We start from the raw sequence: 55,694 nt of genomic DNA on the forward strand, positions 1-55,694 counted from the left end.
TTGAACACCAGATAGACAATGATGCATTGACTCTTATAACTGTGTAAAAGTTCAAATCTATTATGATGAATGCAAATGAACACAGGTAAGAGCACATATTAGTGCTTATGGGGTGATATCAGCGATGATACCTTTTTTCCTCTGCCCCCCTTGCATCTATGGAGAGTTGTCCAGCTGATTTCCAGGTGTGTTTTTTTTTGGGTCCTGCTGTATCTGATCACTCAGGGAAGACATGAGAACAACTCAGTCTCTCACTGTGGCCAGTTTGCTCGTCAATTTGCTGATAAAATCACTTTCATCTGCTATGGCCTAAACATCACATTAACATTTCCAGTCACTGTTCCGTCTGTATCTGTCAGTGGCAGACTTCCCATTCACACGATGGGGCAAATGTCCTGGGCGTGGAGCCTCATATGCCTTTAGGACCCCACGGAAGCCACTCTGAGGCTCTCGATGGGGTTGGAAACTGCTTCCAGTTTGCCAGAAGCGCTGTTTAAGTGTCAAGGAAACTTCAGGAGGCTTTCCCCAATTCGTCTTGGAGTTGTGTGATGTACCATGTGCTCCAGGTAAGTGGGAGAGTGGATTTGCATGCAGGGACGGTGACATCCTGCACGGGGGGGGGGGTCCGTCATGGATTTTTGCCCCAGCGTGAGGGACTGAGGAGGTCGCCACTGGTATCTGTTGCTCCTATCGTTATGGATTCTTTTCAGCTTGTGCAAGCATGAGGATGTAGATGGGGTTCTGTGGAGTGTAAAGTTCTCCGTGGTTCACTTGAACGCTACCCAGCATGGCATTAGATGGGCCTGAGGGGGAACTGGCCAAGTGGACTAAAGCATCTCTGAAGAAGGGTGTTGCCAATGGCTTTGAAGATAGCAGTGGTTTCCACTGTATTGGAAACTTTCTGACCAGTTTCTAACCTCCTGTGCAAGGTAGCTGGTTGGGTAGTGATGTGTCAGCTCCATAATTCATAATCAAACTCATAATCTGGACTCCTTTTCAATGCAGCTTTAGGCCTGGCTTTGGGATGGATACATCCTTTGGTTTTCCTGATAGATCTGATGGTCTTGCTGGACCTTTCAGCAGCTTTCAGTGTTATCAGCCATGGTTGATAACATCTGTGGTCTTGGGTCATAACCAGTCTGGGACTTGGAGATAATGTTTTGTGGTGGCTCTGTTGCTTTCTGCCACTGGATTCCAGAAAATATTACTGGGGAATGCCTGATAAACTCCCTGGTCTTTGGCTTATGGAGTGTTGATCTATCTTAACAACTACATGAAACCACTGGGAGAGATAATTTGGGGGTTTGTAGTTAGGTGCCCCCAAAAATGCAGATGACATCCAACTCTGCCACCAAACACCCAGGAGGCTGTGGAAATGCTAGAGCAGTGCCTGGAAGTAGTAGGGGACTTGATGGTGTCCTTATATTTAGCAGGGGAAGAACAACTGTCCCTCTTCACCACAGCATGATGTCTTTTCCAATATCTGTTGCTGGTGCCTGTTCTGCGCCTCTTTCTGTGAGGTGTGAGTCATGTGGAGACAGAACCATTTGTTGATTTAGGGCCCAATGCTATCCAATTTTCCAGTGCTGGTGCAGTTGTGCCAGTGGGGTTTGCGCTGCATTCTGTGGTGGATGGGCAGTCGCTGGGCCTTAAGTTATGGGACCATTTGTTCCTATACCAAGGAACTGCATTGTGGCTACACTGGAGCTGGAACTTTAGATAGGATTGGGCCCTTAGTCTGCTATGTAAACCACTTTGTGAACTACTTTTTGTTGAAAAATGATATACAAGTATTCTTAATAATGAGGGCTAATAAGTTTAAACATAAATTAAATCCAGTCTAAACTGAGGTCCCCTTGGTTCAATGATTCAGGTGTTTGACTATCAACCTATTCTGTATGAAGTTGCATGCCCTCTGCAGGATCAGGTTCACAGTTTGGTGGCCTTCTTGGATAATCAGGTAGTAGCATTGGCCAGGGGGCCTTTGCTCAAACTTAGACTGATGTGCCAACTGCAGCTCTACCTGAATCAGTCAGACCTGACCGCAGTGGTCATGCGTTGATGACATCAAGACTTGATTACTGTAACATGCTTTATATAGGGTGAGCCTTGAAGACTGCTTAGAAACTACAATTGATGCAAAAAGTAGCAGTCCATATGGAGCCCAACAGTTTGATTTTTTTTTTTTCAGACTGTTGATCCTGCAGCTTGCCACTTTTTGGAAGGGGGAGTGAGCAATTCAAGCTGCTAGTATTGGCATTTTAAAGCCCTTTGTATCTTGGGATCAGGGTATCCGAGGAACTGCCTTCTCTTGTACGAGGCAGCCCATCCCCCTAAGTTAACATGAAGGGGTCTACCTACATCTGCTGCCATTGGCTGAAGCTACACTGGCAGCAACAAGGGGTAGGGTCTTCTCCATGGCAGTGCTACAACTCTGGAACACCCTCCCACTTGAATTATAAACTGCACCCCACCTTTGGCCTTCCATTGGACTGAATTTTTTTGGGGGGGGGGGGCTTTGCTTTTCTGTTCCTCTGCTGATTTATTGACCTTCCTCTTGATGCTGGTTTTCATTGTATTCTTTCTGGATTGTATATTGTATTGGCAACCTTCAGTCTCGAAAGACTATGGTATCGCGCTCTGAATGGTGGTTCTGGCACAGCGTCTAGTGTGGCTGAAAAGGCCAATCCGGGAGTGACAATCCCTTCCACACCGGGAGCAAGTGCAGTCTGTCCCTGGTCTGTCTCCCTGGCTATGGGCCTTCCTTCTTTGCCTCTTAGCCTCAGACTGTTGGCAAAGTGTCTCTTCAAACTGGGAAAGGCCATGCTGCACAGCCTGCCTCCAAGCGGGCCGCTCAGAGGCCAGGGTTTCCCACTTGTTGAGGTCCATCCCTAAGGCCTTCAGATCCCTCTTGCAGATGTCCTTGTATCGCAGCTGTGGTCTGCCTGTAGGGCGCTTTCCTTGCACGAGTTCTCCATAGAGGAGATCCTTTGGGATCCGGCCATCATCCATTCTCACGACATGACCAAGCCAACGCAGGCGTCTCTGTTTCAGCAGTGAATACATGCTAGGGATTCCAGCACGTTCCAGGACTGTGTTGTTTGGAACTTTGTCCTGCCAGGTGATGCCGAGGATGCGTCGGAGGCAGCGCATGTGGAAAGCGCTCAGTTTCCTCTCCTGTTGTGAGTGAAGTGTCCATGACTCGCTGCAGTACAGAAGTGTACTCAGGACGCAAGCTCTGTAGACCTGGATCTTGGTATGTTCCGTCAGCTTCTTGTTGGACCAGACTCTCTTTGTGAGTCTGGAAAACGTGGTAGCTGCTTTACCGATGCGCTTGTTTAGCTCGGTATCGAGAGAATGAGTGTCGGAGATCGTTGAGCCAAGGTACACAAAGTCATGGACAACCTCCAGTTCATGCTCAGAGATTGTAATGCAGGGAGGTGAGTCCACATCCTGAACCATGACCTGTGTTTTCTGGATTGTAGTTGCTACTTTTATTACATGAGCTGCCTTGAATGCCTGGGCTATGAGGGGAAAGGCAGTGTATTAATATTTTAAGTAAAAAATACCACTGCCACCAGTGCTGAGGGTTCAGGAGTTGACTAGCCAGGGCCATCTGACAGGGTGGACCTTACCAGTGCCTGACCTTACCAACCTGTGATGCCACTCTTGATGGAACTCAGGACAGTATGAACAGGGTTCTTAGATCTGCTTAGCTTCTACAAGGTCGCTGTCTTACATTTTTTTCAAACCATGCCCATGATAACCTGGTTTTGTTCCAGTGTTTATGATTATAGAGTGAATCTTTTATGCATCTCAAAAATCTGTTCCAACCAACAGTAACTTGTATGAAATTCACTTGACTATTTGGGCTGCCAGGTTTTCAGCAGGCCACAACAGTTACAATATGTGACCAGTAGATATTAGATGTGTTTGTCTCTATGTGGTGAAAAGAGACAAACCTATGTGGGCGTTCTTTTTAAACCTGCTGGTTTCTGCAAATGGAAAGGAATTACTTTTACAGGCACTGAAACAGACAATGCTGACTTTTATTTTTTCCTCCCTGATCCGTTGGTAGTCTAATGGCTATAGAACAGTGACTACCATTTGGAACAACCCTAGTTTGTTGAACAACCTGCGGAACCTGCAGGTCCTCCGAGCTGCTCGCAGCAAAGTCCAGGAGATGTGCTAACGACTACTGGCTCCAGCTCTGCTCCCAGATACAGATAGCAGCTGACGCGGGCAACATCAAGGGGATGTATGATGGTATCAAGCAGGCCCTAGGTCCAACACAGAAGAAAATTGCCCCTCTGAAGTTTGCCACAGGCGAGGTCATCCAGGATCGGGCGCAGCAGATGGAACGCTGGGTGCAGCACTACTCTGAGCTATATTCCAGAGAAAATGTAGTCACCAAAGAAGCGCTGAACAACATTGAGTGCCTGCCTGTGCTGGAGGAGCTTGACAGTGAACCAACCCTAGAAGTTCACGTGGCCCTGGACTCCCTTGCCTTTGGCAAGGCATCTGGAAAAGATAGCATCCCTGCTGAAGTCCTAAAGTGCTGCAAAGAGATCATCGTCACTGAGCTGCATGAAATCCTCTGTCTCTGCTGGAGAGAAGGTGGAGTACCTCAAGACATGAGGGATGCAAACATCATCACGCTGTACAAGAACAAAGGCGACAGGGGTGACTGCAACAACTACCGCGGCATTTCTCTCCTTAGCGTTGTAGGAAAGCTGTTTGCCCGAGTTGCACTAAAGAGGCTCCAGGTACTTGCAGAGAGCGTCTATCCAGAATCGCAGTGCGGATTCCGAGCCAACAGGTCCACCAGTAATATGGTATTCTCCCTTAGACAACTGCAGGAGAAATGCAGGGAACAGCCTCTTCAAGATTCTCCCCAAGATTGGATGTCCACCCAGGCTCCTCAGCATCATCAGATCTTTCCACAAGGACATGAAGGGCACTGTTGTCTTCGATGGCTCCACATCAGACCCCTTTGACATCCAAAGCAGAGTGAAGCAGGGCTGTGTTCTTGCACCAACCTTGTTTGGGATTTTCTTCGCTGTCCTGCTGAAGCATGCCTTTGGAACTGCAACAAAGGCATCTATCTCCGGACCAGATCAGACGGAAAGCTCTTCAACCTCTCCAGACTGAGAGCAAAGTCCAAAGTCCAGCTGAAATGTCTGCGTGACTTCCTCTTTGCCGACGATGCAGCTGTCACTACCCACTCTGCCAAAGATCTCCAGCAGCTCATGGATCGTTTTAGCAAGGCCTGCCAAGATTTTGGACTGATGATCAGCCTTAAGAAAACACAGGTCATGGTTCAGGATGTGGACTCACTTCCCTGCATCACAATCTCTGCGCAAGAACTGGAGGTTGTCCATGACTTTGTGTACATTGGCTCAACGATCTCCGACACTCTTTCTCTCAATACCGAGCTAAACAAGCGCATCGGTAAAGCAGCTACCACGTTTTCCAGACTCACAGAGAGAGCCTGGTCCAACAAGAACAGTGCAGCTGTTTTAGTGCAGCTGTACTACATAGCAACAGAGTAGCATAAGTTTGGGTCCTAACATTTTCTTGAGATTCCTTTTATTTGGAAATTTAAACTGGTGCAGAGATCCCCATCTGCTGACAGGAGCCCAGAGGTACCACAATAGTCTTACTCAAATTCTGTACCATCTGCTCTGGTTACCAGTTTGTTTCCAGGCCCAATTCATAGTGCTAGTTTTAACCTTTAAAGCCCTACGTGATCTGGGTCCAGGTTACTTCAAAGACCATCTTTGCCCACATGAGCCTGCCTGAATTTCACAAAAGGCCTCACTATTAACATGCATTTGCTCGGCAGGGACTGCGCAGTTTCTGTGGTGGTACCACAACTCTAATCAGCCTGAAGAAAACACAGGTCATGGTTCAGGACGTGGACTCACCTCCCTGCATTACAATCTCTGAGCATGAACTGGAGGTTGTCCATGACTTTGTGTACCTTGGCTCAACGATCTCCGACACTCTTTCTCTCAATACCGAGCTAAACAAGCGCATCGGTAAAGCAGCTACCACGTTTGCCAGACTCACAAAGAGAGTCTGGTCCAACAAGAAGCTGACAGAACATACCAAGATCCAGGTCAACAGAGCTTGTGTCCTGAGTACACTTCTGTACTGCAGCTAGTCATGGACTCTTCGCTCACAACAGGAGAGGAAACTGAACGTTTTCCACATGCGCTGCCCCCGATGCATCCTCGGCATCACCTGGCAGGACAAAGTTCCGAACAACACAGTCCTGGAACGTGCTGGAATCCCTAGCATGTATGCACTGCTGAAACAGAGATGCCTGCGTTGGCTTGGTCATGTCGTGAGAATGGATGATGGCCGGATCCCAAAGGATCTCCTCTATGGAGAACTCGTGCAAGGTAAGTGCCCTACAGGTAGACCACAGCTGCGATGCAAGGACATCTGCAAGAGGGATCTGAAGGCCTTAGGAGTGGACCTCAACAGGTGGGAAACCCTGGCCTCTGAGCAGCCCGCTTGGAGGCAGGCTGTGCAGCATGGCCTCTCCCAGTTTGAAGAGACACTTGGCCAACAGACTAAGGCAAAGAGGCAAAGAAGGAAGGCCCATAGCCAGGGAGACAGACCAGGGGCAGACTGCACTTGCTCCCAGTGTGGAAGGGATTGTCACTCCCGAATCGGCCTTTTCAGCCACACTAGACGCTGTTCCAGAACCACCTTTCAGAGCGCGATACCATAGTCTTTCAAGATTGAAGGTTGCCAACTAACTAATAAAGTTTAGTCAGTGCCACCTGAGCTCCTGAAATTAAAAAAAACTTGTTTGCTAAAATGTTTGAGATTCAGGGAAGATATTTTAATGACATTTCTGGCAGAAATGGAGATCCAACTGGAGCCTCTTTGTTTTTAAATTTTATTTCTGTCATAATCACAACTCATGAATTGAAGATGGTTGACGTGTTTCACAGTGATTTTGATAGTTAAAGCGCCAATAAAGACAATTGATCTGACCAGGCAAGAGCAATCTGTACTGAAAACAGATGCAAAAGAGGCAAGGTTCCAGTCATCTTATTTCTTCTTTCATAATACCAGCAGAGCATCCTTATTGTTAGTATGAACCCATTTGACTGAATTGGAGGCAGACAAGTGGTGACCTTCCAATACAATCTATATGTGTGCTTGTTTTTCTGTGGCTCTCCACCTGGGTTTGGGAATAAATGTCTGTGGGTGTTCTTTTTAAAGGTGTTTCTCAACTATAAGGGGCTACTGTCAGTTGGTGGTATTTCTTCCACTTTTGTTGGTGCTTTTATAATTTTTTGTTGTCACTAGGTGCTGCTATAGCGCTGTTGGCTTCACAACTAGCTTTGTCATATACGAATTGCAACATGTGTGTGTTGGGCCAATAGGCCCTTGGGAAGTTCAAAAAAGATAAACACTGCATTCCGATGCATGTCAATTTAGAAGCAAGCCCCAGTGAGTTCAGAAAGACTTACTACCAGGTAAGTGTGTAAAGGATTTCAACCAAAATAAGTAAAAGCCTGTGGAAAATGTCCTAGTTTCTTGAATTTTGTCTGCCAAATTGGATATTTGTATTTTTAGAGAAAACAGAAAATAATCTCAGATTATGTGCAACATTTTGAGATTTCAATTCTATCTTTTGTTTAGATAAAATAAATAAAAATCTAGAATTTCAACTTGATGTTTATTTAGCTTCTTTGAAACTATAATTTTGAAACCATTTTGAATCTGTAATTCCTTGGATTATTACGCAGTTATTTCACATCCACCAAAAAAGATGGCTTCTACACCATGGCTTCCTCATGAGGAAGCTGCTTGAACCATTCGCTAAAGAGGCTATACTATATCTCCAAAACTAGACATGATAGGGCAAAACGGATGCCATTTTTGGAATCAGCACCCCAAATAGACCCAGAAATTGGTGTAACGATTAAGGAAGCAAAGTGTGTGTTGACCTGTGTAATCAATCATACAAAGTAGGAATGGCCAATGGGAAGCACAGAGGTCAAATAAAAGCTCAAGAGCATCTTTATTTGGCTCCTGGTAGCCTTCCAAACTTTAACCAAGCTGTGGTAACATCTTACACATGAAACTGAGCATGGAAAAGAAGCAATGAGTTTTTCATTAAGATGCTTTATGTTAGAACATTTTGAGAAGGCCCAAGAGCCACAGCATTGGTGCCTATCTACTTCCTGAAGGGATCTTTCAGGAAGCAACAGCCACCGGGTAGATGGGACTCATCAGCCTGGGAAGGCAGCTCATCTGAAAGAAGGAAAACTCTGATCCCAAACCTCCACTGCCTTGTGGCTACATCCAGTTGTGGAAAAGGCTTCAGGAGTCAACCTCGAGGCAAATTCCGGAGCCAGAGTCCCTGAAGCAGTTCATGGCTGAACACAGTCATGTTCTGGCAACTCCTGCAATGCCGCTGGAACCAACCGTATTGGCCTCTGCCTTTCCATTGGACCATTTCAGCGACGGGGAGAGGGGGGATTTGCTGCATGGGTAACAGCCTATCCTCCTTACCTACTTTACCCGGCTTCACACACTGGAGAGGACACTCTGTTCCAGAACCACCATTCAGAGCATGACACCATAGTCTTCCGAGACTGAAGGATGCCAACAACCCAATCTCCAACCTTATGGTATCCCCTGAGTGCATGTGCTCCAACTTTATGTGATACTAGCTTAGGTGATATGATCAACCTTGATGGAAGTCAGCTTATTCTCAAACTTGGTCTAGCATCTGGGGAACAGCAGCACTCCTAAGAATTTGCCATCTCTGTTATAAAATATCTCCAAGATCTCATATAAGCAACTCTTTATTTGAAGACAAGGTCTTCAATGTAACAAATATTACTTTTAGTTCCCAATCTATCTAACTTTCCAGTGCTGATGCAGCCAGCACTGATTTAAGGTGAAACTAAACCTGACTTTGAGCATGAAAGTTTACCTACTGATTTTGCTGTCTTTTTTAGTAAATAGTGTGAAGGAGAGGAAACAAAATGGGATGAAATCTTGGCAAGGAGGTAGGTGGCCTTCAGTACATTGTTCCCTACAAATCCTGATTTGCCACTATTTTTTAAGAAGGCTTTTTTTAACGAGCGGGGAAAAAAAATCAATTGAAAACCAATTGCTGCTTTTTAAAAAAAATTAAAAATAGCAGGAACAAGTTCGAAAAACTAAAACCTGCCATGATTTCGGCTTATGATTTCTGCTTCACTCACCCTCTATAGCTATTTATTAACAACAAAAACCCAAACTAGACAGGAAATCCTGTCCAGTTTGACTAGGAAATCCTGTCTGGTTTGATTCTTATAGATTCAGGGCAGCTTACCCTGTCCTGACAATTTTCGCTTGGTGTGGTGCAGACCATCAGACGCTAAATGCAGTCCATGCCTTGTGTCTGTTTTAGCAACGTGTTCAGTTACAACTTTTTGCTGGTGCTATAAATAGAAGTGAGCTGGCATCAATAGATAGCACCCTTGGCTAGCTGCTAAAGACCCAGCACCTTTGGGGAGGCATTGAGGTTTGTGCTGCCCCCCCCCCAAAAAAAAACCCCATCAAGTTGTCTCAAAACTGTGCAGATTTTGGGAGCCATACTGATAGGGAAAATGGTATGGGGGAAGGTCAAACCCTCCGTCCCCCTATGTTGGAGTCAACCACCTAACTGCATTTGACTGAAAACAAAATATGAAGCATCCCAAGCATTTGTTTTGGTTTTTTGTTTTCCTCAGATATGTGAAATGTTACTTCTAGTTGACCCTCCCAAGGGCCAAACTATTAAATCTTCAAGTTCCAGTCTGAAATGAGGATAAAAAAACAAAGGGGGCACTAGGAATAGTTTATTTGGGCAGTTTCATTGCTTGCCATGGAAGTAAAGTTCAGATCTGCTGAGCCCAGTCTCTTCATTTGTGTAATCACAAGGAAAACACGAGCAAACCTGCTTAAGGTCTACACCCACCTGCTAAGCATGCTTGTATTATAACAACTTCCCTCCCTCCCCCATCCCACCTGGTGTTTGTGATCAGCCACCTGCTCCCCTAATGCAATTGTAAAGTAACAAAGTATGCACAGGAGACTGCATAAGTGGGGAAGTAATGCAATTCTCTCACAAATGAAACAAACCTGTATATACTCTTCTAGGGTTAACCCATTTCTGCCCAGCCCACAGGTACACACATTTGATCCCTGTTGTGTATATGCAATGTTGGGCAGAAATGGCTTAAAGAAAGTTGATTCAATACAATGGCATAGCTAGTGGGGGGTGGGGAGGTGGGCTGCCCCAAGTGCCACCCTTGGGGGGTGACACCACTAGTGACCAAAATCACAAAAATGGCAATTCTTAGGAGTAATACCATCATGTATTATACATTTGATGTCTAATTTATAGCAGAATGCAATGAAACAAACTGCACTGAAATATCTGGGTTCTATCAAAAGCTAGAGCCAAATAATCAAAAAAGGAAAATGCAATTGCCTTATGTCACAAAAGTGGATTTTCTTAACTCAGAACTGACCAATGAGCCTGAGTGTTCTGAGAGCTAATGAGGCGTTATTATGACACACCATGGAACCAATAAGATGTCATTATGAGCCAGCTCTCTTTTCCATGTATCAGAACTAATATTCAAACTCCTATTCAGTTGTGTGAGTGACATCAAATTGGCCACTGTTTTTTTTTTTTCTTGATTACTGATTGGTTGGGTAACCTGTACCTTTCTATAGTTAAGAAAGTAAATAAATAAATGGTGGTGACACCATGAGTTACCAGACTGCTACCAACCCTAACGATGCCCCTAGAAAATTGGGTGTTGTTGGTTACCAGCTTAGATGACTTTTAAAGTGGATTCTAAACATTCATCATGGTGGACTATTGTCTACAGTGGTTATTAACCATGATGGCTATATTGAACCTCCAGATGCAGGGTCAGTATGTCATTGAATCAGGGATCCAGTGTTTGTATAGGGGGGCATGGGTATTATCTCCAGAGCCCAGGTCAACCAGGCAGGTAGACCTGGATTCCCAGTTGAACTTTGGTCTCTGTTGCTGAGATTTGCTGAACAGGTAGACCTGAGCTCCTACCCAGACTTGGAGCCCAGATTAATTAATTTTGTTGTATGGCGGGTGTCAAAAATGCTTGGGGCCCGAGTGTCAAATGACCTAGCTACGCCACTGATGCTACATCAAATATAATCACATTTTATGATTAGAATAGATTGTGCACATTAAGTATCTTTGCTACATAAGCAAAGATGTCACTAAGGTCCAATGACATAAACAACTTTCCATCTTTTACCCTTAATTTGCTATTGATCATGTAATGCAAGATATTGGTTAGAAAGGACAATTAGGTTAAGTCTCTGGACTGTTCAGATAGTAGCTGGAAGAGTCTTTCACCTTAAGACATAAATCTGTGGCAAAGGCAGAATTTTCAGTTGCACATATGTGTTGAACATGGGGAATATTTATTCTCTTTCATAATTAAAACAAGAAATTTTAATAGGCTATTGTTCTGTATTGTTTCTTTCAAGGGCAAGCCCAGAAGGCATCATGATGAGAGAAAGCTATGAGAGAGAAGAGGCAGGCCAGTTTGAGGTTTGCAGCCGAAGCCTGTGTGAGTATTGGGCCTGCATGATCCCAAAGTGCCCTCCTCTTCTGTCTACTATGATATTTCTGAGCCCAGACACCCAAGTCAGCAGCTATTCCTTCTCATTCGCCTTCCTTTCCTCCTACTTGCTGCCTTCCCTCTTGAAACAGGACAAGCTACAGCTCACTGTCAGCTTAGTTGCTATGCAAGAAACTTTCCCTTGGGAAAGTACCTTCAGCTCTCTTGCTTTGCTTCCCTCTCCTGAAACCAATCAGGCTATTACCTTCGATCTGTGGGATTCACCTAATGAATGCTCTATCGCTGTTTTGCTACCTTGGAACCCTTTTCCTTGAATGGAAGTTTGCTACATCTCAATTAGCTGCATCAATTCCTATCTCAGCAAAAGCAGATATAGCCAATGGCCAAGTTTTTCTGCTATACTGTGTCTTGGCTGCATCCAAACTGGTGACTTGCTTAATCTGTCTCTTATCCTTATTGAATGCCCACCTATAGAGATGTGTTACAAGCCAATTGCACACAGCTCTCTGCACACATATTTGATTCCCTCGTGGATACATTATGTGTGTTCTACAGAACGCTTGGTGACACATTAATACGTACAAGATGTTTTTGAATGAAGAAATCCTTTTTAGAATATGTTGCATTGGAATTGACCTTTGGGCTAATCCAGCAATAAACATGCATCTAGTAGCACATGAAAAAGCCATAATCACTGCCAAATTGAGAGAAGGGTGGAGTCGCCCTATTCTGTGCTTGATAATCCAGGATTATAATGGATGGGTTATGTATGCATTTGTGTATAGCCTTGATGATGTGCATGGATGGACTGGTCATTTTTCTGTTCCCACTGGCATAGAGTATTGACTGTTGCGTTATATCTAATTGACCATTTCTCCCTCTTTTTTATTGCCAATAATTCTCCAGACAGGGATCTTTCCTAGACGTATTTGAAAATGCCAGGGATTGAACAGGGACCTTGGCATGCAAAGCTCAGAACCTACATGTTCTGAGAAGGCAAAAACTCACCTATTAGATTTACATGAATTTTCCCAAATGAATACTGGGAAATGGTTTATGGCTTGTTCCATCACACCAGCACAAAAGCCCTATTCTGAGACTGAATCTGGCCACGTTCACTTTGGTAGATCTCCTGATGCCTCACCCCAAGCTGACAGTTCTACCATTGCTGATGCTAAGGCTCTTAGGTAGAAGCCAAGAGAGAGTGGCTATGGGTACTACCTCCTGGGTCCAGGAACCTTTTTTGCTGGATGCCTTTGGAAGATTAATATAGCCCTGAGTTGTAGCAATATGCAAAATTTCTGGTGCCAGTCATATCAGCATGAAGACTTCCTCTTGGGGGAAAATGATATTATGTGTGCTCACTCATCTGCAAGCAGAAATTTGCCACTTCTGACTTCCTTTGACAGGCACATTGTATGTCTGTGCTACAGTGAATTCAGATAGTTTTTTACACCAGTAATAAGTAGTTCTTTATTGTTCCGCCAGCAGATCTTGAAGTGTGCTTATCAGTCAATGTTCAAGCAAACAACAAAAGTCACATAAAAATCATTGCAGCAAGACCCCCTAGGAGAATTCATTTCCTTCTGCTGCTTTCTCCTTAACAATCTTATATTTAACAAGAACAGCAGAAAATAGCTGTTTATTTAAATTTTAAAAGCTCTAGTCAGATAATTCTGATACCAGATTGTTATGTATGCAAGTTATGCAGGATCGAAATCCCGCATAACTGATTGGCCCAGACTTATGGCTGGCCAATCAGGTGATGGATTGAAATCCTAAAATCCCATTGGCCCTCTAGTTAATGTTTCAATCGCACCAATCATGGGGAGTCTGGGCAGAGCTAAAGTGTATAAAAGCCAGAGGTGTTTACCTTGTGCCAGATTCATTCAGATTCATTGCCAGGTCCTGTTCTGAAGATAGAGATAACAGCTTAATACATTTATTCCACGCCTTCCTTTATATATATAACAAGATTATTCCCTTCGATAAACTTTAGGATACATTAATTATAACAGACTAAGAATGACTAGGCAAATTAAAATAGAAAATATAGACATAGTGAAAAACAAAACCAGAATTATATACGTATTTAAAAGCCTTCGGTTAATTTTTTTTCTATCTCCACCATGGAGAAAGTTCTTCCAGATGAGGCTGATTTGGGGTTTATGTCTCGAAGCTGCTGGGGATTGTTCTTCGGGCTGACAAAGCTGAGGAGGTCAACAGCTGTGACCACACCAAAGACCATCTGTTTCATGAAGGAACTGCCATCTGCATTGTCTGGAAGCACACAAAAAGGGTGGAGGATTACATATTGCTGACAATCTCAAAATTAGTGTTAAAAGGAAGTCCACAACATTGGGTTTGTTTATTTAAGACCCACACAAATCCAAACAGCATTGTATCAGCTAAGCTTGACCAACGCAGGGGTCCTGGGGGGTATGGGGAGGAGGCAGGAGGGAGGCGATTCAAGGGAGGGTAGGCGGCGGGCATTCCTGGGGCTGGTGGGCAGAGAGTTGGAGACAGGGCCAGGATCCGGCAGTTATGCTGGATTCTAACTCCATTCCCGGGCTGTCAAGGGCTGTTCGGATTTGTGCTTCCTCTTCAGGTGGTGCAGATCCGAGTAGCCCCATTGAGGTTGCTGTGGCTTACCAGGGTTAGGGGAAGCGATTCTCCTTGCCCTGGGCTGTGCTACTTTTAGCCCCAATCCTACCTTGGATGCAACACAGGCCCGCTGGCTGCCTGTGACACCAACCCCAGTGATGCCACTGCTGCTAAGCTTCCCTGTTCCCCACCTTGATCTCATTGATCCTCTGAGAGCACTCCCCTTGGTTGCTTCCCTGCTTAAGAACTTCCTTTACTGGAGTGTATTTAAACTTGAGCTTTGCGCTTCTCCCAAAGGCAACATGTGGAAGAGTTCTTAAGCATGTAGGTGAGCATACACTTGCTAGGAAGATACACTCTAGCAGTTATTAACTCAACATGACACTTACACTGCTCCACCTCATGCACAACAATGGCAAAGTGATCATTTTCCAGGATGTGTGAAAGCTTTCCAAGGGTGTCATCCAGATTAATCTGCAGAGAAACCCCAACATCAAACCATTCAAACAGTTAACTACCAGTGTAGGACTGCTCAGTTCATACATTCAAAATTCTGCCCCTTTGCCCTTTTGTCACAACAACCACATGGAAAAAAGAAACAAATAAGGAGGTAGATGTTTTACGTCAAAGTCCTGATTCTCCCCTCCCCATGGTTTTCTTGCAGGAGTGAAATTGTTTGCATAGGGAGGTATCCAAAGAAAGTTATTATTAAGGCTGCAATCCTAAACACTTACTAGGGAGCAAGTACTATTGAACACAGTGTAACTTACCTCTAAGTAAGCATGTATAGGATTGCTCTGTGCATTGAAATTAATGGGTCTTAAGTTATCCCCCACTAATTTGTCTCATTGATTTAAATGGGACTAAGAGCCCAATTCCATGCATGTCTACTCAGAAGTAAATATTGTAGCCAATGGAGATTACTCCTAAGTAAGTGTGGATAGGATTCAGTCATGATTTACAGCACAATCCTATACATGCTTACTTGGAAGTAAGTCCCATTGTGTTCAATGGATCTTACTCCCAGGAAAGTGCACACAGGATTGCAGCCTAAATCATTTGGAGACAACTCAGGATCCTTGGGAGGGAGGGCCTTGCTCATAGGTCACTTCTCCTAGGCAACTTAGATGAGATATTTTATGCTGTTCTTTATATATGAGATATTTTATGCAACTGTTAGATGTCCTGTGTTTCCCCTTCCCAACAGGTTCACTCTGCAGCAAGGAACTTTGCATCACAAAAAGCAGGGCAGTCTTGCTTTGAAAAGGTAGCCTACTCTGATGACCCCACATGCTCATACAGTGCTTCATGTGCTGTTCTGCATTCTCAAAATCCGCATACCCCAGATGTACTTGGTCTCTGTGCACAGGCACAGCTCACGTGTTCTACTATGCAAGTTTTCATCAGGTGTCTGATGCAAGGAAACCCTTTAGATATGCACAAGTTGTGTAAGATCTTCCAAGCTTAGAGCAGAAATACAACAGTTGTCTTCTAGCAAACATGTGCAAGGATCATGCCTGGAATAGACAGCGCCTGACAGATCTAAGCACATGCTTTGATTTTTTTTCCTCCTTTCTTCTTTCACTTTCTCTGACTCAGTTCAAATAAGGGCCTTTTTCTCCCTCCACTATTAATTCTATTCTCTGTATCCTCATCCTTTTCCTTGGCACTAGACTCAAAGGAGTTACTACCAACAAGCACTACCAAGCAGTGGCCAAGCATATGTTCAGATGCTGCGTGAATCTGTCAAAAAACCTAGGAGTAAATACCTTGGAAAACTGCTGATAAACGACCTTCATGACGGGGTCTGAGAACTGGGCATGTCCTGCCAGAACGGAGGAAAGGATGTTGCTGAGAGTTACCATTCCCAAGACGAGGCTTCAAGAAAAGCACAAACACTGTTAAGCCCTTTGCTCATGCCCCACCATGCCTATCTGTGGAGCCTCTGTGCAGCCAGAGAATGTGCCTCTACCCTTTTCCAACAACAGGCACCTAGCAGTGAAATAATGCTAAGAAAAGTTAATCTCCCATTGCTGTGTGACCTTAGGAGTTGCCCTTCTCTCCTTTCAGGGCACATAAAAGTGTCCATTCAAAATGTTAAATATAGAAGGTGAGATCTAGCCCACCCCAGGCAAAGGGCCTGCATTATCCAAAGGTGTGGGCTATATAGGAAGATGTGCATTGACCTCCCTTGCACTATAATAGCCTTTTGCACTGCTTATGTGTGCGCTAGAGCATTTGCACAGGTGGATGGAAACAGGACCCTGTTGAACTTATATAAATCTTGAATGATTGTGGAAGAATGAATGGAGCCCATATTAACTAAAGTATTTCACATGTTGTCATATAAATTATGGACTATTCCTTAGTGTTTGAGATTGCTATTGTGGAATTCTCTTGAAGACAACCGATTGTTAAAATGAGCATTCAGCATACAAGACAGTTACCCAGATTCTGCAACAACTGGTGCCTGGTCATAGGCCTTCTCGCGGAGGATTTCTATTGCCTTTTGACAGTTCACATCTGGAAGAAACGTCAGAGGAGCCAAGAGATTCAGCTTCTGCACCTTGAGATTCCACCACCTATAACAAAAGAACAGCAGGTGTTGTTAACCCCCATAGGCCAAAGTCTCTTCTGTTTATTATTTGTTGCTCTACCAAGACACAAACAGAATGAAAGAAGAGAAGGATGAAGGGCAAGGGTGCCTTTGGTGTAACGCTGAAAGGAGCTGATGCATTTCTTCACAACCCTGATTTCTAAATTACATGTTTGACTATCTACAAGGACTTTATGTATCAGACTTTATGTATTATGTATGAAAACATTTACTGGTACACTTATAGCCAGAAGGAAGCACATACACACATACTTATAAATGCAGTACGGCAACCATACAAAAAACAACTGTAATGCAAGCAGTGGCAGCTCACAGAACTAGGCGCAGTTTGTGATACCTCATCCCACAGGCAAAAACAGCAAATTGCACAAAGAAATGGTAAGTATGGATGGAACCTCTTCTACCTGGGCTGCTTCTACTTCTAATTCTTTGTAGTAGAGCTTCTCTTATATATAGGAGTTGGGAGCAACTGTCCCTATTCAACCCACACAATGACTTTTCCAGTAGCTGTTTGCTGGTGTCCCCCTTTTTTGCATTTTTATTTTTACATCATGAACCCTCTGGAACACAAAGCCATTTCAAAACTTATTTTGCTATGTAAATGACTTTGTAAACTTTTTTTGGTGAAAAGTGATATATAAATATTCTTAGTAATAAAAAGTACATGCAACTGGATTTAATCAATAAAAAATGATACCAATTTTCCAAAGCAAGGGATTAAAGTGTCAATTTCCCACCACTGTTCCCAGGACCACCAGCAGCTGCAGCCAGGAAGAACTATCTGGATTAGAACCACAGCACTGGCAAAGAATCAAAACCCTCTCACCCCATGGCTCCAGTCTAGATCCCACCATAGCTCTTAATTAGAAGAGAGAGAGAGAGAAACCAAGCACATCGATGACATTCTTTAAAGTATTGTGCAGTCTGGCTCTCCATCTGCGTATATAACAGTAGCCTCACCACTCATGTTACTTTGTGTCGACATTGTGATTACAAGGACATAAGTGAAGTAACCCTGAGCCATACCAAGGATAATGTTCTTGAACATCTTCTTTTAGAAATCCATTCTTGATCATCCATTTGTCATTCAAAAATTTAGACCTGGAGATAATGAATAAACACTTGAGATATTGTGTTGGACTGTGGTGTTTCAGCCTAGCTTCCATTTCAGTACCAGTCTAGCCCAGTTACCATTGCTTAATCTTTAGACATATAGAATTTTTGCATCAGGTTGAATACTTATAGATAACAGAAACATGGGTTAAAAACAGAATGTTCAAGGCAGGACAGAGAGAAGTGATAATGTTTTTTTTTCTTAATACAAGGATAACTGTACTAACAAAAAGTAAGTGTAAAGCAAGAGTGTCCTAGCATTGTCACCCATTGTATGGGTGAGAATGCTAGCTAACCTGAAAGAAAGATCTGCTCAAATGCACAATTACAATGCAATCAATGGCACACTCCTATTGCTTTGGACCAGCTCTAGATTGCATCCTGAACTGGCAACAAATGCTATGGGGGTTTCTGTGATTAATAAGAAGCTATCAAATAAGAAGATGTGGGATGGCATCAGTTGATTATTGAAGAATGGAGTAGAATGTATGAGTAGAAATAATGAGCCAGATGCCATTAAAAGAGACCCAGTGGAATGCAATGTGTGCAAAACCAGAAAGTATAGTTGTAGAGAAAAAATACAACCAATACAGCCAGCAAAAAAATTTTAAAACTTAATTTAAAGTGAACCATGTCCTTAAAACAGAAGCTGCAAATGCTTTTCCCCCCCTTGCTTGTTTCTCTCATTCTCTAGTACCATTATGGTAATGAGACACTAAATAGTTTTATTTTAAGGAACTGCATTTGAGCATTTTAGAATAAAGAAAAAACATTTGGATAGCTCATGATTCTGGATGCACAAACTAAGGCTGCAATATGACATTGCCTGGGAGTAAGCCCCATTGAATTCAATGGAACTTACTTCTGAGTAAACACACATAGGATTGCACTGTATACTTCTTTCAAGGGGTTTAATCATCTAAGGACTGCCTGTTTTGGCATGTCTACTCCCTTAAGTTGCCTGGAGTTGAGCCCCCAAGATAGTGAGTCATTAAAAGACCTTCGCCTTTGAGTCTATTTGGGGACAATACACTGCAACTGGCAATAGTTGAGATAAAACCCCCAGGCTTCTGTTTCTTCCTTAAAGCATTTACAACACTTTCCAGACAATAATCCAATAGCTGCATCAGTAGACTTTTCCTTTATGATATCATTTATCTAACTAACTAATTTTATGCTAGACTAATTCCTTAGTGGAATAAGTATCTGATATCAATGGAATCAGACCATCATAAACATTTATGAGAATGCTGAAGGGACCAAAGAACTTCCTGCTTCCTTATAGACAAACCCGAAAACAATTTCCTCACTGTTTTTAATATGATGCAAGAGCAAGAGCCTAAGTCCTGTAACCCACAGAGATATTCTCTTCCACTAATGGCTGAATGGCTTTGGAATCCATATATGGAAGGCAAAAATGAAAAGACACTATCTTACATGTAGTTCCTCACAGAGTCTGGTAAGATGACAACACAACGCTGACCCTCTTTCAGCTGCTGGGCAGCTTTCACAGCCACAGACATTGCACTGCCAGCACTGCCCCCTGTCAAGTAAAGAAGACACCCAACACAATATTCAAAATAAGCAATAACACTGGGAATGAGAAGGAAATCAGGAAGGGGTGAAGATATTGGTGCTTTGGCACTCAGACGCTGGGTGCAGATCCCATTTAGAATCTTGAACCAAACCATCACTTGATAGAATGGGCACATCATTGATCTTTTCTGCTACTCCCTCCACCTAAACACTTCCCTGAGGAAAGTATTGGTACTTCCCTGTACTCCTTTGAGAGAAGTACTTCAATGGGGAAGAATAAGAACCGTGGAAGCACAGGCCTTCGTGAAACAGTGGGGCATTGCTGTGAGAGGAGGAGTCAGGCTTGCTGGTACAGTGTGCAGTTAAAGTGAGTAACTGTTTGTTGATGGGCGTAATAGTCTTCCACAATGCTTACCACAGAGCAAGCCTTCTTCTCTAATCAGCCTACGAGCCATAAGAAAGGAGTCCGTGTCATTGCACTTGCCCCACTGATCTATCACCTAAAAGAGTCAAAAGACAAAAAAGATAGAATTTAGGGTTTCTCAGTTCTGGTGCTCCTATTATATATAACAGGATGGAGCTGCGGGGAGGGGGGGGGCTCAGCAACACTGATGCACTCCAAGATCCTATCCCTCTTTTCCTGGCCCACCCCCTGACTTTAAATAGCTGCTGTAGGTCCAAGGTTGAAGTGGGAGAAAGTGATTTTATTTCTTCTTTATTTTGGAGTTTTCCAAAAGTTAGAAGTGCAGAAAGTAGCAGTATATGTTTGTATTGAAAATTTATATTACAATTATAAAATTATATATTTATAAATTTTAATAGTTTTAAAAGTATACTAGGTAAGTGGTATAGGTAGTATAGTGTTAGCAGATGCAACCGCAGTCATAACTCATGCACCCCCCAATTAAATAATTAAATAAAATGGTTTCATTCATTTTGCAGACAACAGATTTTGTTTTTTGTTTTTTAAAAATGAGGTGCAGAAAGTGGTATTATGTGTTTATGGGCAGGAGGTCTGGTCTAGAGGGTAGAGCCTCCATTTGCCTGAAGATAACATCCACAGGTCGCCAGTTCGAGGCCACCGGCACCATGCGACCTTGAAGCAGCTGACAAGCTGAGCCGAGTTATTCCATCTGCTCTAAGCGTGGGAGGATGGAGGCCAGAATGTGAAACCAGATCAGAAAGAAACATCTGAATGTTGTGGTTCTTGTAAGATAGAACCTTCTTTCAATTGTAAAAATCCCTACGGGGATTTAAATAGCCTGCCTATGTAAACCGCCTTGAATAAAGTCTGAGGAGAAATCTGATGACCAAGAAAGGTGGTATATAAATACCTGTATTATTATTATTATTATTATTATTATTATTATTATTATTATTATGGGCACAATCCTAAGCAGGTCTACTTAGAAGTAAGTCCTATTGTGTTCAATGGGACTTACTCCAAGGAAAGTGAGGTTAGGATTGCAGCCTTTACCACATTTTCTCCCACCTCTAGTCCAAGGAGACACATTGGAGGCCAAGTGACCTTAGTGAGGCAAGTAAAAAAGATGTTTACTTACCTCTACCAGGCCATCTTGTCATTCCCACCCTCCTACCATCACATGAAGCTTGCACACCATCAGAGGCAGTGTGTGCTGCGGGCTGGTAGGGGATTTGATTGAACCTGTTAGCATATTATTCCACAACAGACTCTCAAGTCTCTCCCCACTGGAATTTTTACTTCTACTAGTCACCATTATGACTTCTTCCAGTCATACTAATACAGTTGTGGTCTAGTGTGACCACACCAGCCCTCATTTGTTGGATGTGATGGGTACCAAGAATCAACCACTGTCAGTAATTTTAAATGCATCTTGTGTGGATGAGTTCTTCATTCTTAACTTCAAGTACAGTTTTTAGATTCATATTTCAATTCTGTGTCTCTTGATATTTGTCACAATGGTACTTACGGATCTATCCAGGACAGTTGGGATAAAATCATGTCCAATCCCCTCTACTTCCATGGCGCCATCATCTGTTGTATTCAGTGAACTGGGCAGAGCAACAATGGAGCCTTCAGGATCTGCACCAACAATCTGTGGAGGAAACAATGAGCAATAAATCAATGGCTGACTTCACACAAAAATGAATATTGTTTTGTCTTTCCCCTTTCCCAAGTGGGAGGAAGTTCAGGTTAACCAAAGGTTACATTTCCTTCAGGGGAGACAGATCACTGGAGGCAATTTAGCTGGCAGCATTCAACTTTACTTGCAATGTCATTGGTAACACATTTAACTTAAAGCAGCAATTCTCAAACAGGAGCACTTTACACTCCTAAATGGAGTTTAGGGGGGGCCACAAAGCACTGGCACATGTGCAGGGTGGTGTAGCGCCAAGCAGATGGCAGCCACTTATGGGGTCTCATGGAGCCCCTGAAGGGTGTCAAGGAGCCCCAGGGCTCCTAGGAGCACTTTTTGAGAAAATAACATATTTGCATTGTCAGGACTAGGTCTCAGGGGTGAATGCAGTAGACACCATGTTAATAACATTGAGCAGGGTGATTGTGCTCACAAATGCATACGTGATTCTTCTTGGGGGAAAAAGATGGGATCATACACAATGGGTGTATCAAGTGTTCATTTGTGTGAACAATCTCCTGGCACAAGCAAGATATTTGCCTGGTGCAAGATGCACGTGCTCCCCAGTCCCAGACCCAAACACATGGAAAATGTCAATGCTTAAATCAGGTCTTTCACATACTATGCATTCAGGACATTTCTCCTTCATCTTTCTGGCAATACCAGTGATGGTTCCTCCGGTGCCAGCTCCAGCCACAATCATATCAACTTTGCCTGTGGGGGGGGGGGGGTTTGCGGGGGAGAAAAAAGAGAGACCAATCAGACCGTGCACTTACTTCAAATCTTAAAAAGGAAGTGCTTGTGCTAACCTGTATAAAACATTTTTTTTGGTCTATCATAGAAGTGTATCTATGGTAAGATATCAGCAAAAATATTTAGGATTGTGATGTTCTAATAAACATCATCTGTACTTTATTGCCTGGAACTTCCTGGGATATTTCATGCATGTTTAAGACATACATTTAACTCTTTACAGTGTGCACATTTTCCATGGGAAAAGCCAGTGGCACACAATAGCAGGGATGGGCCATGATCTGGATGACTCAGACTGGAGTTGCAAAAAAGACGGGTTTTTCGCAACTCATGGGAAACTTGAGTCACACGCCAATGACTCAGGGTTGAATCGAGACTCATGGCAGTGACTAAAAAAAAAACTTGTGACTCAAACAGACTGAAGACAAGCTCACTTTTGTGTGTGCTTGTGACCTTTTTTTGTGTATTTGCTTGCTTGCTTTTTTTTGGCTACTTTGACTTGACTCATTTCTCAAAAAGACTAAAAAACCTGCTCTGGATGAGTCACGATCGCCTCCCATTATGACTCGTTTGTGACTCGAGTCAAGGGGGCAGAGACTTGGGACTCAACTCGACACTCACCACTGTGACTCTGGCACATCCCTGCACAATAGTAACTTACTTGCTGGCTAGACATATAAAGAGGCTCTTAAGACATAGCCTTTAGAATCTGTTTCTTTGTCTCACTGCATTACTGATGCCTACCATGTGCTGCTGTGAATAAAGAGGCTTTCAAACCAACCAACCAACCAACCAACCATGAGAACTAGAAGCCCAATGCTAAGTTGAACATGTAAGTAAATTTAAAGTATCTTCAGGACTGCAGATTTAATATATTTACTGAAAAGCTAATAACAACAAGACTGTGGGATGTGCCTCATGATTTCATGCTTCCGTATTTAAAATCATGAGCTGTTCAGTTCAGCTGCAAGAACTGGCAACCGCAGTTAAGTCAATTACAGTCTCTAAAGATGGTCTTATCAAACAAGGTAAATTGAGCAGTTATCACCAAGGAAGACATGCAAAACAAAGTAACTAGGGGTGGTACCATCACATTGCTCCAGAATCTCCTCAGCTGTGGTGTCATAGTGTGCCAGTGGGTTGCTGGGATTTCGATACTATTGTGGTAAAGAAACAAAGAAATGAGTTCATTGCTGACAAATGGATGAAGCAAAATGTATGTATTTATCTCAGTTATTTATATCCCACCTTTCCTGAATAAACAGAGTTCGATGAATTAGTTTAAGCAGATCTCTCATAATGGACAAGTTTATTTATTTGTATTAAAAATGTGTACCTTGCCTTTTCTAAAACATTCAAGATTGAATTTTTTTACAGGAAGATACGTGGATTTTTTTGTAGTGCATTCAAATCCATGGTTGGTTGAAACCACAGGTATGAGTTCCATCCATACAACAAGCCCATTGTATTATTATCCTCAAATTTCAGCTGAGAGGGAGCCGCTTGCCTAAGGCCACCTAGTGAGTTCATGGCAGAGGCAACACCAAATCACAAATTCACAGTTCAGTCTCTTTGCCCCTAGGCTGCCCAAAAACAACAGTTCATTTACCTGATCCAATATATGTGAGTTTGGGATTTCACTTTTCAGTTTCCAAGCAACACGGACATTGGATTCCGGGGCATCAAACCTTGTGCATGGAGTTCTTACAATCTCAGCCCCAAGTGCTCTCAGGATATCCACCTGTAAGAAGGGAGGAAGGCAGAATGCTAAATTAGCTTCCTGCACTGTTTCATTGTCAGCTTCCAATATCTAATTTGCAAAAGTAAAAATGTAATTATTTTTAATTTGAATTTCTAGCTCACTGTAAGGCCTTCTATGTTCAAAGGGACTAACTCTCTGGTAAACTTGCATATGATTGCAGCCCATACTGTACAATCCCTAAGCATGTTCATCCTATTAGGCCCAGTGGTAAGTGTGTTTAGGATTGCAGCCTAAGCTGGCTTAGCCCTACTGAAAACAATTGCTTAAATGTACTTCATTGCACTCATGGAGTTCTTGAATGTGTGGGCTGTCACACACTAAGGAACAGGCACATGGTTCTGCTTCCACCATTGACATAAAAGGAGCAAGTTAGAATCAGGGGTGGTCTGTACCAAACTGCTGCCTGAATTCTTCCTCCCATCCCTGTCAACATGCATGCACTATTGAGCAAATGAAGCCCCTGAGTGTGCACTGGCGAGTTCATTCACCTAACAGCTTGGAAACCTCATCCTTTGTGCTCAGAGAGTGCATCAGGAACATGAAGAGAGCATGAAGAGAACCTCAGCATCCCCTCCACTAGAGGAAGTGGAAGCAGCAGCACTAGATTTGGAAAAGGGAGGCAAGCCACATCCATTCCATAAGCTTCATTTGCCTCCCTGCTCATAAGAACATAACATAAGAACAGCCCCACTGGATCAGGCCATAGGCCCATCTAGTCCAGCTTCCTGTATCTCACAGTGCCCCCACCAAATGCCCCAGGGAGCACACCTGATAACAAGAGACCTGCATCCTGGTGCTCTCCTTTGCATTTGACATAGCCCATTTCTAAAATTAAGAGGTTGCATACATCATGGCTTGTAACCCATAATGGATTTTTCCTCCAGAAACTTGTCCAATCCCATTTTAAAGGCAACCAGGCCAGATGCCATCACCACTTCCTGTGGCAAGGAGTTCCACAGACCAACCACACACTGAGTAAAGAAATATTTTCTTTTGCCTGTCCTAACCCTCCCAACACTCAATTTTAGTGGATGTCCCCTGGTTCTGGTGCTATGTGAGAGTGTAAAAAGCATCTCTCTATCCACTCTGTCCATCCCCTGCATAATTTTGTATGTCTCAATCATGTCCCCCCTCAGGCGTCTCTTTTCTAGGCTGAAGAGGCCCAAACGCCGTAGCCTTTCCTCATAAGGAAGGTGCCCCAGGCCAGCAATAATCTTAGTTGCCCTCTTTTGCACCTTTTCCATTTCCACTATATCCTTTATGAGATGTGGTGACCAGAACTGGACACAATACTCCAGGTGTGGCCTTACCATTGATTGTACAACAGCATTATAATATTAGCTGTTTTATTTTCCAAGTCTAGCACTGCCGGAAAAATGCTTCTTTTTTTCATCCGTACTGACAAGTCTCTAAAATTGTCAGGCAGAACTTACCTTTCGTTGTCAGTGGAAAAGCATTGCAGCTGCCCTGTCTGCTTACACCCGAGGAGGCTCTCCTTACGCCCACTTTCTCAGTTGTAAGGATATTCTCCTCAGGTGTAAGCGGGTGGGGTAGCTGCAGTGCTTTTCTATGGACTACAGTTCTGTCTCACCTGCTGCCCCCACTTCATATGATCCTGGGTTGTACGTCAGAGTTGGGGTATTAAAGAGCAACACATACCTCACTGCAGCCTCATGCACTAGAATTCCCAGCATGCCTTGCCCAGGATGGAGACACAAAGGACATGAAAGCTGAACTGGTTCAAAAGAGATCTAAGCTAAATCACCCAGGACCCTCACCTTCTCCATGCTCATTTTCTCTGGCATGACAATGATGCAGCGGTAGCCCTTCACTGCAGCTGCCAGGGCCAGCCCAATTCCTGGTGAGCACAGAACAGAGGAACAAGACCACTGAACAGGGATTATTCAATTGTAGCAAGATAAACAGTTTGTAAATCATCACTTAACAAGGAATAAATAAACGAACATTTCTCAGGTTTTCCACTGAGGGTCTTTGACATTTCTGACTGTAAGAGCTCAGTACGAAGCATACTGAATCTGTGCCAGCATCATAAAGCATGATGTAGCATTGATATTACATGAGAATATGCAAGCCTAAGTACTTAGGTTTGTCCACGAGGAACTGTAAATGCAAGCACATTGCATGTAGCAAATCCGAGTCTTGTACAACTCTTGTACAAACCCCTGCTAACTGGTTAAGAGGCGCTTTTTCATGTGGGTGTTCCTCTTTTATTTAGCAGGGGGAGAGTAACTGGCCCACCTCACCCCAGCAGTGTCTTTTCTAGTGGCTGTCTGCTGGTGTTGCATCTTTTTAGATTGTGAGCCCTTTGGGACAGGGAGCCATTAGATATTTGATTTTTTCTGTAAACCGCTTTGTGAACTTTTTGTTGAAAAGTGGTATATATATACTGTTGTTGTTGTTGTTGTTGTACAGGCAGTTCAGTTACCATCTCCCATTTGTCTCCCCAGGAGTGGGTGAACAAGACATGGGAAAGGTCCAGCCTGTTGAAATTCCTAGAAAGGCAGGACATCAGTTTTTATCCACCCCTCTGCTCTGTGAGAAAAGATAAGCTGGGCAGAGAGGAAGCAGGTTGGCACTACAGGCCAAGGCAGAAACTTGGGTTCTTACTGCTCCATTGTGAGCCCTTCCTACATATTGACAGGACTGTTAGCACACAAACAATGGCCAGAAAATTGTACATCAGGGCTCACTTATACTTTCCAAGCGCATCATTAGCTCAGGCATCATCACACAAAGACTTCTGAAATTCTTTGATCTGAAGAAACTAGAGTCCCTGAGAGGCAACCAAGAGCAGTTTATTTTTATAGCAGAGGGTAAAGTTGATGGGAACATGAAACTTTGCACTATGCTTACAGAAAAAAATACACCTCTTAGTATATAAAACAATGCAAACAGGGGGAAAAGAAGAAGGAAAAAAAGATTTGTTGGATTGCCTGTAGAAAATGAAAACAAACTGCACTTATTCCATGTATATGTAGGAAAAAATTGCACGGATGTTCAGTTTTTCTCACAAGTTTGTAAAGTGTCTCTGTGCTCCAATTTCATTGGAAATGAGTGACAGAGCCAGCTGCTCCTCACTGAAATGGGGAGGCTAAATGGGCTTCTGTAAGAGGAGAAACAAAGCCAATTTTGAAATGAACCATCATGTTCTGAGCTATGGAAAAAAAGATTGCACTCTACCCTGTAGGTTATACAGTCTGTAGTGCATACTTGGGCTGTTGAAGAAATAGCTGCTGTATTTGATCCAGATCAAAAGGAGAAATAAAAAAAAAGAAAAGGCTTTGGGCATGGGCCTGAGAGCTCCATTCAGTGTTTCATGGAGTATAGGGCACTGCCCAGTAATTGCCACCATTGGGGGGCTGCTGTTGTCTCTGTAAGCTGAGATCCAGAGAATACATGGCTACTGTGTGGGCCTGACTCTCTCATGTTCTCATTCAGTGTGCCATGACAGAACAAAAGATATAGAGGTTTAAACTGTAATGCCACTGTGATGTGCTAGAGAAGCCTGTCAACTTAGCCCTCCCATACAGTGGTCTGCAGAACTGGGCAAATGATGCTTCTCCAGGCTACTGAAGACATGGTATATCCTTTTATTCATAATACAGTGGCTTGTGAAATGGACATGCTTTGCACTTTTACAAATTAAAGCAAGGTTTGTAAAAGTCCAAGACTAAAAACTTTTCTAATTTGCAATTTTCTGGGAAAACTTTCCATTTGGACAGTAAGGAATTATGTACACTTTCATATTATGAATCTACTGATATATTTACTGATTTAAACTAATTCTTTCCCTGTTAAAGGTTCTCAGCATTCTCTAATATTTTTTGAAGCCACATATTTAGCAGGTTCACAAAATAAAATCATGTTTGTGCAAGAAGTAGGGACAATTCTTCGCAATTCCCCTCTTCTGGAAACATGTATATCACAAGCACGTATCTTCAACAATAATACATTAGCTTGCCTTTACAGCAACTCTTCTAGTGGATATTTTGTGATTTTTGAGTCAATAGAGCAATTTGATATCCAGGAATCTCTGAATAAGGGAATCCTTTTCTGTGATCCTTAATTAATTTTTTTTTAAATAAAAATGTTTTATTTTTTGTCATGATACCAGCTCTGGTGCAGTGATAACAACAATTTTATCATGATTTTAACCTCCATATAAAGTGTTTTCATTCTCCTTTTGTACCTGTATTTCCTGACGTGGGCTCAATGAGTGTGTCTCCTGGTTTTAGGATGCCAGCTCTTTCTGCATCTTCTATCATCCTCAAGGTGATTCGGTCCTTCACACTCCCTCCAGCATTGAAATACTCACACTTGGCCACTGGAATGTCAAGTCAAGCTCAAATTAAAACTAAAAAGGGCCAAAGATCTTGATTATTGTTATTGAATTCTCATTGAAACAATTTTATTTTTAGGAAAGAAAAAACTGAAGAACTGGATGAAACAATAGATGACTCCAGACAGCCACAAGATGTCACTCTGGATCAATACCGTACAGATAAAGTAACCATAACAGCCTTTAACAAATAATTTTTTTCTGTCTCTCTCCCCCGCCCCTCCCCCAGCCTTCAGACAATGAATTGTATCTTTCCCAGACCACATTTTTGTCTTCAACGTTTTCTCTTTGGTTTATTATTTATTTGATTTATTTGTTGAAATAGGGCATATTTCCTATGTGCATCTGTACTTTTGTTTTGCTGATTATATTCTTTTGATTTAGTTTGATGAGTGTTTATTTTCTTCTCTTGATTTTTGAAATCAGTTTTTTTACACTGTGCTATCAGTGTTGAATTTTATTTACTTGTTCATTGATTACTGTAAGTTGCTTTGAGACTCCTTAGTAATGAAAGGCAAGATTAAAAAAAGAATGACATAAAAATCAGTAGTTCTCTGGTCTCCACTGTCATTGCAAACTACTTCCATATGCAAAGAAGCAACATGATGAACAGGCAAAGAGTGTTAGTATGCTTTTAAAAATTCAGGCAGGAGCTGGCAGTTGAGCCAGTGGCCATTTAACAGATGAGAAGATACAAATTCTTTGTAATCCCCTAAAGATGCTTTCCACAGCTCAAAGTGAAATGTTGGGACTAGATCTTACAATGTGTTTTAATCAGTGGCTTAAAGACTTGAGAAACAATGTAAATTATGTTTTAAACAACATTTCTGTTTCGCAGACTCATGTTCAATCTGTGATTTGTTCCCTCACCCAGAAGAGAACTCCTGGACTGCCCCTCCCCACCCACTGCAGGATGCAGTGGTAGACATTTTGGCACCACTGCATCAACATGGGAGGAGGAAACAATAGGTTTGGGCTCCAAATCATGGATCTACCATGTAATGTGCAGTTTGGCTCTCAGTTAAGTAGATTTGCTAAATAATGAAACCTGCCACACCTTATGAAACCTGCCACATCTGCTCATCTCACAGTCATTTAACATGTGCTTTATATGCTGTTCATGCTGAGACAAACCCTTTCTCCCATCACTTCCACAGCAACTTCTGCAACGCATCATAGAAAACATGACAGACGCACCAGTGGTAAAGGGATACTCACAGAGCTCACACTTCAGTCCATAGGCTTTGGAAATCTTGTTAATACGAACCAGAGGAGTGTGTCCTATTTTCTCCATAATGTTTGACAAAATCTTGGGTTCTTTTGGCCTGTACCAGGAGAAACAACAGAACTGAGGAATTAGATGAAAAAATTATGTTTTATTTGTGTCTCTATAGCAGTGCTTTGGTTTAAATAGTTGCCCTCTTCCAAGTTGTCACTGCTCTTGATTTTTTAAAAAATTGTTTTATATATTGTACATTTGTAATCATGAATTATGAGCTGCCATGGGCATTTGCTCCAGCAAGGGAAAGGCAAGATAGAAATCTTTTAAATACATACAGAAATGCATACATACATACATAAATTTGTGAATATAAATTAGGTTCTGTCTGAAGCACACTTCCTTCAGGAAGAGGGACACAGGAGGGAAAGGCAATCTTGACTACTGTCTTACTTAAGGTTGCCAGCCCTCAAGGAATGGTCTCCAGATGATCATTGAAAGCAAATCACGAGATTTTCAGGGCCTCTTTAGTCTAATGACATTATGGGCGCAATCCTAACCCACTTTCCAGCCCTGACATAAGGGCAAAGCAGCACCAAGGTAAGGGAACAAACATTCCCTTACTTTGAGGAGGCCTCTGTGAGTTCCACCCAATTATAGGATGCAGCACAAGTCCCATTGCCACAGCTATCCCAGTGCTGAAAAGTTGGTTAGGATTGGGGCCTATGTCATATGGGGTGGGGAATCCCCAGGAACAGCTTCATACATTCTTATGGTAAAAATATTTTTAATTTACACATTTTTGAGATGTGTACTACTTTTCAGAAATGGATCCCCTTTATAACACAAGGGGTGGGTGTTTGGAGAGTGCATCCTGTTCTTGTTTACAAGAGGTTTTTAGGGAAGAGTATTTATTTTATATTAAAAGTGTCACTGATATTTATCAATAGCTGCTTATTGATAGAGTGACTCAGCAGACCCGCTGAAACTAGTCCATTTACAATTAAAATCCATTCAATGATTTGTGGGAGAAATGGAATAGCCAAAGCCACCGGAAACCCTCCACTTCTCCATATGTTGATGATACCTTGTGCACAGACCCTCCCACCACATGAACAAGCTGCACCTGCACCTGGTCACATGAGCTGCACCTGCAGCTCATGCGATCTAAACTGCACCGCAGACGCAAGGTGCAAGGTACAGACGCAAAATCCAAGGTACAAAGCATGGTGAGAGAGCTTACACAGACGAAGTTTGTATACACATAGTAGCACTTGTGTCTGCACAAGTGCCTCTTGATATGTGGAGGTCTGGACCAGCAAGTACAATCCTGCTTGTTCTCTCAATGCATTGAATATTTTCAGATTTTAGCCTTCTTACAGAGGGCTTACGGGTGTCAGTTTCACCGTTGCAAGTGATCTTATGATGTGCTCTTCCAGAAGCCTACTGAGCACCTTTACTTAAGAAGACAGCAATACCAAACATCAGTACTGCTCAGGAGAGCAAGGCAGTGATCAAAAGAAAACAGGTACGTTGCTCTTCAAGTTATCCCTAATGACGATCAGCTAAAAGCCCAATTTCTAAAGTTATTAGCATATTATCAGAATTGATGGCTTCATGTCTCTGACATATTCCAAAAGACAAGCAAGCAAAGAAGGTAAAAGTCAGACTAGGACACAACATTATCCTCATTATTCTATTATATTCATGTAATAGAATACACAACATTATTCTATTTCATTAATAGAATGAAATTTGAATTCCTGTGCTGGTAGGAAGCATTAACTGAAAAAAAAAATGGTGTGTGAAAGCTTAGCACCTGTAGTCAAAGCTGACTGATAGCATTAGAAGTACTGAAAATGTGTATCTGTTGAATTCACATATATAACAGATAGAAAACTGTAAAAATTTTCTAGTTTCAGCTATATTTTTGTAAGAAAAAAGTAGAGCATCATATGGTGAAAAGTAGCTGGAGATGTATCTATAAAAAACTTCTTGCTTGATAAGGGCCACTTAGCCCAGCATTCTGGTCTTCAACAGTAGCCAGAGGGTTAAAGGTCTATCTTCTGGAGCATCAGCAGTGATACCATCCCACATTGTAGCTTGAATGCAGATTGTGCTGAGACTAAAGTATTCCTGCTGGTTATGTGGATTCATAGCAGCACTTTATGGAAGGAGGAGACAATGACTAGTATAGTCTGATGCATGTATTGGGACACGTTGGCTGAATTATCACACACTTAAAGTAGAAGATGCAAGTGACTTTCCCCAAAAAGAACACAACATACATTATGTTCAAGAGTGCAACTCACTCTTCAATATGCTTGTGATTTTTTCTTCTTTCCCAATAAGAGTGAGATTGAGGTGCGTGTATGAAGTAAGGTATCTTGATCTGAAAACCTCCAGAGCATTCAGTTTTCTTTATGGAGTTTAAATACCCTGCAAATGAACTGCCACCAAATTGTATTTGTAAATCACTTAAAATCCTTTTTGCAACATTCAAGGGGAAATTATACATAGTTTTGGAATGAGCTGGTTTCATCAGGAATGAATCCGGAATCATCCTACTACCCAGAGTGGGTCAATAAGTTAGTATGTGGTCGTTTGGGTTGAAAGGGTGAGAATTTTTTTCTATTTTGCTCCAACAAAGTCTTGAAGAAATTATATGTGTTTCAACTCTTTTTGTTCCTATAGAAAACCAAGAACCATTTAGATGCCAGCATGCCAATCACTTTGGCTGGAGATATAAAAAGTAAATCATCACTTCTCAAGTCATCATCTTGTTGCTCTTCAGGGAACTTATTTGGCTTATTTTGAAGTTTGATGGAAATTCATTAATTTTTATGGATTTTCCCTAATTATAGGTTTGGAGAAAGTTTTTTGTGTGAGAGATATGACTAAGTGCCACTGTTTTGACTACTAATGACTCACCCAATAGCAAAGGGATCATCATACCTTCTGTGTCCTCTCACCTAAAAATATCTGCCATACGTTGCATTGTGGCCGTTTAATAATAAATTTAAGAAGTAGAATGAAAAGATGATATCTGGGAGATTTGCACTAGAAATGCAAACATGACTCTCACAATAAGACTGTGAATATGGAGTATTAGGTATGCCCTCAATACTGAATTCTTTGGTATTTGCTATCTGTAGTAGCATAAAAATTGTGCCACATTGCTTCTGGGTTCTGTGCCTAGAAGGGAGCATGCAAAAGACCTTATCTTGCCTGAGGCACATCTTTTTCTTTGAAAGTTCAAAGTGAACATGAATGGAATGATGCCTGCCTTCTTGCTGTGTCTGGATCTGGGATGGGCTGAGCAGCCTGGAGGGCAAGCATAGGTGTCTGTAAGACATGCATGCAGAATGTCTTTTCTTTAATTGAAGCCACATGCTGTGGATGCTTATAGCAGTGAATTCCCTCTCTTGCACAGTAGTGCATGGGTGAAGTATGAGAGAAACTGATAGACAGATGAAAGGTTTGGAAAAAAAAGTCCTTTTATGAACACGATTGGTTTGGTTAAATAGGCACACAGAGTTCTCTCTTCATAACCAAAAATATTAGCTCTAAAGATAGTCTAAGTTTAGCTTTTTTCATTTCAATATCCTTCTGCATGTCATAAATTGCAAAGGTTATCAGGTATTGCAGACCACATCCAGATAAAGGCTTCTCTCAGACAGCAAAGGCACGCTCAACTTCATATAGACGTATTTCATTTGAGTGTAGTGTTGAAGGTCATGGAATGTTGGGGTGTTCAGAATGGTGAAATTTTATCACAGACAGAGGTAGAAATAACTAGTGATGACAGCATTTTATAAGACCTAAAATACAGATGACAGGCAGAAATACCAATGGAAGAGGAATTCTAGATATGCAAATGATGTGAGAGATATGTAGAGATGTGGTTGCCACCCCTGTTATTGGATTTTCCCTGAAAAAAATAATGGAAGCCCAAAAAGAAATGGTGATTGGATTCAACAGCATATAAAGATGGAAACTTGAATAATGTGTGATGCTGCACAGCAGAAAGAAATGAACCCATGGATTGGCCAGAGTTCCACCACAAAGAGAATAGCCCAAACTGATGCATACAATGGGAAGAAAAAGTTGTAACTGCCTTTCTTCAGTCACAGAATAACTCAAGGAAAGCTCAGATATTCAGAAATGAAGTACTGCAGAGTCAGCCAAATCTAACAGAGGAGCTAAAGGTAAGAAGACCAAATGTGAACCACCATCTTAGAACAGAACCCAGAGGAGAAGATTTGTCCTAATGCGTGAAATTATTAATCTGAACTGTTTGTCCTTATTTTGGTGTAGAAGGAGCTTTACGGTAAACAAGAAGAATTAAGATCAACACACTTTTCAGTTCAGGGCAAGTCACAATCCTTCAGGGCAACTAGTCCTGTTATTACTTACCGAGACGTTCCATTACATATAGATAATGCTTTCTGTAGGCTAGTAATTTCATTTGCTTACTTGCAAGGCAATTTGAAACTTATCAGTCATTGCTCCCTTTCTAAGGGATATTTTCTGGGTTAGGGAGCTGAGCAAATCCTTCTGGCCTTCAGAATGGCCCCCAGAGTAATGTCACATCCTCCTGAAATGTCAACTCCTTTCTAATCCACTTGTCTCCCATATGCCACATCTGAGGATGTGATGCTAGTTACTAGAAACCGAGACTGCATTCACTTGAACAGGGTTTAGTTCACATGCCTGTTAAGCAGAGAGAGCACTAGAATGAATTCTTTATATATGAGTTTTATCATTGGTAGAAATAGCCATATATTGTTCTATCATTCACCAAAATCCTACCTATAACATTTTGATTGTTTTTTTTCCCAGCAGGCTATATTTGTCTCTCACTTCTACTTCCACAATCTGCCTCAACTGACTCTATTGATTTTCCGCTGTAACAAACAGTTTCTCGGTGAACTTTGTTATCTGGATGTATCGTTCAACGGCCTTTGTCTCAGTAGGCTGCAAACTGTATCCTTTTGAACCTTTTACTCATATAAGGAAAAAAGCTTATGGAGCAGCTACTTTTATTGGACCTATATCAGCAGGCAAGATCCAAATTCATTCCAGGTGCTGCTCCATCTAAAGTAAACAAGCTGGAGCTGTTGGCCAATGTGCTTTGTCCCTGCAAACACACCTCCTTATTGTTCAATGCAAGCTGAACCCTGTACCCAACTGTGTCGTGAGACCACATACGTCATTCTCCTACCTACACCTCATTGCCTGCCATTAGCATCACTTCCCTCCCCTTCCCATCACCGAATCATTGCTCTAGAAACCTGGTTTTTTAAAGCTGGATTGGACACATCCCACTGTGCTAATTTGCAGGGATGGGCCACGACTCAGACTCGAGTCGCAAAAACGTGGAGTTGAGCCACACGTGTCCAAAATATGGGGACTGACTTGGGACTTGGGGGTTTTACCCTAAAAATGAAAAGACTCAAATAGACTTTTGTGTGTGTTTATGACTCTGTTGTGTGCGCGCTTGTTTGCTTGGTTCTTTTTCACCGCTTCCACGACTCAACTTGTTTCTCAAAAAGACTCAAACTCAAGTTAAAATAACTCAAAAAACAGCTCTGGACAAGTTGCGACGGCTGCCATTATGACTAGTTTGAGACGTGAGTCAAGGGGGCAGAGACTCAGGACTTCACTCAAGGCAGAGCCTCCAGTCCATCCCTGCTCATTTGCGTCTCTGTCGTCAGGGTCTCCCGGAGTCTGAAAGGCCTACATGTTTGCATGATATCAAGGGACAGGCCCTATATTCCAGGAACACTAACGTGTTTCTTGGGAAATGCAATGAATGCCCTCACCTCAGGTTTCACAGGCAACATAATGTATTTAAAACAGAAAATGTTATTATATTGTATATTTTTCTTCTCATGTGTTAATATTTGTAGAGAGCAGCTACATTTTTTTTAAATTTGGTTTTAATTGGCTGGACACAAGTTGTTGTTGTTGTTGTTGTTTTGCTCCTTCCCCTCATCAGTGTATTTCTTATGCTGAAGGGGGGGGGATGTCATTGTTAAATTTTATTTGCTCTTCTAAATAATGCACAATGATTAAAATGATCTTTGAATCAGCAATCAATTGTGTAATACCCTGGCTTTCTGAAGACCAAATGATTTCAATACATGTTTTTCACATTCTGAGTTTGGCCATTATTTGGCCCTTTCTGCATACTGACTCAAAAGAAACAAATGCTCCAAAATGTCTTGCAGATATTTTTCTTCTTTACTTCCTCTTTTACCGCTTCTGGTGTTGAGGGAGATACAAAGCTCTGGTTCTTGCACTTCTAGCAGCCTCTTGCTATGTTGTTGCAATATATCTTTGATGTTGTCTCTCCATCATCCATCTGTGTTGCAAATATAGCTTTCACATAAACAAGCCATGCCCTTAATGAAGAGTGCTGCAGGCAAGCTGTGAGCATTCAGTTAAGAAAAAGGTGAAAACCAGAGAATTCTGAGCAAGAACAGTATGGATTTCACTGCATATATCTTAGCTAATATGCTAATGAAGTGAAGATTTTGCAGGCCGTTTGGCCATTAGCAACTGTGCTTTATCCATTGGCACATATCCTTCCAATAAGCTTTGTATGCTTTACAGTGCTAGAACACTTTGTTCAACATTATATTTCAGAGTTTGTAACTGATGCAGTACCTTTTCTTAACTGAAGGTGGCTATTCCAAAATTGGATCTTCCGTAGGCTTTTTCTTTTCCTGAATGTAGCCCTATGAGACCTAATTAGATCAGAATCTTGGCTCTATGTATAGAGGGTAGTAAGATGCAGTTTCCTCAAGTTAAATCGTTCCCCAGAGTTGCTACTGGACATTGTGAGGAAATGCATGAGAAATCCTATGGAAGTCCCCTCTACTGGTTGACCTACAAGCCTACAAGTGTTAGGCTTGTAACCTGGTTCAGGCAAAGTCAGTAATGCCAGACATTATCAGTGATGTCAGAGACACTGTCCGATAGGTGCTTGTGAACTTCATGCATTCACATTCCAGGGGAAGCACTGTATTTTCCCCAGTATCAGTATATTGTGCTTTTAGTGCTGGGAAAACATTAACCGTGAATTAGATGTGCTTTCTTGAGAGAAGCTTGGAGTGAGGTAGTTAGGACTTATGAAGCATTGACATCTAGGACATATTGTACTAAACACACAGTACTCTTATGAGAGATAGACCCAACATTAAAACAATTAAGTCATCAGGGTCTCCCAAATGACCATCAAATCCTTCTGCTTATCATTAACTCATCAATAATGCTTATCAATAATGCTTATTGCAGAAAGCATTAGGGTACAGATTAAGGTCATCTTGCATGTCCAAATCCTCTTTACTTTGTGAGGCTTACAACCCCTGTACACTTAATGGGAACAGGTTTCATTCTTTCCCCATACAACCTAATGATTTGGAAAGTGCCTAAAGTAGGTGGGGAATATTTCACTCTTACTAAATGGGATATTAGGCTTTCAGTTCTTGGTTTCATTATGCTGCAGCTTGGGATACTTGTGAGAAAAGTTATTCCTTTTCTGTTAAGAGGACAGTGCAAAGCTATTTGCAACAAGTTTTATTGATCCCATAAATCTCAAGAGCAACAGCTGCCGCATATTGCTACATCCAGTGGCATCTTATCTAGAGGCATGTGTCACTTCTTATTTATAAGGCAATTTTGTAATAGTTCCAAAGAACAATCAGAGTTTATTACATAATGGCACCATAAGTTGTTTGGATATAGGAATACCTCTAAACCATAGTTGCCGTTCCCCTGATGACAACCCCCTTATGACAGTCATGCACAAGGTGCAGCATTCACTTCTAGCTCATGGGTTTAACTGGGATGGTAGATTGTTGCCAACACCCAAGGGTAGGGAAAACCAAATAGAAGGAGGCTGCCTTGGGGAAACCTCCTTCCCAGAAGCCCCCAAGTTCCCTAAGGGTCATCTTAAGAGTTAAATGGTAGCATAGCCTGGAGGTCTGGGAAGATGGGGTAACCAACTCTCCCCAAGTGAACTGAGATCAGACAGGTTTCAATAGTGACAAAAGAGAGTTTTATTAAAAGAGTTAATTTCACCAAAAGTGGTAAAGTAATAATTCAAAATAAGGCACTTGAGAAATCTTCAAAAGACAAAGTATGGTTTAGGCAAAAGGGGTTGGGCAAAGGATAGCATGGAGATTAGGAGGGAAGCTGAAAAGGAAACTACTAATATGACCTCTCTGAATGCTTTCCCTTGGTATTAGTCTGGCTTCCTGGTCTTTGCACCCAAACTTAGCAGAGCAGGTGGGAGGATGAGCACTTCGGAATGCTTCCAAGGCTGAACTAGGGCAAAAGTGCAAAGACGGGTGTCTGAGCTTATTTTTTATAACCTGCAGGTCTTAACCAGGCATCAAAGGAAGGGACCTCTAGAATGAGGGGACTAGTAGAAAAAGAAGCTGAAAGGGAAAAGCACAAGATGAAAAATATCTGGAGTGCATGGAGAGTGTTTAAAACTGCAATAACAGAAGTTCAGTTAGGATGTCCACCACTAACTAGAGAGGAAGACACTACTAAGTCCAAGAGGATATCAGCTTGATTTATGAGTGGAGTCAAAGCTATAAGAAGCAAAGAGGACTCTTGCCCAAATGGGGAGAACAAAAAGGAATACATACTCTGGCAGAAGGAATGTAAGCAGATAATAAGAGATGCAAACATGTTCAAAAACTGCAAGGCAAACAATTAAAGGTTTTTCAAATATATCAAAAGAAAGAAACCTGCCAGGGAGATGGTTAGACCAGTGGATAACAAGCAAATAAGGGAGTTTAAAGAGGATATGGAAATGGCAGAGAAGCTGAATTAGTCCTCGGCATCTGTCTTCACTACAGAAGGCATAGGGAAGTTACCTAAGTGTGAACTGAACTGCTCAGTCTGAAGAAATGAGTCAAATACAAGTGACAAGGGATGAGATTTTAGTGTGCACTGACAAATTTAAAAGTCACTGGGTTCAGATGGCATTCATCAAAGAATTATTAAGGAATTCCAATGTCAAATTGCTATTCTAACAAAAATATGTAATTTGTTCTTTAAATCAGTCTCCAGATCGAAGGACCAGAATATAGCATCAATATTTTAAAAGGGTTCCAACAGGAAATTGCAAACCAATCAACTTGTTGGAAGAGCAGAAAAGTTTAACAACCCTGAACAAGCATCCTAAACCTAAAGGGGCAATACAGGTAGTTGGAGGGACCATGAAATGTTTCCTATTTTGTTTTTTGTTTTCTTTCCTCTTGAGTCTCCTTTAGAATGCAGATTACTATTTTCAAGCTAACTTCCTTTTACCTCTTCCCCCCCCCCCCCCCAATGCTCAGCTAGACAGAGAGGCTTTCTGTCTCTCACTCTCCGATCCAATTGTGCAATTCCTTCAATAAATTTTTCCTTTTTCATAACCAGAAGACTGGCAGTTATCTTCTTTATTAACAGAGATCTCCCAAAATGCACTGCATAAACTACCTGTACCAACAAGCTTAACATTTGTTCTGGGTACACTAGTGGAAAGCATAAAGATAAAACTAAGCAGAAAGAAGAATTGAGCCTTGCTGATGGAAAATCAGCATGGTTTCTGCAAAGGTAGGTCCTACCTCATTAACCTTCTATAGTTCTTTTGAGGGGGTCAACAGGCATGGGTGTAGACATGATCCATTTGACATTGTACTCTTGGACTTATGGGTTGGTAACTTGGTTAAAGAACAGGAAGTAGAGAGTAGAAATAGACAATATTATCAGTGAAGTTAGAAGCGGGGTCTCCAAAAGATCTGCTTTTTTTTCTTTTTCATACCTGATCTGGAGTTAGAGGTGAACAGTGAGCTGACCAAGTTTGGAGATGACACCAAACTATTCAAGTGATAAAAATCAAAGCAGATGGTGAAATGTTCCAAAAGGACTTCTCCAAACTGGGTGAAAAGATAACCAAATGGCAAATGCAGTTCAATGTCAATAAGTGTAAAATGATGCACATTGTGGCAATAAATTCCAGACTCACATGGAGCTGAGCCATTAGTGAAGACCCAGTAACCATTTTGCACAAACCATGCAAACAATCAGTACAATTAAAATGAGAGTAATTTGTTTGCATGGATTACTATGCAAGGCTCCTATTCAACCATCACCATTTCATAGCACAGATAGAATGAGTTTGCATTGCATTGCATCTGCTCTTCCGAACTTGAATTAGTAGATGGATTCATCCTGGTAGCAATAATTTCAGGGTGTGAGATCATCACTGCATCCCACAAATGTGTAACCACACCACGCTTGCATCTCTGAGTCAAAGCTGCATTGCAGGAATACACTCACAGGACCAACGTGAACATCCTATTTAAATCATGCAATATAACCTTAAAAGAAAACTTTGTTGATTGAATAGAGTGGTTGAGGAAAAGAGCATTCAACAAGGTTACCCCTAAGTTGTTACTTACAAAGGCACACAGCCATGAGGTGATTCCGAGCTGGGTTTTCCTGGTTTCCATGTACATTTGCTGGGCAAATTGGGGTGAACCCATGCACTGCTCGATTTGGCTTCCTGGTTTTCCACATCCCCATTGAGGAAAGGACAAACTCTGATCGTTTTGTTGGATGTAAAAACAGACGCCATCATGAGCTGAAAAGAAAAAAAGAAAGTATTTTAATCAGCACTCTCAGTTCCTAAACTAGCATATACCGGCAAGTCAGGAGAAACAAGATGGTGTAGGTGACTGTATCAAAAAATGGGTTTATTAAAATATTTTGGTGAGGATGATATACTTCTCAGAGCACAGTTCCTTCAGTTACATTATTGCAATGTATTCTTGTAAAAACGGAAAATAAGCATCCTGCCACTTGACTTTGTATTTTGCAAACCAATGAAGACCCTTTATTTTATCATCATCTTCTCAAGATGATCTTTCCTGCCCTGTCATAAACTGAGCACTGAAGGCAGCATATTACACACAAATCAAAATGAGATAACCGCAAAAGTGCATTAACAATTCAGCAGCGACAAACACCAATCCTAAGCAAGCATAATTAGCAAGCACTCACCAATACCTTAGAAAACAAAACTGGTTTCAGCTGGCAAGGAAAGTTAGAACCCAATCCTAGCCATGTCTACTCAGAAGTAAGCCCCATTATAGTCAATGAGTTTTACTCTCCAGTAAGTGTGGGTAGGATTGCAGCCTTATAGAGCAAAGGCACCACTGGACATCTCATGGGGAAGGCATTCCATCATGTGGGCACTAGACAGCAGAGGCTTCTTGTGCTGCACTCTCTCAGCACTGTGAAAGATAGCAAGATTACCCCAGGGGGGTAGTGGGGGAACATATGGGAATAGGTGCTCCCAGAAGTATTCTAGACTTGAGCTGTTTATGGATCTCTAAAGTAAGAACCAGCATCTCAAACTGACCCTGGGAGCAAATTGGCAACCAGTGCAATTGCATCAGAACTAAAAATAACAATATTTAACATATTATTATTATGGTATTTATATACCACTTTTCAACAGAAGTTGATCACAAAGAGATTAACATAATTATATCAATAAATGGTTCCCATATAATAATATTAAAGCACTTTCAGAGAGTGCAAAGCACTTCGCACATATCATCTTGAGGTCTAGTTAGATGTCCACTTAAGTGTGCAACTTGCCCTGATCAGGGCTTAATAGAAGTCGGAGAGCTGCATAATAGACAGAAACTGTGACAGAAAGTTGATGGGGGCATTTGTAGTTTGTCCCCCCATGGTTTTGATCTCAATCATGCCTTATTCTCTCAATATATAATTTTTCTATGACATGTAGGTGCGGTGCCACTGGGATCAAAACCTCAGTGGGGCAAACTACTAAAGCCCCGTTATTTGCCCCAGTCATGGCTTTGCACCATTTAGTATCTCCCCCACATGCTACTTATAGTTAAAACTAAATCTATATCAGGGCAAGTTGCACAATTATGGTAAGTGCTTATTTAACTGGATTCTTGATGTCCAATAACCTTGGAGTAAGCATTCTCTCCCCTTGCATACTGCAGTTGGGGAGTGAGGCAGAGAGGAAGGGGTTTGTGAGTACATAGCAGAGATAGGATTTGAATCAGGGAAGCCCCAATTTATAACGGAGGCTGCAATCCTACACAAACTTACCTGAGAGTTAGCCCCATTGCATACAATGGGAATTACTTCTGAGTAAATATTGTATAGGATTGCACTGCCAGACACTTATCCACTATACTACATCAGCTCGATGCTGTAATCATGTATGTACAGCATACATTCTGCAGTAATCGAAATTTCCATGCTATCTTCAAGGTGATAATCCTGCACTTCTGTAATTCATTCCATCCTCAGTCCAAAGGTTGAGTTAAGAAAGACAGTATCTACATAGGTCAAATCATGGTAACTTTCCCTGCATTGGTTACGGTCTTCAACAGGACCAAGGTACAACCAGAAGATATTTGCAAGAGCAACAACCTTCTGAGACATATAGCTGGTCTGGCAAAATCAGAAGAATCTCAGTAAAATATTACTTGAAGGTTATAAAAATTTGACCTGCTGTAAAGCTAGAGACAGTTCATGTAATAACTTTCAACCTAATGAGCAATTCCCTACTATAATATTTTATAAAAAGTACTTTCATTCCATTCTTTATATCTTTTACTTTTTGACAGAAGACAAGTCTCAAATCTAAGAATTCAGCTTCTATTTGATACTTAATCTGACTTTTAATTGAGTTGGTATTAATCCATGCATTTAGCAGAAATTTAAATACAACCAAGCTTGGTTTTGCTTGAGCAAGTCCTCAATCATCTATACATCAGCTACACTGTTCCCAGTTCTTACTATTTTGAGTTACAATATTTGAACTCTTCTTAGTGTCTCTCAAAGAAATAGTACTTTGCATCTTATAATACATTGTGACTTGGTAAGAGGAGTACAGGCACAATCCTAACCAAATTTCCAGCACTGACATAGCTGTGCCAACGTGGCGTGCACTGCATCCTGCAGTGGGGAGGCAGTCAAGGAGGCCTCCTCAAAGTAGGGCCTTACCTTGGGTCTGCACTGCAGCTAGGTCAGTGCTGGAAAGATAGTTAGGATTGCGCCCTACCTGAGTGACCAAGCTGGAAGAAATGAGTAGTTTTTTCAACTGAACCATAGGTTCCACTAATCTTGCTCTATCGAAACCACAACACATTTGGGGTTTGGGAGTGGGGTGAAGAAATGGTCTATAGAAACTGATTTATTTATTGATTCTTCTATCTTGAGAAGACACTCTGAATCACATCAGAGTATGGTTTCATATCATAACAATAATTTTGTGGATGTTAAATTAGCCATATATTTGACTAGAGTTATACTTTGGTTCTTTATCCGTATCTTACGCCCTTATTTCTGTTCTTATTAAGCCCTTATTCCCATATCCCTGCCCAGTCATGTAACTGGATTTTTGCCCACTTGTCTGTTGATGTTCTTAAGGCTCAGAGTTCATGCATTACAGTAACTTTCCAGCAGTTCACACCACATGACTGACAGATGGCGGCTTACATCATATGCCTTTCATGAACTTGTGTGGAAAGTTACTGCCCTCTTTGCCAACTCTGTCTTGGCTCTACGTCTACTGGGAATGTTGCCGAACTCTGCGCGGTGATAATTGTTCGACAGTTTGCCAAGTGAGATTGCTGCCACTACACATGTAGTTGATGTAACCAACATTGATTGACTCTTGCAAGGTCTACAATCATGAAAGCTATTGCTAGCAGCAGCATTAAAAAAAAAAACTATGGGCACAAGTGATATTAGCATGGTAACCATTAGACTTCATATATATCCAATCTTCATTTTACCATTTACTTCTGCGATACACACCTTGATAACCTCTAGTCTGAGCTACTGTAATGCACTCTATAGGAGGTTGCTTTGGAAGACTTTAGTTAGTTCAAAATGTGGCAGACCACTAATTTGGCAGGAGTCTCTGTGTTGAAATTATTATGGTGGCTATTTATTCATTCTCAAAAACAATCCATGTGCTGGTGATCACCCTCAGTCCAGATGACCATAGAGAACACTTTCTTCCATGGGTGTTCCTCTAGAGGTTGGTATTCCACCAGACAACAAGGTCATGGAAGGGGAGGGACCTTACTCCAACTTCTGTGGCTTAGCTTAGTGACGATGCAATGATGTTTTTCGGGGGAGGGGGGTTTGGTGGAAAGATATACTTTCACTGTTTCAGTGCTTTTTTGATACTGTTTTCTTTTACTGCTTATATATGCAACATTTTACACACACACACACACACACACGCACGCACACACACACACACTCTTGCTGTTTGGCTACCATGTACCTAGTTTGAAAGAAAATTCTCAAATTCACTTTCTTTTCTCTCTACATAGGAAGTGCAGAAAACATACTATTTTCTGGTTCTGAAAGCATATGACATTCTGATTTTCTTTTTACCATCATAGATGCAAGTTACTATTGAGAAGTATGTTCTCAAAACACACAAAATATGGGTTATATGTATTTCAGTCCACTTTAACCAGCAGTTTATCTCTAGATTAGAAAATAAGAGTAACTAATGGTAGATAAAAGGGAAATCAACAGTTCAGTTAAAGGGTAACTAATAGATTCCCCTGGGTTATTTCTGAACTACCACAATCTAGAAGTCAAGACTCAGCATGCACTGCGCAACACTGTGCAGCCAATCTCTCTGCTATAGGTTGTGTTGGAGCCAGTTGTACATTGGTCATATGTTAAAGGCACAATCAAGTCATAAGAGCCACATTACAAAATAGCACCCTAAAACTTCCAGCATTTGTGGAAGGGCTGCAGCTGTGTCAGGTCTAGCACCATGCCAGGTTTTCAAAGTGCGACGTATCTCAGGACTCATTCTCTTAGATCCTAACCTGTCAGACCTCAGGCCATGAAAACTGCAGCACACATACCCACAGGTTCTGTGTCTGCCAAGAAAATACAACAGCTGCACCTGCAAACCCCTCTCTGTCAGATGCACAAGCATATTTTGCAATCCCCCTACCAGATGGATTCTTGGAAAAAGCTCTTGTTCTCTCACCCAGTTGCCTCCCACTTCAACAGTGGAAATAGGCCAGGTAGGCACTCTATACAGGTGGCTGTAACTTCACAGCAAATAGGACTTGCACAGTCAGCACCATCAGTGATTTGAAGTTACTATCTCTTTCTGTCTGTAAACCAAACAAGTTTGATGCTTCCTCAGCAAGTTCTGAGCTTCCATTTTCATTCCAGAATTATCTAAAATTAAAGGATCCACAAGGAACCTCCATGACCCTGACAAATGGTACTTTTCCAAGGCCAGGTTTCTAAAATCACAAATATGACAAGACAGGCCAGGCTTGTTCTCCAGCAACTGAAATCGCATTGACAATGCGCTGTGAGTGGTTCCCTTTGTTCAAAAGACTTTGGGGAGAACTAACTAATCTAGCATAAAGATGAAGCAGGCTTTTCCCATCACTAGGTTTGATAGCCGCTGCTAAGCATCACACTTTCTTACAATTAAAAAAGGTGTGCACCGAAGAAACCAGGAAATGGCTGAAGGTACACATCATAGTCATGATTCAGTGGTCAAAGGTGAGTATCACACCCCTTCTTGCAGGTCTTCTGGCACTTTTCCAGAGTGGAAAAATTCTCATTCAGACACAACAAAGCTGTACGATTTCCTATGTATGGTTTTTTCAGTGTGCAAGCAGGTGATTGTAATGTCAGCGGCAGACCTAAATTTGCACTTTGCAAATGTGAGATTTTAAAAAAGTGTTTTCAAACGGTTGTATCTTTTGATCTTTCCATTTTCATGATGCATCTCTAACTAAACCACAGCTTGCGTTGAAAAATGGATCTGGTGGACTGGGAGCAAAGTCACTTGTGTACAAAACAGAGATAAGCTCAAATGGTATCAAGCAAGGGTCATAATAGGGCTCTCACAAGGCGATCCTCTTCGGTTGAAAAATCGCCACTGAAATCAAGCCCAAGTGCTATGAGGGCTGAAGGGTCCAGAAGATACCAGAATCGTTACCAATGGGGAATGAAGTATAAGCTCTATCAGTATTGGAAGAAGTGAAATACTGGATAATTTTGCTGTACAGTATATTGTATTATTACTTGCTCCTTATTTCTCTGATGGCCAGTACAAGGGTAACACTGAGAGTTTTAATTTCCTTTGGATGAGATTACAAATAGTATAATATTTGTTTTCTTTAAATATATGAAAACTGAGTTGGAAGCAAACTGGTACTCCTACTAGGCCACAGTTCTGCAAAACCTGCATCAGATCCCTAGGAGGAATGTCTCTAACCAAAGGTGCCTCACCTTCACCTTACCCACAGGTTCTGTCCTCCACTCTCTGGCTCCTTCTCTACCATTTCAAATTGGGGGGGGGAAACTGGTTTCTCTACCTTTCTCTTACCTTTGGGCAATATTAAGGCCCCAAACTCTGTTAAGTAGACATTACTCTCTCTGGATAAGAGTTTCCCAGCTATGAGGAATATATCCACCTTGGTCATTAAGGGCTATTAAGCTTCTTTGGTTAGATTAGATTCATGTGTTTGTTTTGACCATACACATCTACACACAAGCTCACCAATTTTCAATTGGTGGGTTGAGGCTCTGACTCACAAGTGGGCTGAGCCTGGACGTAAGTAACACCCATACTGCCTAATACCCACAGTGCCACCACTATATTGAGAAACAATGTTGAGAGTGAGTGCATGCAAACACAGAGCTCCCTTACTGCTGATAGTTGCAAAGAAGACTTAATTTTAGCAGGTGCAACCTCATCCGCACCTTACGTCCCTCTCTTGTACAAATATTAAGGTCTTTTCCACATGGTTAACATAGCTCTTAAAAAGAAGAAATTTGAACACATATAGAAAGAAAATTCAAACTGGTTCTCATATTGTGGATAGGGCTTAAAAGTGGGTCTGAAAGACATGAACACTACTAGTCCAAAGCACAATCCAGAACATGAAGCATCATAAAACACACAAACTTTAAAACAATGGTGTGTGCTACTTTCATTTGATCTCCAAATTATCATTGGAGTCTTTTTTTTTTAGGGTGGGGGGGGGATTGGATATTCATTCAAACAATCTGTGAAATAAGCTTAGTCTTTATTCATTGGGTCAGGAGACAATTAAACAAACACACTAGTGTGACAAATCCTCCACATGGGATGGTTTTCACAGGCACAGTGGTGCAAGTTGTATGGAATTTTGTGGGGTCTTCCTTCTAAGAAAGCTGCTGATACCAGCTAGAATCAAATCATACTACAGTATAGGCTTTTCCTTAAAGCACACTTATCCAATTAAACTAACCGTGCAAATCTAGGCATGTCTACTCAAAAGTCCCACTGGTTCAGTGTGACTTACAGTACTCTCAGATGAGTGCATATAGTATTGTAACAGTATTGCATACAGTCTTTTCAAAGATACTACAACAAGGTGCACTCTTGGATTTAGTCAAAGGCTAAGGCTGCAATCCTTTATTCCTTCCTTGGGAGTAAGTCCCATTGAACTCAATAGGACATCTGAGTAGGCATACATAGGATTGTACTGTAACCTTCTGCAAATTTACCTACAAGTAAGCCCTATTGAACTTGCATATAGGTGTGACCTACTTCTGATAAACATGTATAGGTTTCACTGTAAATTCCACACATGTGGAATATGAAAATAAATTTATATTCTAGTTTTGAACTCCATCTTGGCAGCTGATCTTTCTGAGAAATTACTGAGAAGTGGTAGGATCTGCTTATTTGTCAAATCCTAATGTTCCAAGAGGTTGCACACTGCTCTGTATTCTGTGTTATTTGTCTGAAAAGGCACAGTTTTGATCCTTTGCCCTCAGGCACATGAATTAATTTGAGCCAGGAATTCCAAAATTTGCAGTTGCACTTCCTTATCAGGAAAACTCCTGTTTCCACTCTCAAAATAACAAACACCAAGAACAAATTTCTGTATTAGAAATAAGAAAGTAAGTTAGAAAAAAGTTTTCATGGAAAAAAAGTAAGAGCTGATGATCCATATAAAGACCCCATACCACTGCTTCAAAAAATCAGCAGAGGCTACAGATGTCATTGAATTTAGAACTGGTTGCATCTGAGTGCCCCAAATTTTTATCTGGAACCTCAGTGTTGCAGCAGCTGTCGGTTCAATTTGGCAGCTTTAACTTGGCTTTTCTAACCCCAGTTCCTGGAAAAGGTCCTTCCACAGACTAATGCGACTTTACTTACACAATTGCTTGGGACTCAAGCCACCACCATGTGTGACTTTGGCTTCACTTCTACAAGCAATAAACTTAGTTTTCTCATAATTAATGCCGGGTGAATGCTCTTTCATTAACTACAATCCTCTAGTTAATAAGGACTTCTTAGAAGAATCTGACCAAAAGGAAACAAGACTGTATTGTTGATGTAAAAGAGCCTAGATAGTGTTCGAAGCCACAAGGAGATGGGGAAAGGATTTCTACCTCTTCTAAGTTTGAGAAACTATATTCTTAATAAAGAAGTTAAAGAGAAACTGCCCAACCCTGTTTCACTTTGCAGGTACAACTTTAAAGAGAAATCTTGCCAAGCAAAGCCAAACACCCAAGAAAGTTCCAGTATAAAGTGTTTACCATATACAGCAGGTATCAATTGATGCATAGAAAGGTATTCAGAAAAGCTCCCTATTGATATTTTAAAAGGCTGGTTTTTTAAGTCAAAGGAAGCAGAACACTTCCGAACAAACATAAACTTACACACTGATACTGAGAGCAGATATCCAACATGAAGTCAAGTTTTATGAATCCAGCCTACTTCTCATTCAAGATGCTATTGTCTGTGGTCCAATTTTCAAGCATAGACAACAAATATTTAATACACAGTTTATCAACTACATTCCACAAACTGTTCAGTCTATACCAAACAGGAACCTTCCTCTCTTCCCTTTTAAAGAGATAGATTAGAATACTTTTCTAGAAATTTGCCTAAAAATGGGATTCCCCCCATGCTATATTACTTTTTACAAACTTTCCAGGAATTCGGTCTTTCCAAAGAGCAGTGGCTTCATAATTAGTTGAACAAGTTGGTACAAGTTGGCTTCATAATTAGGTCCTCTCTCTCAGTATCAGCAAACAGGGAGCCATGGAAAAGTATCACAGAAATTAATATTAAAATTCTGTAAAACTAGATTGGAAAGCAGGAAACACTGTTCCAAAGCAGATTTCAGAACACTGGTCATTAAAATATTATTATAATCGTAAACACTAAAATTACCAGTTTTCCAGAAATTGATACTGTTCTTTGTTTGAATTTCAGTCTTAAGAGAAGACTAAAAATGCCTTTGGTAATTGAATTATTTTCTTTTCATTTGAATTGCATATGAATTTTTGCATCTATAATTGTTCTCACAGGTAAAGATGAGTTATTTTGCTTAATTTTCTGAGCCTGATGGACCATTTCCCTAACTGTTTTGAACTCATTATCAAACAATGAGGTTTTATTGCTTTTTGAAAAAAAAAAAGGTTTGTACTGGAACCACAAGTTAATCTCAGCAAATAACTATGAATGCAGATTAAATGAAGGACATTTCTGTTACTGGTAAATAATTACACAGGAAAAAAATAGCTTTTTCTAATTGGCTTTATGACTGCATGAACATAATTTGTAGCTGGTAGCAAGCGATTAAAATAAGTTATTTATTGAAGTAAGGTAACTTGAGCTTTCTTTGACATTTTTTTCAGTGCAGAAGCTTCCACTACCAAAGAGGCAAGAGGCTTTTTAAGACAGACAAGCCCCGTCTCTTTGGGAGCAGGAGATGCTGCAAGGAACAAACTAATTCTAACCCATGTCTGTCTCACTCTGTTGTCTAACTCACAAATGCCAGACCCTGGCTCTTCCTCCTAAGCAGCCACAGCCTGCCCACAGGCCTGCCCGCCGCACATCCTCCTCCACCCCGGAATGCCTCCCCATGCCCTCCCCAGACCCCCATGTCAGCCTGGAAAGGCCAGTGCATACCTACCCCTCCATCGGCTCTGCAGGGACTGGGGCTGCCTAAGCGCCTTATGACATTTTTGTGACACTCTTTGGCCAGTGCAATGGACTTGTACCAACCTAGGTGTCGTCAAGATTGCTCCCTGAAACAGGTTATACAGCTGGACATGCTGTTCAGTATACTTTCTAAAACAAGTTACTAACAGATAGTCCTTAATAAATGCATGTCCCTTTTTTTTCTTTTTGAAAAATAAATAAATAAATAAATAAATAAATAAATAAATAAATGGACTGACTCTGGATGTTTTAGAAGTCCTGTAGTTTTTCCTAGTGAGACAAGGCAATGTGTAAAAACAAAGTCAAAAGGTGGGGTCTCATGATAGCCATGTGCTACATGCACAGATTGCAGTTTTTTTTTCAGTTTTACCACCACCTTGTTAAGATAAGTTTTGGCCTCCCTGATTAGTTCTCCAAGTTATCTGCCTGTGTTCTGAGAAAAGCATTCACTACTTCACAATTTCATGATGACTTCTCCATCCTTAGTGAAGAGATCAGTGTGCTTAAATTCCAGCTAATACTCATTTATGTACCTGCGGAAGGTTTTGTGCTGCATCTATTGTACTGCACTTTATATAGAACTCCTATGGAAAGATTTTTGTAATAAATTCTTGATAATGTTTCATTTTTAAATAACGTTGAGACAATCTATTGATATCTATTGACCTCTGATGATTGAAGGCAGACTCCTGGTAATTATCTGGCTTAATTACAGTGTTATATACTTCTCCCTGATAGGGCTCCAGACACAGGTGTGCACAAGCGTTTCCTACCTAGACTGAAAGACAAGATGGAAAGGGGGAGCCTGAATGCAGGTCTATACTTAGGGGACATCGAACAATTCATTCATTGTGCTGGAACTGAAGAAGTAAAAGGAGGAATCTTGGGCTTTGTCTTCAGCCAGAGCATTAACAGGCTGTTATGTTGCTTTGCATTGTAACTTATTACAAGCTGTTGTGAACAACATTTTGATAGATGTGGGGTATAAATCTACAAAATAAATAATCAATGTTTACAGTTGCCAAGTTTGTCTGAACTCAATTTTTGGCATGATGCACTAATGTGCACATGCAATAAATTGTAATAGTAATACCTCCCATAGTGCTGCTTCCTTCAGTACTGACAGCGCTCTTTGTCCTGCCATGACTGACAGCTCTTGTAACCAATGGGAGAAGTGCACTCTAGAACCATGTTACCAATCAACCAATTTCCTACCTTATGTTTACCCCCATCTCCTTTAGCAGTTTCACACAGCACTTGACTTTCTGATAGTATATCTGCCATGTCATGAGAAGTATTCCTGTATTAGGTTTCCCTCTAGGTCAGGGGTGGGCAAAGCCTGGCTGACAGGTGAATTGCAGCCCTTGGGGACCCCCAATCTGGTCCACAGGGAGCTCCCAGTCTCCAAGGAGTCTCTGGCCCATTGAAGACTATTGGAGCCTGTACTGGCTTGTGATTGCCATTTACAAAAGGCCTTTTATAGTTTCCATGTGTTTTCTGCTTTCCCCTGGGGATTATTTTAACACCTCCCTTACCTTTGAACAACTTAGGTCTCCATGTATTTCTGGCTTAGTCTGTATGCCACACACCTCTTGCACAGTGAAAACAAACAGTTCATAGTTATCATGTGGTTCTACATGCCTGTATTATAGTTCTCATGTGTATTATAAATAAGCTCAGTAAAATTCATTCATTCATATAAGTTCTGTCTCTAACGCATCCATTTATGTAATTTTTTTCAATTTGAAATGTAAATTAGTTATTTTATCTCCCTGGCCCCAGACACAGCATCAAAGAGATGATGTGGCCCTCCTGCCAAAATGTTTGCCCATCCCTGCTCTAGGTTATACTTTCTTTGCTTATTTGTGAACCATATACATCTCTTTCCCATGTTTACAACAAGTGAAAGCCTGGCTCTTTATATTTTCTTAAAAGTCATTTAAACTATATAAAGACCTTGTTATAACTGTCCAGCACAGTACAAAATGAAGTGTATTTTCTACAAGAGTATAAGGTCCTAGGAGAAATGGTGCCCGATTTGAACAGGTGTGGAAGCCAGTGGAAGGGCAAAGTTAAAGATGAAGAAGCAGATTCACAGGAGGCTTTAGTGAATGTTTAGAGAGACTAGATAGGGATTTTTTGCAATCAGGTTGCAGTGGTATCTCCTTCAAGTGGAAAAATGTGTCCTTGCTTTTGCAAAGAAATCCTCTTAATATTAACCAAGGGAAAAGATAAAGAAGGGCTTGGCATAATCAGAAGGATTTGCACAGGAAAACCTTTCCAGTTTCTTCTTCTTATCCCAATATGAAAACCTTGAAACATCTACATTCTTTTAAATTACTTGAACAGATCTATTCAAATATAAACAGTATTTAAGCCAAAAATCAGAGCTAATACACATTATCAAATCAATCAAAAGGTGAACATATGCTGTGAGCTATCAGACAGAATTACTCACCTGTCCTTCAGGTTGTTTGCTCAGTGACTGCCTCTAATGCTTCAGACTGCCCGCTTATATCTGTGTCTATATTTCAGGAAGCCAATAAGCTACCTTGAACACTGCACAAAGGACCATGATTGGCTCATCTTGCCCTACATATGTTCGTTCATATTGTTCATTGTTCATATGTTCGTTCATATACAATCATTCTCAAAAATGCAATGATCAGGGTGCAAGTGGGTATGAGTTGATCTGCTTATTGGTTGTTGATTCAAAATTATTTTAAGCTGAATTAAAAATATAAGGAAATAGAATTTAGCGTATAGATGTTCAGATATCTGATACATTCAGTGATTGTGGAACACAACTTTGCTTTCCATAGACCCTAACCAGATATACATGTAACAAAAAGCAATGGCTGCTTTTATTTATGACATTTATATCTTGCCTGTCGCCCAAGAGGTCCACGGCAGCATTCATTCCTTACTCCTCTTTTTACCATCATAACAATCCTTTCAGGTAGATGGTGGGGGGGGGGGGGGGAGGAAGAAGGAAAGAGTGCTCAAGGTGAACCAATCAGCATCATGGCTGAATGAGAATTTGAACTCAACTCTCCCCAGTAATCATTCCTAATCCATGATGCTAACCACTGTACCATATTGGCTCCTATGGGAAACTAGTGCTACTCTTAGAATCTGGTATTTGTTAAAAATAAAAAAATGCAGACTAGAACATTATAGCATATAGAGCCATGTAACTTTGTTTTTAAGTTCATGTGCAAATGCACTGACAATCTGGCAGGGGTCTGTTTTCCATACCAAATATAAATATGCATGATTAGTCTCCTCCCTCTGAAAAGGTGTGTTTTAAAATGCTGTTTTTTGGGTTTTCTCTTTTCTGAAATCAATCCAGAAACCATTTTGCTAACATGTGACAGGACAACGATTGGCTTTCGGATGGGTATAATTTGATTTTACTTGGTGTTGCTCATTAACCACGAGACAAGCACGTGTCAAAAAGGCAGCCAGGTCAGACAATACATGGGTGTAGATGATCACTAAAATTCCTTATTTTACGGAGAGACTGTGACGATGATCCTTTATATAGTGCTATCAATGTGCATAGCACCTTACAATAGGTGAGCAGACAGGTCCCTGTGGCTCATAATCCAAAATAAGCACAAGGAAACTGACAGAAGAAGGGAAGGGAGTGGTACCAGGCTAAAAAGGAAAAGAATATACAATTGTTTCACATACATGTATGTAGCCTTAGTTGACGCAGGTCAAAGAATCATCCATATCCATCTGTCACCGGACCAGACTGCCTTTTTTACTATCTAGTTTACTATGTGAGCCCTACAGACCCCTCTAAATTTATGTGAGTCTTATATTCTTGGAAAATCATACATATATCAAAAATGCATAATATAATTAGCTTCCCCTTAGGAAACGATGGGATTAGCCTGGGTTACAAATTAATACTGGAAATGTGATTTGTGCAGGCTTATTTTTGAAATAATGTAATCAATTTGCTGCTCCTTAGTTGCTAAGGAGCAACCCCATTAGATGCTAGCAGCTTCCTATGGGGTGGTGGTGAGTCACCTCTACAGCTAGACCAGGGGTGTCCAAACTTTTTTTGCAGGAGGGCCACATCATCTCTCTGACACTGTGTTGGAGGCCAGGAAAAAAATAATTAATTTACATTTAAAATTTGAATAAATTTACATAAATGAATATATTAGAGACGGAACTTATATGAAGGAATGAAGGTCTCGCAATAGCTCAAGGTCTAATAAAAGACCTTTCGCAAAGCAAGACTAGCCTTTCCTTTGCTGCTGCTGCTGCTTCACAGACATGAAACCACAAGCAGTGGACGGAGCCCTTGGCCCTCAGCTCATGTGAGAGATCAAAAGTCAGTCCTTGTACTGAGAGTAGTTGCATCAGGCAAGTGTGGACTCCAGGAAGTCTCTGGAGGGCCAGAAACTCGTTGGAGACTGGGGGCTCCCTGTGGGCCGGATTGGGGGTCCCTGAGGGCCGCAAATGGCCCCCAGGCTGGGGTTTGAGCACTTCTGAGCTAGACAATTAAAAAAGATAAAGAGAATGCATTCACAGAGCTTCTGCAGTGGCTGTGGCTGCACCTCTTGAAAATTTCAAGCAAGAGGACTGAACTGGACCACACACTGGAGCTTGTTCATAAGCGCAGAGGAAGGCAGCAAACTTCTCTGGGTGGGGAGGGGAAGAGAGAGACTTCTTCCCCTGTGGGAGCAATTCCCTGTGGTTGTCTCTTGCCAAAGCAACAAGTACAGGGGGCAGGGGAGGGATTCCAGAAGGTCACTGACAAGAGGTTCTGGAGCAAGTTCTGCCAATCAATGTTTTCTCAGTTTCCTTTGTTTTCTCAGTCATATATATTAATAGCCACTCCCACCTCTCCTCATCCCTCCCCTTATGTCATCTTTGGTAAAGCAGAAGTCACCATTTTGTGTACTAGTCGATGGACGAAAACTTACAGTTGTACACAGTGCTTTTTTTGTAGAAAAAAGGTGCAGGAACTCACAACTTGTTAATCTTTTATTTATTTATTTATTTATTTATTTATTTGCCATTTTTTTATTGGAGAAATAAAATATTTTTATGTGCTTCCCCCTAAAGATGAACTTACTTCTGAGTAGACATGCATAGGATTGGGCTGTCAATCTCCACATCCCCTTCCCCTTCCTTACTTTTTCTAAGCATGGGAGAAAATACATTAGAGTCAATGGGGCTTCCTCCCAGGAAAGTGTAGAGAGGACTCAGCCTCAGAGCCAAAGCCTATGGCTGTCCCTTCAGAAGTCAGTCCCACTAGAGGCAGTGGGGTTCACTCCCAGGAAGGTGTGGAGAGGACTGCAGCCTCAGAGCCCCTCCTCTGCCTGTCTCCTCAGAAGTCAGTCCCAGTAGAGGCAGTGTGACTTCCTCTCAGGAAAGTGTGGAGAGGACTGCAGCCTCAGAGCCTGTTCCTCTGCCTGTCTGCTCAGGCTGCAAGGCTATGACACTTTCCCAGGAGCAAGCCCCATTGAGCACAATGAGACTTACTTCTGAGTAGACACGCCTAGGCTCGTGCTGCAGATTGGCACGGGGACTGCACCAGCCAGCTTCCTTCCCCTCCTCCTCTGGCATTCCGTGGGTGCCGCAGCCCGTCTCCCTGGCTGGCTGGCTGGCTGTCCATCCTCCTCCTCGGCGTTGGCGCGTGTCCCCCGCGCCCTCCACTGGCTTGGAAGCAGGGAAGCAGAGCGTGGGGAGAGGGGAGGCAGGCTGGGCTCAGGCGAGAGCTTGGGGATGGGGGCAGGAGGGGGTCGTTGTGCAGTCAGGCAGGGGCCAGGCGCCTGCCCACCCTGCACCCCCCAGCACCCACCCAGCGAATGCCTCTGTTTTGCTCCCCCCCCGGAATGCCTCCGAAGGGGAGGGGCCCCTGCAAAAAGGTG

The 55,694-nt window shown here is 41.7% G+C and overlaps 1 protein-coding gene across 1 annotated transcript; it reads right to left on the reverse strand.

The window, feature by feature from the left end:
• Positions 1 to 13,737: 13,737 nt before the first annotated feature.
• LOC136645048 (cystathionine beta-synthase-like) lies at positions 13,738 to 40,374 on the reverse strand. Its single transcript, XM_066621302.1, has 15 exons — positions 40,196 to 40,374; positions 29,729 to 29,835; positions 28,361 to 28,495; positions 25,929 to 26,008; positions 23,998 to 24,129; positions 23,476 to 23,545; positions 22,258 to 22,349; positions 21,468 to 21,593; positions 19,931 to 20,015; positions 19,417 to 19,522; positions 17,893 to 17,967; positions 16,697 to 16,831; positions 16,019 to 16,127; positions 14,639 to 14,723; positions 13,738 to 13,925 (listed from the first exon to the last, which is right to left on the reverse strand). Exons 1-15 carry the CDS (start codon positions 40,372 to 40,374, stop codon positions 13,738 to 13,740), a joined length of 1,704 nt encoding a protein of 567 aa, XP_066477399.1.
• Positions 40,375 to 55,694: the final 15,320 nt, after the last annotated feature.

The sequence above is a fragment of the Tiliqua scincoides genome, chromosome 3 (assembly GCF_035046505.1).
Source record: "Tiliqua scincoides isolate rTilSci1 chromosome 3, rTilSci1.hap2, whole genome shotgun sequence".
In the NCBI taxonomy this organism is placed as follows: domain Eukaryota; kingdom Metazoa; phylum Chordata; class Lepidosauria; order Squamata; family Scincidae; genus Tiliqua; species Tiliqua scincoides.

What these genes read in the sequence shown, in the direction of transcription:
- LOC136645048 (XM_066621302.1), bottom strand. Translation starts at nt 40,374, where the DNA reads ATGATGGCGTCTGTTTTTACATCCAACAAAACGATCAGAGTTTGTCCT. An exon ending in TGGACTGAAGTGTGAGCTCT is followed by an intron (nt 28,496 to 29,728) that starts GTGAGTATCCCT and finishes TTGACATTCCAG; the next exon opens with TGGCCAAGTGTGAGTATTTC. An exon ending in ACTCACATATATTGGATCAG is followed by an intron (nt 23,546 to 23,997) that starts GTAAATGAACTG and finishes TTACCACAATAG; the next exon opens with TATCGAAATCCCAGCAACCC.